This window comes from Aristolochia californica, unplaced genomic scaffold, assembly GCF_029961685.1.
Source record: "Aristolochia californica isolate CCGP_79_NKW_82.1479 unplaced genomic scaffold, dmAriCali1.0.hap1 SCAF_3, whole genome shotgun sequence".
Taxonomy (NCBI): Eukaryota; Viridiplantae; Streptophyta; class Magnoliopsida; order Piperales; family Aristolochiaceae; genus Aristolochia; species Aristolochia californica.
In genome coordinates this window covers 13425959-13498047 of record NW_027181992.1, presented here as the reverse complement: position 1 = coordinate 13498047, position 72089 = coordinate 13425959, and the positions used below count along the sequence as shown (strand labels likewise).

General features: G+C 37.2%; 1 protein-coding gene, 1 non-coding gene and 1 pseudogene across 2 annotated transcripts; 1 reads left to right on the top strand and 2 right to left on the bottom strand.

The window, feature by feature from the left end:
- Positions 1-27777: 27777 nt before the first annotated feature.
- Positions 27778-30658, bottom strand: LOC137958488 (pyrophosphate-energized vacuolar membrane proton pump-like; annotated as a pseudogene).
- A 1870-nt stretch (positions 30659-32528) lies between these two features.
- LOC137959375 (uncharacterized) lies at positions 32529-34702 on the bottom strand. Its single transcript, XM_068806773.1, has 4 exons — positions 34349-34702; positions 33867-34037; positions 33060-33779; positions 32529-32897 (listed from the first exon to the last, which is right to left on the bottom strand). Exons 1-4 carry the CDS (start codon positions 34700-34702, stop codon positions 32529-32531), a joined length of 1614 nt encoding a protein of 537 aa, XP_068662874.1.
- Positions 34060-34166, top strand: LOC137960721 (small nucleolar RNA R71). The gene has a single exon (XR_011114269.1). It is a non-coding gene; the product is annotated as a small nucleolar RNA R71 (small nucleolar RNA).
- Positions 34703-72089: the final 37387 nt, after the last annotated feature.

Genomic DNA, 72089 nt, shown 5'->3' with positions numbered 1-72089 from the left:
ACGTGGGGTTCTTTGGGAGGATCTGCAATCTGCCACGGGTTACGGGTCTTCCAAGCATTACCATAGGGGTAGTAGGAAGACATGAGGAAGACGAAATGAAGATCAAGCCAAAGGGAAGCTTGATACCCTAGAGCTCGTTGAGGAGAAATTTAAGCCTCTTACGCTAGATTAAACCTAATTCTTAATACTTCAATGCTTTCCAAGGGGGGTGTAATGTTATGCACACAATAACATTATTATTTTAGTGTTTTATTTAATTTACTTTATTTTATTTCAGTTTTAGGTCATAGGGGTATTTTTGGAATATTTTATTTATAGGGGTATTTTTAGAATATTTTATTGTAAACCCTAACCGGGTGAACCCTATTTAAGGGGTAAGACTAATGAGAAACACAAGCATTGAAGTATTAAAAATTAGGTTAAATCTAGCGTAAAGAGGCTTAGAGTTCTCCTCAACGAGCTCTAGTGTTTTCAAGCTTCCCTTAGGCTTGATCTTCGTTTTCGTCTTCCCCATGTCTTCCTACTACCCCTATGGTAATGCTTGGAAGACCCGTAACCCGTGGCAGATTGCAGATCCTCCCAAAGAATCCACGTGTCAGATCCGGGACCGTAACAATTGGCAGCGTGGCTTATCGTCTAAAGTTACCTCCCGACACCCACATTCATAATGTCTTTGATGTTTCTCTGCTGAAGCCATTCAAGGGCGACTCACATATGTTGCACACTCTGCTGCCACCACTACAGGATGGTCGGGTTCTGTCCACTCCAGCTCACGTCTTCCAAGCTCGCCGGGTCAATGATAATTGTGAAATTTTAGTCCATTGGGCTGAGATGGATCCTATGGAAGCCTCTTGGACACCATTGTCAGAATTCCAAGCCCTCTACCCCAAATTTGAGCTCTAGGACAAGCTCTTTATCCAGGAGGGGAGTGATGTTATGGACTCCATAGCATCTAGAGTCACTACTAGACGTAGGAGTTAATGGTTGTCACTTTCAGGTTATGTTACTGGTTGGGTTAAATGTAATTTATGTTTAAGTTGTGGGCCAATTCATGGCTTCAATTTGTAAGCGTCATCACTAACCCTTTGTTATAAGGGTGACGAAATTCAGAATGAAGGGCAATCATTAATCTAAACTAGCGTAAATGAGATTAGGTACTCTCTCTAACAAGGCCTAAGGGTGGAACTCCTTCAAAAGCTCAACGTCTCACAGCATAGGTCATTCTAAGCATCCTAAATCATTCCCAAAGTCGTCATCCAATCTTGAAGCCAAAGGAGATCGCCGGGTGACTCGATCCATGGCAAGGGAACCTAACAGGGACCCACCATGGGGACGTGAGATGCAAAAGGAGTCATTACACGAGCTGGCATGAGTTGGAAGATAAGCATGAGCTGGAATGAGTTGGAAGATTTGAAGATCAAGTGGGACCCACAAAGATGACCACGAGCTGACATCTTTATCCTATGGTCACGTCCTCATAGAAGAGGTTTAGTTTGAGTTATGTTAGTCTTCTAATTATGTTGAATTATTTTATTATGATAGACTTATCTTTAAAGAGTTATAGTTTGAATGTAATTAGGAGATGATAGTTTAATTGTACTTCGACTCTACTACTTTCCTCTACTATAAATTGAGGTGCTTGTACTCGGAAATAAGATATCAAAGTGAAGTAGTTCTCCACTTCTCTCTCGTGAAGAGTTCTTCACTTGCCTAATCTCTTTGTCCTTTTTTTTCTCTTCTCTTTTTTCTACTCGAGAGCTCTCTCTCCCTTTCCTTTTTTTTTCCCCTCTCTCACCTTGCTCGAGATATTAGTAAAGGGGTCCTAAATTCAACAAGCCTCCAAGGGACTTATCAAAGCTATTAGATCTACAATATAAGTGTTGCTTGCTTTATAGGTAAAGCTAAAAATGCCTCTAATGAGGCTGGTTTTCCAATAATGGGCATAAAAGTGATTATCCATTCATGTGATTTTAAGGAATAGTAGCTCAATCTTAACGTATTTAAAATTTTTGAGCCCAATAAGATGTTGCTAAAACTGATTTTTAAATGAAAGTCACTTAAATAAACACCCAAAAACCTGTGTTGAACAAAGAAACCAATTTTAAAGTAATCAAGAACATGTTCAACAATCATAGCTAAGTAAATTGTAAAGATTTAAAAATCAATGGTACTCAAATATTTAGTTCAAGCGTGAGATTAAATTGGAATTCCTTTTTTACAAACTTGGGAGGAGCAACTAACTTCAAATTGAGTTGGAGAACTTGAGAATACTCACAAGTCATTGAAGCAATTCACTACACCTTATGTGGGGCGAAAATCTTTTTAAATATAAGCTCTTCCAACATTTAAAAAACTAATTATTTTACCCCATAATGTCACTATGTTATTTAGCTTAAATCGATTAAAACCATGTTAAACAGTTATAGAAAAATATTAAAATTATTTACTTTAGGTGTCAATTACAATGGTCAAAGGCTGTAATTTGGAAATTATGACCTACAATTATAGAAAAATATTTAATTTTTTATTTTGAGACCTACATAGACCAAGTTGAAGGCTGTAATTTGAAAATTTTGAATTTTCTTCGACATGTAGTCAATTCCATGCCATTTAGTTGACTACTTGTTGCATCTTCTTGGGAAGATGGGTCCAAAACCACACGACCAAGGAAGGCCCAAAATTCCTTGTGTTTGGAAGATGGGCTTTAGCCCAAAAGACCAAGGAAGGCCCACACGTCCAAGAGAGGTGGAAGATGGGCTCAAGACCCATAGACCCACATAGTGATGGTAGAATGGTAGATAAAGAGTCATTTCATAGAGATGACATTGATTTAATTAGTTGAAGTTCCAGGGGCATAATTGTAATATTATAATTTAATTAATCTATAAATTGAGCTTTAGGGGGAGGGTTAGCACATAAGTCCATAACCTTTTTTCTCTCTCGTTTTCTCCCAATAGGTGTCCCTCTCTTTTTCCCGTGAGCTAAATCCATGGAGTCTTGAAAATCAACATGGTATTAGATCTTTGATTTTTAGGACTCATAGGTATGGTTTTCAAGATTTTGGAAACCATTTATTTTTCTTTCTCATATTGATGTTTCTTTTTTCATAGTTTCTAGAACTTCGTTGGAACTTTGTTTTTAATTACTGCTCATTTTCTTCTACTACCTGGAGGCTTCGAGTAGGGAGATTGGCTAGTTTCGACTCTTCAAAGTACGTCAAAAGTAAGAAGAGAGACTAAGATTACCAAATGTTGATGTGAGAAAAAAATTCAAAAAGCTCAAAATTCAATGTTTCTCGAGTTCGGATGCTCTTGGAAGTAATTGTTATAGGTTGATATGGTAGATTTTTTAGAATGACATCGGTCCCGCTGAGATGCAAACTGTAGAAGTTAGGACCCCATGAGAAGGACTCTAAGTTAACGTGGAAGAAGAAGGAGAGAAGAGAGAGAAGAGGGAGAAAGGAGAAGGATGTGAGAGGTGAGAGTTTGGATTAATGGAAGAAGGGAATGCGTCAACAGGATAAGAGAGGGTGGCTAGATGATTTCTCAAAGAGAGGAGAAGGTTTGAATGCCTTACCTCTTAGCCAAAGTTTTTATTTATAGTGTTACAAAACCCTTAGGGTTACAACTCAATAGATTAAAAGATATCATAAGACAACTGTTGGAAGATAGGCCCATGCCCACACGACCAAGGAAGGTCTACATATCTAAGAGTACTATAAGATGGGCCACCACAAGATGGGCCCAAGCACATAAGAAGTAGGATCCACCACATCCTTATCACATAAGTTGGAAGATCAAGAAGAACTCACAAAGGCATCTTTATCTTATGGTCACGTTCTAGAAGAGTTCTAGTTTGAGTTATGTTTGTCTCTTATCCATATTTAGTTATTTAATTATGCTAGGACTTATCTTTAAGTTTTAAGGGACAAAGGTAGTTTTATTGTAATTGGACTCTATTGCCTTCCTCTATTATAAATAGAGGTTCATATACTCTGATAATAATAAGTTAAAGTTAATGAAGTATTTATTTTTTTCATAAATTAAACATGGTATCAGAGCGGGTTCTGTAAGTTGACTGGGTCAACCCACTGAGATAATGAGATCATTTTCTCTAAACCCTAAACCCTAAGTCTAGGTTCGTAGTTATTTTTTTTCAGTCCTTTCACCTGTAGTTTTCTTTGAGTTTTTTTTATCTCTTTAATGAGATTTTAATATTACAAATTATATATTGAATGAAATATATTTGAGTTTACTTATAATTTTTTCCAATCAGAGTTATCTACAAATAGATATCAATATTTGAATGAGCTAAGGGCAGATTGAAAAAAGGTTCGAGCAGCAACTGAAAGCTTCAGATTCTGAGCTATTTTATGATATAAATAACTAGACTTTATATGGAGAAATACATATCAAAATAAATATATGTAAATCTATTCTTTTACTTATTGAACCAATTTTTTTATCTGAGTTATCCAGAAAGAGAATTCGATATTGGAAGTAGCAAAGGTCAGATTGAAAAAGAGGTTCAATCATTAGTAGAAAGATTCAACTTTTGAGGTATTTTTGCCTATCGAGAAAGAGACTTTATAAGGAGAATTATATATCAAAAGAAAGATATGTAAGTCTATTTTCTTAAATATTCAACCAATTATCGGTATGATTATTTTATAAGGAAATATTGATATTGGAATAGTCAATCATCATTCTAGAAAAAAAGGGGAAACAATACTTAGTTTGGTCAGATGACAAAGACCGAAATCTATCAGATTATTTATCTTCTCATAATTATATTTAATGAAGTGAAGTTATACTTGAATGAAAGGTATTTTAGTGTAGTTTAAGAAAGGGGAAAATTTCATGTCAATCTGATCTAAATTTAAACATATATTTACATTGGAAGAATCAAAGGTCACTTTTTGAGTTGATATATCAGGAAAATATCTCACTTTTCCCTGGTTTGAGGGCTTATTTATACATCTCGCTTATTTGGGCTTATTGCTACATCTATGATATTTGGTTCGAGTTGGGATCACTGCCATTACTTCCCAGCTTGACGGGGAGAAGTGGAAGAAGTACAAGAAAAAGGTATTTTATTCCTTATGTTGTGGATAAATTTATGTGACCAAAATATTCAAGAAAGGGGGAGCACAAAAGATGAACCTTCTGCATCTAAGAAAAAAATATTTATATCAGATTATGATTATTTCTTGGGTCCTTCTAAGAGGTTTATTATTTTGGTTCGTGTTATATGTGTTGGAAGATGGTCGTGTTACATTACAGATGATACTATTATGTCTCTTTAGATGAGACATTATTATTGAAGAAGAGGTGGCCTCAATACCTTTTCTCATACCAAAATTAATTTGACTCTAAAAATCAAGGTTGGGACACCATGAGAGTCGGTGCCTAGATTGGGACACCATGATAAAATTAACTCTAAAAAATATCACGGTTTGGATACCATGAGAGTCTGTGTCTAGATTGGGACACCATTATAAATAAACCCACTACCCCCTTGTAATGGTTTTTATTACTCCTACCACTTGTGAGTCATTGTCTTGTGGAGGGATATGGTGGTGGACACTTCAAAGCAATGCCGATAGACACACTACCTACAAAAGATGGATTGTGCTCTACATCCAGCATTAGGACTAGAGTATGGAGCAATGTCTTACTGGCTAGGAGTGATTTTTACTCTCACTTATATTATGCCAGCAAGGCATCATGGAAGGATGCAATAGCATGAGGGGGAGTGTTGGAAGATGAAGGCATATTGGAAGACGTGCAATTTTATACAAAAAAATTTTATACATCATTTGTAGCAAGTTGGGAGTTCATGTCGTTCTCTCACCCCCAGCTTGAGGGGGAGTGTTGGAAGATAGGCGCCTAAACCCACATGACCAAGGAAGGCCTACATATCTAAGAGTATTATAAGATGGGTCACACGACCAAGGAAGGCCCACAAGATGGGCCTAAATACATAAGAAGTAGGACCCATCATGATTATCACAAGCTTACAGTGTGGGCCATAGCTTAGTATTACGCTTCAACACTAGATCCTGCAACCACGTTTTTCTTTTTGCTTTTCCATGTGACCAAGTTTTTTCCAACAAGGGTACAATACCTAGACCTAGATTTTCTATCATCGGGTGATCCAACCCAATCTACATATGAGAAGTCTTCTATATTGAAGTGCCCATGTTTTTTATATAGCAATCCTCTACTTGGAGCACCTTTTAAGTATCATAGTATTCTCTCCAAAGCTTGCCAGTGAGTAATTTGTGATTTGTGCATGAATTGATTTACCACGCTCACAACATATGATATATCTGGCCTGGTTATCGTGAGATAGATCAATTTTGCCATGAGTCTTTGATATTTTCCACTGTCAACATCTTCTCCAGTTGTAGTACACAATTTTTCATTCGCATCCATAGGTGTATCAACTGGTCTATAGCCCTTCATTCATGTTTCTTAAAGAAGATCCAAGACGTATTTTCTTTGAGACAGTACTATCCCATGTTTTGATTGAAGGACTTCTATACTCAGTGTTATAATGTGGGACCCACCATGGTGCTCGAGCTGGTGGGACACACCATAAGGACGTAGGTCCTAAAGAAGAGTCCTAGAGGACGTGGGACACCGAGAAGAGTGCTCTCCCAAAGCAAGCACGAGTTATGGAAGCAAGAAGCACAAGCTGAATTGATTTAGAAGCCTTGAAGATCAAGTGGGACCCACAAAGATCTCACGATCTGGAACTCTTATCAAGGTGCGCTGGGAGATCATGAGGGGCCCACAAGGATAAGGCTACGAGCTGGCTTATCCATTCCCCTCACGTGAATAATAAAGGACTCCTAGTTCTACTCAAGTTGGTGTTCTAGTTGTTTAGTTTAAATAGACTTACTTATATTGAAGAGTTAGAGTTGGAATCTAATTAGGATTGAATGATAAGTTGTATAAGGACTCTACCTCCTCCTATACTATAAATAAAGGTCTTGTAAGTCAAAATTAATCAAGTCACACATTCAATCCCAAGTTGGTTCTCTCTCTCCCTCTCCTTACTTGGTGCAACCCACTCTTCTCCTTTTATTTTTTTCTCTTCTCTATCGAGAGCTTTCCTCCCCTTTTCTCGGTTTTCTTTTTTCTTTATCTTATTTGTGATCATGGAAAAGGGATCCTAAATTCAACATGGTATTTGAGCAACATATTTAGGATCCATGGACAAAGGAATACTCTAGAGAAGTGACGATCAACACCACTCAAAGAAGGCTCCTGTATGAAGGAAGAACACTAACCGAGAGATAAGTGTTCAAATATATTTTTTTAATGCTATTGGTTCTCGTTTTTAGATGATGATTCAAGGATGAATATGTGAATGCTTTAATCTTATTATGTTATGAATATGCATTCCCCTCTATCTAGAAGGAGCTATCAAAACAATTTTATCGGTTTGGAAATTCTGTTTACCGAGTCCAGTCCATACTTAGATTATTGAAATTTGTTTTTTATGGGATAAGATTTCCATGATAATAGAAGATTGCTATTGAGCCTCTTATGAATGGTTTTATGGAAAAAAAATTATTTAGCATTGATGCTATATTTACATATATCGAGTTGATTAAAGAAGTGCTATTTGGTGATATTATTTGAAGTTTTTTGAAGAAGAAGAGCCTATCATGGCTGATGAGAATATTAATATCAAAGGTGATATACTGAAAATCACCACCATACCCTTACATGGGGTATCAAATGTTATGAGTTGGTCCACCTCGGTTCGGAGGTTTCTCATAACCAAAGACCTACTTGGTCACCTCACTACTCGAGGACCACCTATTGATGAAGATGATATTTTTTATATGAAATGGCTGAAGAATGATACTTTGGTAATTGGTTGCTTGATAAATAGCATGGAAGAACATGTTTCTAGTAAGGTTATTCATCTTGATACTACTAAACATATTTGGGAGACATGTACTAAACTATATTCATGCCCTGATACACTGCATAGACCCATAGTGTTGGCAGATTAGATGATATTAAATGCACTCATTGTAAATTTTTGGGCCACACTATAGACCAGTGCCATTATAGGGCATGCACTTACTGTGGTAGATATGGCCACTATAAAGAAATATTCTATAAGGCTAATGACAAGTCAGAATCAACAAGGGCTAATCAAGCCCTCATAAGTGATGCGCAAGTAGACCATCCCCCAACACCAGCTAGACAGAAAATTATTACTGATGAAGAGTATGAATTATTTCAGAAAATGAAGACCATGCTAGGGTCTTCTCTTAGCCCCTCTGCCACTATTGCTGCCACTAACACTTTAGGTATGTTATCTGCCTCCTCTTCATCCTAGATAATTGATTCAGGAGCATTTGAGCGTCTTACAGGTAACAAAACTTTATTACATTCTTTATCTCTGAGTCTTTCACACAAGTTTGTTACCATAGCTGACGGTTCTCAAACCAAAATCCAAAGAAAAGGTTCCACTTCTGTCACCCCTTCACTTCCGCTCAATGATATTCTTTTTGTTCCTTCTTTTCCTTTAAACTTGCTCTCTTTGAGTCAGCTTACAAAATATTTTAATTTCTCAGTTACCTTTTCACCTACTTCATGTGTTTTTCAGGATCTTATAATGAAGCAAGTGATTGGTGGAGGCCATGAACAAGGGGGCTCTACTAATTGGACGTGCCAAAGGTCAATATGGTGTTTACTATAGAGAATGAGAAACGATTATGGCACAATCGGTTGGGACATCCTTCCATACAATCTCTTCATCATATGTTTTCATCTCTTAATATAAGGTCAGAATTCAGTTTTGAGGTGTGTCAATTAAGTAAACATCAAAGGAGTACATACTCTCCTTGTCCAGAAGTCAAAATTAACATTCCTTTTTCATTGATTCATACTGATGTTTGGGGGCCTTTGAGTGTCTCTAATATTTCTCAAGCCAAATATTTTATCACTTTTATTGATGATTTCACTCGCACAACTTGGTTGTTTATTTTTAAAGAGAGTTCTGAAATATCATCTACTTTTAAATCTTTTTATGCGATGGTACTCACACAATTTGGTTAGAAGATAAAAATCCTCTGGTCTGATAATGCCAAAGAGTATATTTCAAAAGACCTTGACTCCTTTTGTTAAGAGAATGACATTATCCATCAGACATCATGTGCCTACACTCCTCAACAAAACAGTGTAGTCGAACGCAAAAATCATCATATTCTTGAGATACCTCGAGGTCTATTATATGCCATGAAAGTTCCATATTTTTATTGGCCCTATGCTGTCCTTACAACGTGTTTTTTGATAAATCATCTACCGTCTGCTGTTCTTGGAAATAAATCCCCCTACTCTAAACTATTACCACATGATGATCCATTTGCATTACCATTGAAAGTCTTCGGCTGTCAATGTTTTGTTCATAGTACTTTACCTAGACACAACGAACTTGACCCTAAATCAATAATGTGTATATTTTTGGGATACTTTTGCACACAAAAGGTTTGTTATAGTCCCTCTTTGCAACGTTTATTTGTGTCCAGAGATGTAAAATTCTTTGAAGACTCCTCATATTATTCTGATAGCGCTCCACCTGGTATGTCATTAGTACCAAGTTTTCCTTGACCGGTTGTGCCTCGTGATACAGAGAGTGTTCAGCCCCCAGAGACAATGGTCGATACCACACCTGCCGAGTTGTCGGATCCACCAGAGGTAAGTCCTTCATCACCAATCATTTTTGGTCCTGAATTTGATACTCGTCTTATTGCTATAAGAAAAGAACCTTGTTCATGCACTCAACCTTCTACTTCTCATCCTATCTCAAATTTTGTGTCTCATCATCGCCTCTCACCTTTATGTTGTCAGTTTCTTTCTTCTATTTCCTCAATATATGTTCCACAGTCATATCAGGAGGCTCTCCCCAGGGTGGAAGGCAGCAATGGATGAAGAAATGAAGGCACTCAATGATAATCATACATGGTCACTGGTTCTCTACTTACAGATAAAAAATTCGTTAGTTGCAAGTGGGTTTATACATTAAAACATAATCTAGATGGGACTATTGCACGACTGAAGGCTCGACTGATTGCAAAAGGATACACTCAATGCTATGACATTGATTATGATGAGACATTCTCTCCAGTGGCTAAAATGACCTTGGTATGTATATTATAATCCTTGACAGTTAATTCATCAAGGCCAATATATCAACTGGATGTAAAAAATGCATTTCTCAATGTTGATATCAAAGAAGAGATTTATATGCAACAACCACCTGGATATGTAGTTGAGGTGGAGCTCATATGTCATCTTAAAAAACTCTCTACATGGACTGAAGCAATCCCCGTGGGCATGTTTGAGAAATTTAGTGAAGCCATCATACGGGCAAGTTTTTATAGATGCTCTACAGACCACTCAGTATTTATTGAGAACACAACAGGAGGTAAGGTGATTTTAGCTATTTATGTTGATGATATTATTTTAACTGGGAGTGATTCTGAGGGCATTCAGAAAATAAAAGAGAGAATGTGTGCTGAATTCAAGACACAAGATCTTGGATTACTAAAATACTTTTTGGGTATTGAGGTCTTACAATCCAGACATGGGATTATCTATCCCAAAGAAAGTATGCCCTTGATCTACTAGAAGAAACAGGTATGATGGGATGCAAACCGGTAGACACTCCTATGGATGCAAATACAAAATTATGTGGAGGCATTGGAGAAGATGTCGATATTGGAAAATATCAAAGGTTAGTGGGACGACTTATTTACCTATGTGTAACGAGGCCAGACATTTTATATGTAGTAAGTGTGGTAAGTTAGTATATGCACAAGCCACAACTTACTCATTGGCAAGCACTTGAGAGGATACTACGTTATCTAAAAGGGGCTCCTAGAAGGGGGCTCCTCTATAAAAACATGGTTACTTCAACATTGAGGGATTCATGGATGCAGACTGGGCTGGATCCCTAGATGATAGAAAATCTACTTCTAGTTTTTGCACGATGGTTGGAGGAAATCTGGTTACATGAAAAAGCAAAAAACAAAATGTAGTGGCACGGTCAAGTGCATAAGTAGAATACAGAGCCATGGCACACACTGTAAGTGAACTCTTATGCATAAGGTCTCTTCTCATTGAATTGGGATTTTATAAAGAAGCTCCAATGGATCTATACTATGATAATCAAGCAACAATACATAATACATCTAATCCAGTCTTCTATGAGAGGACACAACACATTGAGGTAGATTTCCACTTTATACGAGAAAAATTCCACGCTGGTCTCTTATCCCTGAAGCACATCTCATCACAAAATCAAGTTGTTGACATCCTCACCAAACCTGTCACTCACAAGATTATGTCTACCATATGCAGCAAGTTGGGCGCTTATGATATCTTCTCAGCCCCAGCTTGAGGGGGAGTGTTACAATGTGGGACACACCATAAGGATGTAGGTCATCAAGAAGAGTCCTAGAGGACATGGGACACCAAGAAGAGTCCTCTCCCAAAGCAAGCACGAGTTAAGGAAGCAAGAAGAACAAGCTGAATTGATTTAGAAGACTTGAAGATCAAATGGGACCCACAAAGATCTCACGAGCTGGCACTCTTATCAAGGTGCACTGGGAGATCATGAGGGGCCCACAAGGATAAGACTACGAGCTGGCTTATCCATTCCCCTCATGTGAATAATAAAGGACTCCAAGTTCTACTCAAGTTGGTGTTCTAATTGTTTAGTTTAAATAGACTTACTTATATTGAAGAGTTAGAGTTGGAATGTAATTAGCATTGAATGATAAGTTGTATAAGGACTCTACCTCCTCCTCTACTATAAAGAGAGGTCTTGTAAGTCGAAATTAATCAAGTCACACATTCAATCCCGAGTTGGTTCTCTCTCTCTCCCTCTCCTTACTTGGCGCAACCCACTCTTCTCCTTTTATTTTTTTCTCTTCTCTACCGAGAACTTTCCTCCCCTTTTCTTGGTTTTCTCTCTTCTTTCTCTTGTTCGTGATCGTGGAAAAGGGATCCTAAATTCAACAGCTAGAAAATATTTGAGCTTACCCTAATCTTTAGTCTTGAACTCTTGACATATCATATTCTTCACTTCTTGTATACTATGAGCATCATTCCCTGTCAAGATAATATCACAACATACATGGCCAATAATGTCTTCCCTTTGATAGTATTTTTAAGATATACTGAGTGATCAACCGAGCACCTATGAAAGCCAAATCGTAGAAGAGATTGACTGAATTTATCAAACCAGGCCCGAGGGAACTATTTAAGCCCATATAAAGATTGCCTTAACCGGTATACGGACTCCCCCTCAACCACATATCCTGGTTGTTGGACCATATAAATTTTTTCATGTATATCACCATTTAAAATTGCATTTTTTACATCGAGCTGATATACTGGCCATGATGAGTTAGCAGCAATAGAGAGGTTGATAGTACCGAGTTCAGTTTTGCAATCGGAGAGAAAGTCTCTTCATAATATATCCCATAACACTGAGTATAACCTTTTGAAACTAGTCGTGCTTTAAGGCCAGCAACCAACCCGTCGGGGTTGTGTTTCACCAAAAAAATTCATCTACAACCAACTTATATAGTGCATGCATTTCTTAATCCAAAGCCGCCTTCCATCCTGGATACTTCAAGCCGCCTGATAGGATTGTGGGATGGAAACAAATGAAGGAGAAGCAAGAAACAGAACACACTCAGAAGATAAACGATGAGAGGACATAAAATTAGCAATTGGATGAGACGTAGTACACTAACGGGTTGCCTTTCGTAACACAATAGGCTGAGTATCAAATTCAGGCCCAAAGATAGGAGGAGAAAGACTTACCTTAGGTGGATCTAACAACTCCACTGGTGAGGGGACGGCTGGTGCTTCAGGGGGATGAGTAAGATCTTCGTTAACCAATACAATCGGAAATGGAGTGGTAGGAGGAAATGTAAATCCGGGAGGAGCCTCATGTGATGAGTAGAAGGAAGTGTCTTTAAAGAAAGTCACATCCCGAGATATCATCAACCTCCGAAGTGTATGATTATAACAAATATATCCTTTCTGAGTTCGAGAATACCAAAAAAAAAAATACACTTTAGAGACCGAGGATCAAGTTTAATTTTATGTGGTGAAGTATCATGAACAAAACATGTGCAACCTAATACTTTAAGGGGAAGCGAAAATGGATCTTCACCATGAAACAAAACAGAATATGGACTTTGATTTCTAAGCACTGATGAAAGTAACCTATTGTTGAGAAAACATGTAGTAAGAATAGCATGAGGCCAATAAAAGTAGGGTACCTTCATTGAGTAGAGGAGGCCCCGAGCAACTTCAAGAGGTGATAGTTCTTTCTTTCAACAACACCATTTTGTTAAGGGGTATAGGCACATGATGTTTGATGAAGAAGCCCATTACCCTCACAAAACAATTTAAACTCGTTAGACAAATATTCCTTAGCATTATCGGATCTAAGGATTTGAATATTTTTCCCAAATTACATCATAACCATTGCATGAAAGTTTTTAAAAATAGAAAGAATTTTTGAACGTTCTTTAAAAAAAAAAACCAAGTCACTCGGGTAAAATTGTCCACAAAAGTAACAAAATATTGAACTTGAGAAATGTTAGAGACCTTTAAAGGTCCCCATTAAAATGTATTAATGCAAATGGAGCAGTACAGGTAGTTGTAAGATGAGAAGAATATGTACTCATAACATGCTTACTTAATTGACATGCCTCACAATTAAAATTAGACAAAGATTTAAGTGATGGAACTAAAAAACGAGGTGACAAGGTAGATAGATGACCAAGCCGGTTGTGCCAATGTTGAGCCTTAGATGTAGTGAATGAAATAGCAGCTACTGGTGGAAGAGTAAAATAGTATAAGCTCCCTTTTTCATGGCCGCCACCAATCATCTATTTCGTAGTTAGATCCTGAAATATACACAAAGATAGTGAGAAGGTGACAGGACAATTCAATTGTTTGGTTAATTGACTAACGGAGAGCAAATTTAATGGAAATTGAGGGACAAACAACACATTTCGAAGAGGAATAGATGCGGTAAAAGAGGAGGAACCTTTGCCAAGCACCTTGGTTGTGAAACCATTAGCAATAGTGACAAATTTATGTGGAAGACATGGAGACAATGAAGGAAGCATGTGTGTGTTACCTAACAAGTGGTTGGAAGCCCCGAAGTCAATGATCCAAGAGGAAGGGGTTGAAGAGGAAGAAAGCATACCTGAGGCAATGGTAGTAGCAATAGTAGGTCTTGGTTGAGTCGATGACTGATCCAATAAGGATTTTAGCTTTTGAATTGCAGCATAGTCTTCCGCAGAAATAGTCACATTCTCGGAATGAGAATCAGTCCGATCCTCTTTTTTCTCAACAGTGACTGAGGCTGGATTGGCTGTGGCCAAATCAGGCTTGCCATGGAGTTTCCAGCTTGAATCCACAAGGTGTTTTGGACCACCATAGTAAGTGCACACACAAGGCTCAGTGCGGGAATGGGTCGGACCCGTTCGACCACCTCTATCTATTGCATCCTCAGAATTGGGATGATGTACCCTCATTACCAGAGAACATAGCTGATGGAGCATTGATCGGAGAAGGAGGAGATGGATCAAGAATCTATAACAATGTAGCACTTATGTCATCAAAAGAAGGAAGGTCAGAGGAACTAAGAAGCTTAGTCTTAGCCACCTCTAGATAAGGCTTAATATTGGTAAGGCAAATAGCAGCTGCCAGGGCCTCGCCCTGTTTTTCTTGAACAACAATGTCAATATAGTATGGTTGAGCAAGTTTTCATTCTTGGAGAAGGCCACGAAACTGGGCCAGAAACTTATGAATATTATCTCTTTGTTTGGTAGCCAACATACTTTGGAAAACATCATAGACTTTTTGCAAGGAGGCGGTACTTGAATAGAGTTTAACACATGTCCCAAATATCCTTTGGAGTTTCCAAGTGGACCACATTGTTAGCGACATGCTCTTCCATGCTGTTAATAAGCCAACTGATAACCATGTTATAAGTTTTTATCTCATTTACGATAGACTTCATCTTCTTCATCAATCGAAGGAGGGATTTTGAGAACACGACTAAGAAGGTCACGAGTAATGAGAACCCTCCGTACCGATTGTGACCAGCTGAGGTAATTGGAAAGACCTCTTAGTGGAATTGTAGTAATTCAGAGTATGTCACTCTTATTACTCAAATGGCCACTCTCCATGTTGACATAAATCAACTGTTGAGGTCAATTGTCAAAGGATTCAAATAACAATTACACAACGTAATTTGAAGCACCCGTAGACCAAATTAGCCACAAAAAATAAGTAGATAATATTTTCACGAGAATAAGCACCAAATCATGAAAAAAATTAGTGCTTTTGTCAAGTGATAACAAAAACCAGCCACTACTCAACTTCTCTTATATTTATAAAAAAAATAGAGAGAAGAGAATAAATGCAACTCTTATCCTTAATCTAAACTCAACCACAAAACGAGAGCAAATGTAGACACGGCCTTTCTTGGCAAACCGAGAGTAATTTCTTGGCAAAAAAATTGGCCAACTCATGGGAATATTTCAAGACAAAAAAAATCAATTGCTGAAGTTCAAAAATAGAAAGAAACACTAGGAATAAGTAAATGCTGGAATTCTTAGCATAAGACAGTCATCCAACAACATACCCCAATCCCATGAGTACCGTTAGATTATAGAATGGATAGCAACATCTGCTGGAATCCCAAATCAATAATGTTTAATTCACATCACATAAAGATAACTGAATTCAAATCATAAAAATAGGGACAAACAACCTTTGATCCATCATCTAATTTCTACAAGCCGATCAAGACTATAACATCTTTTTCATTATAAAAGATAGATCTTCACAATGTTTATGAAGATTATCTGACTTGACGTGACTCAAGCATTCAAGAAGAGAGAAAAAATACCAAAAAATAGAAATCGTAGAGAGAGAAAAAAAACCAGATTTTACCTATCTCTTCATGGCAGAACTCCTTCTATAGACAATTTCTTGAATAAAGGACATAACTACTTGAAAAGGGATCCTAAACTCAATGCTTTGATACCATGTAGAAGTTAGGACCCCATTAGAAGGACTCTAGGTTAACGTGGAAAAGGAAGGAGAGAAATGATGTGAATGACGTGGTTTGTATCAAGAAGAGAGAGAAAAGGGAGAAAGGAGAAGGATGTGAGAGAGGAGAGTTTGGATTAAGGGAGGAAGAGAATGCATCAAGGGAGAAGAGAGGATGACTGGATGATTTCTCAAACAGAGGAGAAGGCTGGAATGCCTTACCTCTTAGCCAATGCTTTAATCAATAGTGTTACAAAACTCTTAGGGTTACAATTCAATAGATTAAAAGACTCATACTTCCAAAGTGATTGGTCTTGAACACTAAATTTGTTAAACCAAACACATGGTGATTGCTTAAGCCCATAAATTGCTTTATTAAGTTTAAATACCTTCTCCTCCTCAACCACAAAACTAGGTGGTTGTATCATGTAAACCTCTCCAAAAAAGTCACTTAAGGAAAGTATTCTTAAAGTTAGCAGCAAAAGAGGTCTGAACATGTACTGAATTCAATTTGGCTATTGAAGAATTTTTTTCTTCATAATCAATTCCATAGAACTGAGTGTTGCCTTCAACAACATAGTTTTCTATATATCGACCAATAGTACCATCTGAAATTTTGTTTCCAAGTAAAGTCATTGACAATGTTATGGACTCAATAACACTGAGTCATCTACTTTACTTTTATTATTTATGTTGCTTTTAATTTCGAATTTTATTGATTTGTAATAAGACTTAAAGGTAGGGGTAGAATTGGGTTTTAATAACCCTAACCTATATTGATGTTAATTACCCTATTTAAGGGCTAAGGATGGAGAAATAAAGCAAGTTCGGAATTAGCATAAACTAGAGTAATTAGGTTTTTGATAGGCTTCCTATTCTAGGGTTCTTGGCTTGCACTCTCTTTGGTGGTTTGCTGCATCCATTGGAGAGTCTTTGAGGAAATCGTGGGAGGAAAAAGAAGAGGAAACACCCTTCTATTCCGAGCTGCAAGGGAGAGACTACCTCTTCATAGAAATTCCAGAAAAGGAGAGGTCTTGATGTGAGTCTACCCAGGAAGGAGGACGAGTTCTTGTAGCTGGTTGGGTGTTGATGTCCGGAGGTATTTGCTAATCTTATTCTAAGCATTGAGATTAGATTTATGTTTCTCTTTTACATAAGGAATTAGTGCTGCATGAAATTGGAAACCTTACCTTGACGTGAGCCATAAGAAAAAGGGTTCCACATTGGGGCCTCAAGGAGCTTCCTTGACTAGCTGGGTTCGTTCATAATTAAGAAAAGGAAACTCCTTTTCAAGGGGAATGAATTCAGTAAAGGGAAATGGGTTGTTCTTGAGTCATTACAGCAAGTAAAACCCTCTTGACGTGAATCATAAAAGAGGGGTTTCATATCTGAGTGCTTAAACAGTCCTTTAACTTGCTGGTTTCATCTATAATTGAGAAAAGCAAAAACCCTTTTCAATCCTAACGTGAAAGGAGAAGTATAAGAGAGTTCTTTTCACAAAAAAAAACGTGATAAGAAACCCTCAAACAGTGCTGGATTCATATTCAACTCGTCGAGTTACTAGATCCATGGCTAGGGACCGTAACAGACAACCCTCAGGTTTCTTTTGTGGTGGAGAGAAGTAAAATCCCAAGTGTGATTGGCATACATAACAATCATTTCTTCTTCCATAGATCTCTCCATTTAGGATCATTTGAAGCCTCTTCATAAGTTGGAGGAATGGAGACCGAGGACATGGTTGTCAAAAGAGAACAACAACTTGATGATAAGATATGAGTGGAACGAATATTGGTTGTAAGATGTACAGAAGAAGATCATTTTTAGCTTAAGATTTGGGTTCTTTGAAAATAGATATTGGTCTAGTATCATAAGGTGGACCAAAAATGACCAATGAAGATGGTAAAGAACTTCTCTTAGAAGCATCACTTGACCACACAAGTGAATGGTCAACCGCATGAGAGGAAATCTTTAGAATTACATCCAAATATGACACACCAAATGGTAGTGAAATATGTTTGTCCAAATGAATCAATGATCTAGGTATCCTGCAGAAGAATCAAAGATGGAAAACACCTTTGATATATCTTTAAATAAAGCCAAGTAAAAGAGTGCGATCATCTACCAATACAACAAAATTCTTGGATGAGTAATATTTGGTACATGTACTAGTCCCCAAACATCAGAATGCACTAAAGAAAAAGGACTTGAAGCCACTTTGTCCAGTTGTGGGAAAATAAACAACAACTATGTTGGGATTAGTCAACTTGATGCAGGAGATGAACTTCAGCCGCATTACTCAGTTCTTCTCCTGACGTCATTAGTGGAGCACCAGACTTCAAGTAATCTAGATGACTAAGATGAATCCAAAAATCATCTCCAAGTTTTAAGTTATGGAATCTGGTTTCTTGCCATTTTTACCCATCATCAAGATGAAGTAAATGTCAAGGTTCGAACCCTCGGCCTTTTTTCCCCTCTCTCTCCCGCACCCCCTCTCTCTGTCTCTTCATTTTCGATTTTTTTTGCCCTCTCTCCCACACCCCCTCTCTTGTCTCCCTGCGGCCCTCGAGCTCTCTGCTCCCTCTCTTCTCTCCATTGTCTCTCTCTCTCTCTCCGGTCTCCGTCTCTCTGCGGCCTCCCTATCCCTTATCCCTCTCGCTGTGAACGTCCTCTCGGCGTCCTTCTCTCCATCTCAGACTCTTTCTCCCTCTAAACCTCCCGCTCGCTTCTCCCTCTCTCTTATCCATCTTAGCCTCCCTCTCTTCTCTCTCTCTCTCTTCTCCCTCTCTTCTCCCTTTTGGCCTCCCACTCCCTTCTCCCTCTCACTATTATATTTTCCCCAAGATACCTTTCGATTTTGTTCGATTGCCTCCATTTTGATTTTGATTTTCTTTGATTTTGACATTTGGGCATCAATTGCTTAATTTCTACTTTGATTCAGCTTCGATTTCACCCTTCGGCTTCGATTTTCCCCAAATTTTAGAAGGTACTAAACCCTAATTTTTTTTATTAAATTAGTGTTGTATTTGATTTAATTTTAATTTCAGTGCCTAATTTGGGGTTATTTGTGCATAATTGTGGGATTTAGGGTTATGGTTTAGGGTCTAAATTCTTGATTAGGGTTAGGGTTTGTTTTTAGGGTTTGGTGCTCGGTATTTAAGGGTTATGTGTTTAGGGTTAGTGATTTATCGTATTTTTAGGGTTTAGGTTTTGGAATTAAGCTTTTTTTTTCAAATGTTTTTAGGGTTTAGGTTTATTGGGTGATAGGGTTTAGGGTTTAGGGTTAGGGACTTTTTGGGTTTTTAAGGTCAGGGGTTTTTGTTTAAGTTCTGGAATTAGGGTTTAGGGTTTAGGGTTTAGTGCTTTTAAGGTTTAGGGGGTCTAGGGTTTAGGGTTTAGAGCTTTAAAGGTTTAGGGGATCTAGGGTTTAGGGTTTAGCGTTTTATGGTTTAGGGTTGAGGGTTTAGTTGGATTTTTTAGTCCAATTCAAACAAGGCTGAGTCGCCTACACGGGCGTCTATTAGCCAATGAAACTTGACCCCCATCACTAACGAGGTACAGTTCGTAGTGATTGCGAAGTCATATGGGGCTTTATCACGGGTGTTCTATGAATTTGGACTTGATGTGTGTGTTTTTGCATTGTTTAGTGCATCTGCAATAGTGAAAATTGTTTGATTAATTTTTAAATGTTGTAGAATGTTGTTGAAATTTTTTGAAATTCCATGGAATGTTTTCCCATGTGGTGAGGAGATTCGGGTGTTATACATATCCGCCACATGGTATTCTATTTTTTGTGGTTTGTGTTTCCGTGACCGGTCAAGGTTGTCTGATAAAGTTTTTTTCATGAGGTCCATCTCGTATTTAGATTATAAATGGTTGTAAGAAGACAACAAACTGCTCAACCATATGACATTTAAACCTTCGAAGATGATAACAAAATGGTCGATCTCTTGGTCGAACATGTCAATATAGGGAACAAGTTGCCTAATGGGGCTTGGAAGCATGAGGTATATATGGAGTGTGTTAATAAGTTCAATGAAGACTGTTGAATTTATGAAAAAGTAAAATACTTCATTGACATCAATAACTTGTTGTAATCAGAGTACATGAACCTCTATTTATAATAGAGGAAGGTAGTAGAGTCCAATTACAATAAAACTAGCCTTGTCCGAATTACATCCAAACTCTAACACTTAAATATAAGTCTTAACATAATTAAATAACTCAATATAGATAAAAGACAAACATAACTCAAACTAAAACACTTCTTTGACGTGACCATATTAAGATACTTTTGAGAGTCCTTCTTGATCTTCCAATTGATGTGATAAGAATGTCAGCTCATGGTAATCGTTGTGGGTCCTACTTCTTATGGGTTTGGGCCCATCTTGTGGGCCTTCCTTGGTCGTGTGGCCCATCTTATAATAATCTTAGATATGTTGGCCTTCCTTAGTCGTGTGGGTTTGAGCTTATCTTCCAACACTCCCCCTCAAGCTGGGGATGAGAGAACAACATGAACACCCAACTTACTGCATATGATGTATAGAATATTTTTGTATAAAATGACACATCTTCCAATACTCCCCCTCACATTATTGCATCCTTCATTGAGGCCCTGCGGCATAATATAAGTGAGAGTAAAAATCACTCCTAGCCGATAAGCCATTGCTTCATACTCCAGTCCTAATGTTGGATGTAGGGCACACTGCATCTTCTATCAGAGGTGTGTCTATCGGCATTACTCTAAAGTGTCCACCACCATGTCCCTCCACAGGTTAACGACTCTCAAGTGGTAGGAGATGTAAAAGCCATTACAAGGGAGGGGGTGGGGGGGGGGGGGGGGGGGGGGGGGGGGGGGGGGGTGTTGGTGGAGAGTGGAGATAACATAGATGTAATAATAAGTTCCTCTGCCATGGACTTCCAAACACAAATAATTTTGATCTTTTTGATGGGGATGAAGTTCCTCCGTCATGGACTCCCAACCACAAATAATTTTGATCTTTTTTATGGGGATGAAGTTCCTCCATCATGGACTCCCAACCACAAATAATTTTGATCTTTTTGATAGGGTAAAATAAATGATGACATGAGGCCACCTCTTCTTCAATAATAATGTCCCAAAAGAGACATAATAGCTGCAGCTGAATATAACACGACCATCTTCCAACACATATGACATGAACCAAAATAATAAACCTTGTAGAAGGACCCATGAAATAATCATAATCTGATATAAATATTTTTTCTTAGATGCACAAGCTTCATCTTTTGTGCTCCTCCTTTCTTGAATATTTTGTTCACATAAACTTATTCATAACATGAGTAAATACATCTTTCTTGTACTTCTTCTACTTCTCCTCCTAAGCTAGAAGGTAATGGCAGTGATCCTAGCTTGAACCAAATATCTTAAATGTAGCCAGCCATAAGCCAAAATAACAGAGATGTATAAATAAGCCCTCAAATAAGAGATAAGTGAGATATTTTTTTATATGTCAACTCAAACAGTGACGCAAAGCAATCGGCTTAAATTCGGATTTTCAATGTAACAGAATACCAACATTACCTTTGATTCTTCTAATTCAAATATATCTTTCAATATAGATCAAATTGACATGAAATATTTTCCTTCTGAAAGTAGACTTAAATAAATTTCATTCAAGTATAATTTAACTTCATAAAATATAATTTTCAGAAGATAAATAATCTGATATATTTCGGTCTCTGTCATCTAGCCGAACTAAATACTATTTCTCTTGTTTTTCCAGAATGACCATTGACTCTTCAAAAAACAATATCTCCTTATAAAATGATCATATTGAGGATTGGTTGAATATGTAAGAAAATAGATTTATGTATATTTATTTTTATATATAATTCTCCATATAAAGTCTCTTTCTTGATAGCATAAAATACCATAGAATTTGAACTTTCAGCTGTCGCTCGATCCTCTTTTTCAATCTGATCTTTGCTACTTCAAATATCGATTTCTCTTTGTAGATAACTCAGATAAAAAAATTGTTGAATATGTAAAAGAATAGACTTATAGAAATTTCTTTTGATATATATTTCTCCATATAAAGTCTAGTTCTTGATAGAAAAAAATACCTCGAAATCGGAAGATTGCTGCTGTTGCTCGAACCTTTTTGCAATCTGATATTTGCTCATTCAAATATCGATTTGTCTCTGTAGATAAATCCGATTGGAACAAATACATTTTCTTTGGAAATTAGACTCAAATATATTTTCGTCAATATATATTTTCCAATATAAAAATCTACGTATAAAGGTAAAAAACTCAAAGAAAACTACAGGTATTGGGACTGAAAAAATAACTACGAACCTAGACTTAGGGTTTAAGGTTTAGAGAAAAGGATCACATTACCTCCGTGAGTTGACCAAGTCAACTCATAGAACCTGCTCTGATACCATGTTGAATTTATGTAAAAGTCAAATACTTCATTGACATCAATAACTTGTTGTAATCAGAGTACATGAACCTCTATTTATAATAGAGGAAGGTAGTAGAGTCCAATTACAATAAAACTACCCTTGTCCCAATTACACCAAATATCTAACACTTAAAGATAAGTCCTAACATAATTAAATAACTCAATAAAGATAAAGACAAACATAACTCAAACTTAAACTCTTATTTGACGTGACCATATGATAAGATACTTTTGTGAGTCCTTCTTGATCTTCTAACTGATGTGATAAGGATGCCAGCTCATGGTAATCGTTGTGGGTCCTACTTCTTATGGGTTTGTGCCCATATTGTGGGCCTTCCTTGGTCATGTGGCCCATCTTATAATAATCTTAGATATGTTGGCCTTCTTTGGTTGTGTGGGCTTGAGCTTATCTTCTAACAAAGACGCAGTCAATAAAAAAACTGTTGAGCAGCTCAAGAATCGAACAAGATCATGGAAGAAAACATACCAAATGGTAACGAGCTGTATCAACACTAGTGGGTTCAGTTGGGATGCAAGCACACAACGAGTTACTGCATGTAATTCGTTATGGTTTGACAACATAAAGGTCAGTAAATCATGATTATATAATATTTTTTATGTTTTTAGTATTACTATAACTCTGTTCCAAGATGTCTAAATGATGTTTTAGAGATGCTAAAAAGTATAGACGTGAAGGCTTCCCCCTGTACGACATATTGGCTATGGTGGTGGAAAACGCAATAACCATAGGGACAAGAAGTGTAACTGTTGTAGATCAGGGTGATGAACTCCTCCCTGAGTCAGAACATGTCCCGATGGATGAGCCTGAGGATGTGGATATAGTTAAGGATACTCCATCACCATTCTTTAGCGGGAATGAGTCGACATCTGATCTTTCTCAAAGAAGTAATCGGTCATCTTCAAGTCTTCGTAGAAAGAGAAGTGAAATGTCCGGTGATGACACTGGTAGATTCATTGATGCAATGAAATAAAATCACTCAGGCATTGAAGGATGTCATCAAGCTTAAAGAGGGCGATATCAAAAGAGATTGGGTCAAAGCCCTCATGGAAATCGTAGACCTGTCGGTAGACTTGAAGTTTCACGCTCTTGTATGGTTGGACACACCAAGTAAGAAGGTCATGTTTACGGAGATGACAGTGGAAGAGCGGGTCGAGTGGCTTAAATATTGTGCAACAAACTATTTGTAATATGTTTTAAGTACACTATCTTCTTTGGGAATATTGTTACGTGTTAGGTATGAAGTTTGAATTATGACGTTGCAAGACTTATTAGTATGGTTAATATTTTTATTTTATATGATTGTTGTGTTAATATATTGCATGGATGAATATGGTGGATGAGTTTGTGCTGTCTTAGGCAACCAAAAATAAAACCTATACTCCTAAAAATATGTGTAGTAGTGTGAGTAAGGATCGATCCCACGGAGAGTGATTAGTCTACTTTTATGCTCCATGAACAAGGATGGTGGGGGGGGGGGGTTGAGTATAACGAAAACACTTTTAAGATAAACAACTTTGAAACAATTCAAATTAAAAGAATGTAAATCAAGCAAAAGACAAACCTTGGTCTAAGTCAACATCCACCATCGGAATTTCACAAATGATCATTGATGCAAGCATATATCAATTCACACTTAAATATTCATTGTTGGAATGATCTTCCTATCTCTCCTTTGGTAGTTAATTAGAAAACAAGTGATCCAATTAACCCTAACTACTAAACAACCCAAGACAAGCGCTAATGGTTTAATTTAGCAGCAACCTTAAGATTTAGAGAAATTGATGAAGCTAAACAACACAAGCATGAGCGGCTGCATTTAATTTAGTCCAGTGTTCTTCTCAAGATCTAATAATTTCTGACACAGCGAATCACCAAATCTCGATTGCTTCACAGGTTAGAGAGATCAAACAATTACGGATTTGACATCTAACCTAGCAGTAGATTGCAATGAGTAATCAACTAGTAGGCCTCCTAGTGATTAAATGAGACAATCATGAAATAAAATTACAGAAGCACATCGGATACTCAAAACATAAATTGAACGATGAAAACAAATTAGATCTCACAGTTGTATTGATACCGAGGCTTTAGTTTCCTTTGACCAAGTCTAAAAGAGACATAAAGGAAAAAACTAGAGAAAATAGAAAGGAAAATATTGAGAAGAGAAAATGAGGTATGGGGCACCGAAATCATTTTCTCCTTTTATTCCCCTTCTTTTTCCCAGTTTAGGGTTTTTCTTTTAGTGCATCCTATCTGGGTCACAGTGCACGTGCCACGACTTCAAGCCCGATTTTGACTTGGATGCAGCCCATATTTTGTAGAAAGTTTTCTTTTAATTCCATATCATCTTTAATCATACCCATCAGAGCTCGGATGAGAGAGTTATACCCAGATTACGCATCAATGTCAAAACTGTCCAGAATCGCCCAATTAACTTCATTTTGCACTCAACGCTTCCATTTGCATCCTAAATCAAAATATAAGAATAATGAGTATATTTAGGCACCAAATAATTATAAAATCCTAAGCATTAAGGGATAAAAATATAACATTTTGCATTCTCATCAAATTCCCTTGCACTTAGCTTTTGCTCGTCCTCGGGCAAAACTCAAATTCACTTTCCCAAAAATGCCAAGGTTGTAACGCCATCAACAAAAAACAACCAAGCTCTTCAAAACTCATAAAATATCATGAACAAAAATTCTTAAACAACTTACAATTACTTAGTAAGAATTTTCATTCAAAGATGGAGTAAACTAAATAAGTAGACTCTCACAGAAATAAACATTTGACTCTCATGTGTTTCTCTCAAATTCATTCCAATGAAAATGATCTACCATAGGGGGGGTTAGTCAACAAACTGGAAATTTGATCTTCATCTTCATCTTCATCTCATGCATCTACATGATCTTCATCTTTGAAATGGGTGTTAGTGTGGACAAGTTGATGTTCGAAATCTTTGAAATAGGGTGTTAGTGTGGACAAGTTGATGTTCGAAATCTTTGAAATAGGGTGTTAGTGTGGACAAGTTCATCTTCATCTTCATCTTCAAAATCGAAATGGAGAAATTGAACGAAATCGAAAGGTATTTTGGGGGAAAGGAGAATAGCCAGAGAGAGAAGGGAGTGGGAGGCTGAAAGGGAGAAGAGAGGGAGAAGAGAGAGAAGAAAGGGAGGTCAAGAGGGATAAGAGAGAGAGAGAAGCGAGAGAGAAAAATGGAGAGCGAGTCCGAGAGAAGAGAGGGAGGCACGGAGATGAGAGAGGGGATGCGAGAGAGAGGGCGAGTCCGAGAGAAGATCGAGAGATGGAGGCCGAATACGAGAGGGAGCAGAGATAAAGGCCGGAGAAGAAAGTCCAAGAGAAGAGAGGAAGCAACGACGTCGGGGGTGCAGGGGGACGAGAGAGAGAGGAAAAAAGGAAAATGGGACGCGTGAGAGAAGGGGGGGGGGTGAACGAAGCCCATTTGAAAATGATCTACCATAGGCTTGTATATCTTCTCATTCTCAACCACTCAGATCACTTGAATAACACAAATCATAAGGAATTTTCAAGGGTTGTAACGGGGTTTAGGATCAAGGTGGAAAATATTTGGAATGTAGCTTAAAAGCCATCGAAACTAGTGGAGAAAAACTGAATCAACTCATGTTCAAATATATTAGACATGTAAACCAATTACTCCACTCAACATCTTCTTCAATTTGTATCTATCTCATATAAATAGACCCTTTTCTTGGAATTTTAGGAGGAATTATGAACATGTACAATTTTTTACTTTAAAAGTCATTCCCTTCATCACTTCCTTTCTTATTTTCTTTTTCTCTTTACTTTTTTCTTACTAACAATAGAACTCATGAATTTAGGATGAAAACGTGTTCCATTTCACCAGTCATAGCCATACCACAAATCCATACACCCCACACTTATTTCTTGCACGCCCACATGAACCACAATGATGAACAATGCTCCACTAGCTCTACGGCTTGGGAAAAGTTTTTTTTTTTCAGGTTTAAAGCTTGTAACGTGGGTTCACAAAAAAAAAAAAAAACCAATAAAGCTCAAAAGGATTCAACAAAAGGAAAAAAATATAATTACAAGGTAGGCTATTTGGCTTATGTAGCTTATAACAAAGAGGGCCTTAATCATGTTCATCCATGCATGTGTCAATGTGACCTCAAAGAAAATCAAGGCAAGTTCTAGAGAAACAAATCCATGGAAGATTAGCTCTCATGAAAGAAAATAGTGAGACTGATATGGATGTGTTAGTCTAAAGGCTCAAAATTTCACTGGCTTTTGTCTACAAAATTTAGTCACTACCATCCTCAAAGAAAATAACTAGACTAATTCATTTTCAGTTGGAAGATTACTTATTCAATAATGTTATGAATCTTTCAAGAGCCTAATTTAATCTTGCTCATGACATACATAACCAAAAAATCATTAAAAACCACAAAAACAAAGATTTTTTTTTCGGATTTTTTTAAAATGGAATTGAAACACAACCTAATTCTCCTCCCCCACACTTAGAACTTACATTGTCCCCAATCTAAGGAGAAATGTAAAGAGAAGGAAAAAATAACCAAAATATAAATGAAAAAAAGAAAAAGAAAAAGGAACGAACTGCCCTTAGGTTGCCTCCCAAGCAGTGCCTTTGTTTATTGTCATTGGCTTTACTCAATGCTTCCGTAATTATAGGTCATCCCACACATAGTATTTGGCATCACTCTTGACTTTATCTCTTTGAGCCCTAGACAAACCGGGAGGTAACATATTAGTAACCAAACAATTTACAATATTTGCATACCAAGGTAATGTCACACTCGCGACGAGCAATTGCTCATCAGGGAACGTTTCCTATAAAAAAAGTTCATCCTGCACATGCTTTTCTTCTTGTAGTGCACTAAGTTTACTGAAGATGATCACTGGTAACGTTCCTCCATCTCCAAGGAACATGTACTTGAGGTGACTGGGGAGAGGCTTCAAATCCAGAGTGGGAGCCTACAAACAGAGGGTAAAGGTGTTACGGTCCCGAATCTGACACAAGGATTCGTTGTTACGATCCTGGATCTACCATGGGTTATTGTAGGGATACCATGTGGAATCGTAAGAAGACATGGAGAAGAAGACGAAGATCAAGCCAAAGGGAAGTTTGAAAACCCTAGAACTCGTCAAGGAGAGCTCCAAGCCTGTTTAACCTAAAATTAACCTAAAATCAATGTTTGTCTTTTCTCATTACTCTTACCCCTTAAATAGGGTTCACCCTGTTAGGGTTTAAGATAAAATATTACAAAAATAGCCCTATAAATAAAATATTCCAAAAATACCCTTGTGGCCTAAAATTGAAATAAATAAAGTAAATTAAAGAAAAAAATTAAAATAATAATGTTATTGTGTGCATAACATTACACCGCCCTCCCTAGAAGAACGAGCTTGTCCTCAAGCTCGGAAGTAGAGCATGTATGCCGACGTCTCCACCTGTTCCCAATTAGCATCTATGATAGCTATGTCTACCCTCCGGATGCCCAAAACTGGAGCATTCCCTCTAGAAACTTTTTTTTTATGGTCAAATGTAGGAATGCGTGTCAAATCTCGCTACATCACGCCAAGCAGCATATTTGCCTACCCTCAGTCCCAGATGGCACTGCCTACACTCTACCCGCATGGCAGCCACAACATCATGATCAGCCCCCTGGGATTGAGAAGATTTAGTAGCACTAACCACACTCTTCAAGGTCATGGCTGAAAACCAGTATGGAAGCATTGCACCCACAATCAACCCAATGAAGACTTTAGGTGTCAAAACAGCCACTGTTGAAATTGCAGCCTGGCTCACAAAAGCACCAAAAAGAGCTAAAGACACCAGGGCGGCTGAACCAATCTCAAAGCCCTTTCCAATAGCAGCAGTAGTGCTTCCAACAGCAACAAGGGCGGCGGTTCTCTCACGTATCATGTGGCTCATGCCCACCATCTAGGCAATACCTCCGGCATTGTCACTCAGGGGTCCATATGCATCAATTGCCAACCCAGTGGCGATGGTGCTCAGCATCCCAAGAGCAGCCACTGCAAAACCATACATAGCAACAAGACTAAAACTGACTGCAATTGCAAAAATGGGAATAATGACAGACTTATATCCCAAAGCCAGCCCAAAGATCACATTTGTGATAGCTCCTGTCCTACAGGAATCAGCAACATCTTGCACAGGGTTGTAAGCATTACTGGTGTAGTATTCAGTTACAAGCCCAATGACAAGTCCAGCCCACATACCAACAGCAACACAGAAGAACAACTCCCAGTTCTTCACAACCTTTTGTGCTCCAAAATTATAGATTGTAAAGGACCATGGCAAGCCAATTCAGCTAACAATAGCAATACCAACAGATGATGATGAGCTGCTTCTTCAAAGAAGGTTCAATGTCTTTCACTGCTTTGATTTCAAAGAAATCAGTAGCAAAGAAGGTAGTGATCAAACAAACGATAATACCCAAAGAACTAATGTGGAGGGGATATAGTATTGCAGTCAATTCAGGGTTAATACCAAAAAAAAAAAAAGATTGATGCCACAACGAGGGCAGCACAGGAAGCTTCAGCATACGAGCCAAAAAGATCAGAGCCCAATCCAGCAATATCTCCAACATTGTCACCAACAATGTCAGCAATCACAGCAGGATTTCTTGGATCAACCTCAGGAATGTTTCTCTCAACTTTTCCAACAAGATCAGCACCAACATCTGCATCATCTTATCATCAAACTCGTCACCTGAACAGCCACTCCAGAAAGCATGTGGGATAATATTGGCTCTGACGGGGGATCCAATATTAAAATCTAGTTCCATTTGAGGCTGAAGTTGTTCAGAAAGCTTCTGGTACTTGTCTGCATTAGAAGCAATTGCTGCATTCGCAAAATCTGAGCAGAATATGAATATCATGTCAGTAAACCGTCCCTCCAATTCCATCTCCCTTGCTGAATGCTCCTGGGCATTCCCCACATACGGGATGACCACAACATCCACTCCTTTCAATGAGTTTGCTAATTCAGCAGGACCAGTAAAATGAAGGACTTCAGATGGCGTATTGCAGTGGCTGAATCAGAAGCAACACCTTTAACATGTGCAATAGCATAAAGATGGAGAGTTGAAACCAAAGGTGACATTTTGATCAGAAGAGCAAGGGGCTGTCCAATTCCGCCGACAGTACCTAGAATAGCCACTTTGAAACCTGAGGCTCGAGGCTGCAGATGATAGTCAAATGTATAATTTTGTTTTGCCGATTTTACAACAATGGAATGTTAAAGTGCAGCATTGCTCTCCTTTCCCAAGAAGGACATCTCGGATTCACAGTTCACACTTGTTGCTGCTTTAAGTCCACTGAAATTCCTCAAATTGTTGGTTGAGTTGCACCTCATTTCTGCAGTCTCAACTAAGGCACTTATAATAGTAGACTGATTCCTCTTTCTCCACATACCCAACATTTGGTTGAACTCGAATAGCATAATCATTTAACACGCATGCATTCTTATCATTACATACAACACTACTCTCAAAGGTAACAAATCCAAAACATTTGGATTTCCCATCCCCTTTTCTCATTAGTATAGTGCATGTAATGTTTCCACACCCACCAAATAGTTTCTTCAAATCTTCATCACCAAAAGGCACACCGGGTTGAAAAATTATGACAAACAATGGTCAAGCATCATACAATTCATCCAAAAAAATTAACACAACTTTTTTAAATGGACTGTTCCGGCTGTAAAAATTACCCGAAACAGCCATACTGCTGTTGTATTCATTAACCACGCATGTATTCTTAGCAGTAGAAACAAAACTAATGCATACTTCTGCATTCTCAAAGTCACCAAAACCAAAATATTTGGAATTCCCATCTCCTTCACGCATGACTACAGACATGGGACCCAAAAAATTAAGCCCCTCAACAGCTAGAGCAGCATATGCTGCCCTCTCAAATTTAACGTGCTCATCATGCAGGAGCATCCCATTAAGCACAAACATATACAAGACATTCACACTGTTGGGGGTCTTGTTAATAGAAAAACTAAACAACCTCACCATGTCAATTGAGCAACGAACCCATGCACAGCGATTGTGCTCATCAATAGCAAAACATAGCCACCAGAAAAAAAAAATTCAGAGGTCCCCACAATTTTTTTTTATGGATCCTAGCATCCTTCGAAAAATTTCATCTTGAACTGCATACTCCCAATCCAAAATTCCCTCAATTGGGCATTGTTTCTCTGCATCACGAAACAGAGACCATTCATCTCGAATTTTCGAGCAGCATTGCTGCTGGTCAGCCCCTTCGAGCCACATCAATGCCCTGAAAAACTCGTTTGACCTAAAAATCGAGGGAGTTTCCGAAGCTTACCCCCAATTGCGTTGAAGATGGTGCCCCACTGGACTACCAATAGAGAGATTGTAACGGAGAGGTGCTGGAGGGAAGTCAAATCCCACCGGACTTGTTTTCGACGACGCTGACGGAGCCTCCTCCTCAGTTTTCGGTGGCGAACAGTCGCCCTTTGGGCCTTCGCCGCTTGTATCCTGGTCGAAACAGTCGCCGAAAGATTTGCTTGCCTTGAGCAGAAGTGGTTTGAGTTCGGAATTTCTGGGACCCATTGGCCTGCTCGGGATTTTTGAGTGTGACGTTCCTGCTCGGAGATTTCCCTTTACCCAATTTCAAAATTGAGGTCACCCCCAAATCGTGTAGTGTTGACGATTTCAAAATTTCCCCTGTTCGGATTCGTATCACCTCCCCGCTGTTTGCGTTTGGATTTTCTTGCGTCTTCCGTTCGGAAAGGCGTACGACATCCATTGGCAAAAGATTTGATGCCGAACCCCATTCTGGATTTTTCGATGAAGGGTGTACTGAATACCCTTCCGATTTCAAAAAATCGGTGTCCCAACCGTCGGATTTCGGAAGTTCAAGGAGCTTTTCCAAGACAGAGAAATCTCAAATTTCATACTTCTTCTGTTCGTTCGAGAGAGCATCTCTTGCCTCTCATTCTGTGGATTTTTTGTGCTCGGAGAATTTAGGTCGTATGTCCTTCTTTGCGGCAACGCGTAGTCGTATGACCTTCTATGCGGCATCGCGTGGCTCCCTTGCAGAACTTCCAATGGAAGATTGATACCCTGCACGTATTTCTCCCGGTTCTTTGCATAGTTTCTCCAATACTTTTTCTATTGAATTGCGTACCTTGTCCAAAACAATCCATTCTTCTGGGGAAGATGAATAGCCCATTGTATTCTTGCTCTGATACCAGTTGTTACAGTCCCGGATCTGACACAAGGATTCGTTGTTATGGTCCCCTTGATCTACCACGGGTTATTGTAGGGATACCATGTGGAATCGTAGGAAGACATGGAGAGGAAGACGAAGATCAAACCAAAGGGAAACTTGAAAACCCTAGAACTTGTCAAGGAGAGCTCCAAGCCTGTTTAACCTAAAATTAACCTAAAATCAATGTTTGTCTTTTCTCATTACTCTTACCCCTTCAATAGGATTCACCCTATTAGGGTTTAAGATAAAATATTACAAAAATACCCCAATAAATAAAATATTCCAAAAATACCCCTGTGGCCTAAAATTGAAATAAATAAAGTAAATTAAAAAAAATTAAAATAATAATGTTATTGTGTGCATAATAAAAGGCCTTTCATTAGAAATTGGTAATGCAATATAAAGAATGTTACCTAACTGTTGTAACTGTGGAATATCATTCAATGCTTCAACAGTTTCCTGCAAATCAGAACTCAAGGCTAACTCTTCATTCTCTTTCTCAAGATGCTTACTAATGGCAACTTCTAATTCATCTTTTCCATCAAGTTCAAAAACTTTTTGTGCGAAAGAATCAATCACATCAATAGAATAAAAAGGATTATCATTACCAGGATAATTCATGGCATCATAAATGTTAAACTTAACAATTTAACCATCAAATTCCATTGTAAGTGTGCCACTATAAACATCTATCTTAGTCTTGGATGCCTTTAAGAATGGTCTTCCCAACAAAATAGTAGTTTGGTCACCATTTTCCATATCAAGCACATAGAAATCAGCAGGGAAAATCAAATCTTTAACTTGCACAAGAACAACCTCAACTATACCCTTAGGATAGGCATTAGATCTATCAGCCAATTGAATCACAACACCAATTTTATTCAAAGGTCTAAGTTTCAAAGAAGCATATATAGAATATGTCATGACATTAATCGAAGCTCTTAAATCTATCATGGCCTTCTCAAATCTTGTGTTACCCAACGTACAAGGGATAGTAAGCATACCTGGATCTTTGCACTTCCCAGGGAATTTTCTTTAAATAATTGCAGAAAAATTCTCCCCTACTCTCACCTTCTCACATCCTTTAAGTTTCTATTTTCTCTTAATTGTGCACAATTCTTTCAAGAATTTAGCAGAACATGGCACTTGTTTAATAGCATCTAAAAATGGAATATTTACCTCACTTCTACGAAAAGTCTCATATAAATATTTATTTTGCTCATATTTTCTAGAATCTGCCAAAGCCCGAGGAATAGGAGGAACTGGTTTATAATCAGAAAGAGGTGGAAACTTATGCTTAGGTACATCATAATCATAGGGAACGTTCCTGTCTGCAATGAAGTTTTTCTCCTTTTCTTGCTCCGACGATGTAGGGGTTACCTTTACCGGAATTTCAACCTCTTTACCACTTTTCAAAAAGATTGCACTTGCATTTTCTCTTGGATTTACTACCATTTCAAAGGGTAATTTCCACGAACTTTGTGCCGCTAGCCGACTAATTGCGGTTGACATCTGACCCATCTGATTGTCCAAAATTTGAATATTGGCCCTTGTCTCCCATTGAAATTGCAAATTATTAGTGGCAAGAGATTTAACAATATCTTCTAAAGACATACCAGAATTGGAAGTTTGGCCTGGTTGTTGTCCATGGGGATATGACTGCCTATATTGCTGGTAACTTGGGTGATTTTGAGTCACGGGCTGATTAACTTGTGGATTTCCATAGCTAAGGTTGGGATGATCCCTCCATCCCATGTTATACATGTTCGAATAGGGATCATACTTCCTTTGCGGTAGTCTAGGAAAACCACTCGCCGCATTCACTTGCTTAGTGGGCTCCTCTTGAAGAGTTGGGCACATATCGGTTGGATGCCGTACTATTGAACAAATCCCACAAGCCTTCGTTGTTTACGTATTAACTACAAACATTTGACGAACAAGTGAAGTTAGACTAACGATTTTTTTTTCAAGGGAGAAAATATTTACCTCATTAACATTCTTAGATGGAAGGTCAAGCCTAGTCCCAAATTTTTGAGAATTGGCTGCCATATTTGCAATCAAGTTTCTCGCGGCCTCGGGAGTTTTATCCACCAAAGCTCCTCCAGTAGCAGCATCAATCATGCTCCTATCAGTGGGTAGAAGGCCCTCGTAGAAATACTAGATAAGAAGTTGCTCACTAATCTGATGATGGGGGCAGCTTGCACATAATTTCTTGGAACGCTCCCAATATTCATGTAGGGACTCTCCATTATGCTGCCTTACACCACAAATTTCTTTCCGAATGTTGGCCACCCTTGAAGCTAAAAATATTTCTCCAAAAATAATCTCTTCATCTCATCCCATGTGGTAATACTCCTGGAGGGTAGATAATAGAATCAATCCTTAGCCGAATCCTTCAAAGAAAATGGAAAGGCACGTAATTTAATTTGCTCTTCAGTCACCCCTGTGGGTTTCATACTCGTGCATACCACATAATACTCCTTTAGATGCTTGTGAGGATCTTCACCTACAAGACCATGAAAAGTGGGCAGGAGATGTATTAGTCCAAATTTTAATTCAAATGTAGTAGTAGCATCTGAAGTGCAGAACGTTATGCATAATGATTGTTGATTCAAATCAGGGGCCGCAAGCTCTTTCAAATTTCGATTTCCAGCCATGACTTCCTCCTCCTCTAAATAAGATTCACTATCAATTGGAGAATCAAGAGCTAGATTGTTCTCTTTAGAATTCCTCTGAGCTTCTCTCCTTAACTTGCTCAAAGTTCTCTCTATTTCTGGATCGCACTGCAAATCACCTTGATTAGAAGATTGAGATACAGTCATAAACAATCTAAAGAACTCTAATAAAACATGAAAAATAAATCAGGGAAAATCTAGAATAATGAAAACAAATAAAAATTCTGAAAACCCTAAAAAATAGTGGAATTTGGCTTCGGAGTCAGAATTTTGCCAAAACCGTAACAAGGAAAAAAAACTATTTTTTTTCAAAAATTTAAAAACAAAATAATGACCACAAGAAGCAAAAAAAATCAACTTGAATCATGCCCCAGCAATGGCGCCAAAATTTGGTGTTGTTGCAGGCAACCAAAAATAAAACATATACTCCTAAAAATTTATGTAGTAGTGTGAGTAAGGATCGATCCCACGGATAGTGATTAGTCTACTTTTATGCTCTGTGAACAAGGATTGCGGGGGGGGGGGGGTTGGTTTGAGAATAACGAAAACACTTTTAAGAAAAACAAATTTGAAACAATTCAAATTAAAATAATGTAAATCAATCAAAAGAACAAACTTTGGTCTAAGTCAATATCCACCATCGGAATTTCACAACTGATCATCGATGCAAGCATATATCAATTCACACTTGAATATTCACCGTTGGAACTATCTTCCTATCTCTCCTTTTGTAGTTAATTAGAAAGCAAGCGATCCAATTAACCCTAACTACTAAACAACCCAAGACAAGTGCTAAAGGTATAATATAGTAGCAACCTTAAGATTTAGAGAGATCGATGAAGCTGAACAACACAAGCACAAGCGGTTGTATTTAATTTAGTCTAGTGTTCTGCTCAAGATCTAATAATTTCTGACACAACAAATCATCAAATCTCGTTTACTTCACAGGTTAGAGAGATCAAACAATTACGGATTTGATATCTAACCTAGCAGTAGATTGCAACGAGTAATAAACTAGTAGGCCTCCTAGTGATTAAACGAGACAATCATGAAAGAAAATTACAGAAACACATCAGGTACTCAAAACATAAATTGAACGATGAAAACAAATCAGATTTCACAGTTGTATTGATATCGAGGCTTCATTTTCATTTGACCAAGTCTGAAAGTTTAGCAACATAGGACCATGAAGAAATCTGAAGTCCACAATGAACTTGAATTGAAGTGAAGAATTGAATTGAACTTAAATGAATTAATTCAACTTCAACTCATCCTTTGGTGTTAGTGTAGACGAGTTCAAGTGCACTGGAAAACAGATTCCAGTGTTAGTGCCCCCAAATGAAAAGTATGATATAAAGAAGAGAATGAGTTACCTTTTATAATATACATAAATAGAACATATACCTAAACAGATAATTAACCAAAATAAACATGGTTACTACACTTATAAATGATTTAACATGTTGTATTAAAATATATTAATATCCTAATTAATGAAAAACTATATTATATTACTTAATGATTATAGTTTATTATAAATTAAAACAATAATTATGAGTGATTAGAAAATTTTATAAAAAATTAATAAAAAAGTAAAAAATAACATTAGTGAATATAATAAATAAATAAATTATTTTATAATAATATAAGATATATTTTAACAATAAAACTCACTATTTTAATACAAAATAAAAAATACATAATAAATATATTAATTTATCAATAACATAATATATATTTTTACGTATTATTAATTAATAATATATTGACACAAAATGTAAAACCAATGGTTTAATTAATTATAGCAATTGGATAATTAAACTATTTAATGGTTACAATTTAATATAAATTAATATACTAATTACGTGTCTAGAATAAATTATTTAAAATAAATAAAAAATTATAAATAACATAAGCGAATATAATAAATAAATAAATTATTTTTTTATGACATAAGATATATTTTAACATTAAAACTCCCAATTTTAATACAAAATAAAAAAATACATAATAAATAAATAAATATATTAATTTATCAATAACATAATATATTTTTTTACGTATTATTAATTAATAATATATTAACACAAAATGTAAATCCAGTGGTTTAATTAATTATAGTAATTGGATAATTAAAATAATTAATGATTAAAATTTATTATAAATTAATATACTAATTTCAAGTGGTTAGAATAAATTTTAAAAAGTGAAAAAATTAAAAAATAAAAGTCAAAGTCGTGTCGAAGAGCCCTACCGGGAAAGAGCCCTTCGATTTCGGATTTCCTAGGCAGCTCAAAGACCTTCGAAACCATCGCGAAATTCTGTTACGGCGTAAAGATTGACCTCACGGCAATAAATGTCACTTCGTTGCTCTGCACCGGCAAGGTTCCTGTCCCAATCCGTTTTTCGAAGCATCATAGACTTGATAAGAACCCTAAAATCCTACGAAGCGCTAATGTCGATGGCAGAAACCCTAGGCATTGCACAACGAGAGAGACATGATGAATGAAACTGGGGTGAATGGAGAAAGCAGAGAGCGAAAATGAGAGATGACTAGTGAAAGTAGAGAGAGCGAAGATGAGAGGAACAAATGGGGAGAAAAAAATTGTCAGGAGACGAAGGCCGAGGGAGAGGGAGAGGAGAAATAGAAATGATGAGAAATTTTTCCTTTCAGGGGGGGAGGGTGGGAAGAAGCAACGCAACGCACGCTTCACCAGTTGTTGATTCGAAAAATCGGGCTGAATCTAAATTCCCCAATTTTGGCCTGAGAGAATGAAGTGATGTAATCTCACTTCAATATAATTCATCCTACACTAAAAACGTAATTTAATGAACTAAGTAATACGGGGGGGATTCATTCCACTTCATTGTGGACTAACCCCCCTACATGTAGAATTGGATGAAGTCACAACTGGAACCCTTGCTTGGGAAAGTCCACTATTTAAAGCTCTAACAGCTGGAATTACACGAAGAAATTTCATCGTGTTAGGAATTAGATGCCCTGATTCTAAACTAATGAAAGCAATAATAATAATCACGAAAGAAAGGAAAAGCAAGTACGAAAACAAACAACAAGATTTATGCAGTTTTGTTTCAAGGTGAGACTATGTCCTGTTTTTAGCCGCTGCAGTAATGCACTATAAAGATGAAATAGTTTACAAGAGAAATCACACACACTTATAGGTGTTTTCTCTAACCTCTCTTGGCCTGCAACTCCAACTCCCTCTCAGTGATGATCAATGATGAAACCACAATAGCAATAACATAATGTATATTTTTACGTATTTTCAATAACATAATATATATTTTTACGTATTATTAATTAATAATATATTAACACAAAATGTAAATCTAGTGGTTTAATTAATTATAGTAATTGGATAATTAAACTAATTACTGATTAAAGTTTATTATAAACTAATATACTAACTTTGTGTGGTTAGAATAAATTTTAAAAAAGTGAAAAAAATTAAAAAATAAAAGTCATCGTCGTCGTCGAAGAGCCCTACCACGAAAAAGCCTTTCGATTTTGAATTTCCCAGGCAGCTCAGGGACCTTCGAAACCGTCGCAAAATTCTGTTATGGCGTGAAGATCGACCTCATGGCAACAAATGTCACTCCGTTGCTCTGCGCCGGCAAGGTTCATGTCCCAATCCGTTCTCCAAAGCATCATAGACTTGATAAGAACCCTAAAATCCTACGAAGCACTGATGTTGATGGCAGAAACCCTAGGCATTGCACAACGAGAGAGACATGATGAATGAAACTAGGGGGAATGGAGAAAGCAGAGAGCGAAAACGAGAGAAGACGAGTGAAAGTAGAGAGAGTGAAGACGAGAGGAAGAAATGGGGAGAAAAAAATCGTCGGTAGACGAAGGCCGAGGAAGAGGAGAAACAGAAATGACGAGAAAATTTTCCTTTCAGGGTGGGAGGAAGAAGCAACGCGTGCTTCAAGTTGTTGATTCGAAAATCGGGCTGAATCTAAATTCCCCAATTTTTGCCTGAGAGAATGAAGTGATGTAATCTCACTTCAACACTAACGACGTAATTTAATGAACTAAGTAATACGGGGGGATTCATTCCACTTCATTGTGGACCTACACCACAACCCCCCCCCCCCCCCCCCCCCCCCCCCCCCCCCCCCCCACCCCCGACATGTAGAATTGGATGAAGTCACAACTGGAACCCTTGCTTGGGAAAGTCTACTATTAAAAACTCTAACAGCTGGAATTACACGAAGAAATTTCATCGTGTTAGGAATTAGATTCCCTGATTCTAAACTAATGAGAGCAATAATAATAATCGCGAAAGAAAGAAAAAACAAACAACAAGATTTATGCAGTTTTGTTTCAAGGTGAGACTATGTCCTATTTTTTGCCGTTGTAGTAATGCACTATAAAGATGAAATAGTTTACAAGAGAAATCACACACACTTATAGGTGTTTTCTCTAACCTCTCTTGGCCTGCAACTCCAACTCCTTCTCATGTGGCTTTACAAGAGTGAAATTCCCAAACTGCCCTTAATGAAACAGCGGTTAATGATTAGCATACCAACTCAGCATAGGGTATTGATTAGGCTCCACTGCTTAATATGTCTCTCTTTAAGCCACATGTTGCTCAAGTACACACTTTTTAAAGTTATAAATCCTCAAGAAATTGGCTAGATTCTTGCTCTAGCTGGCCCTATCTAGATTAAATTGGTTTTAGATGAACCTTTCACAAAATAAAACCAAAGAAAGGAAAACTCCACTTACACCCTTTTACTTAGAGAGTACCTTCTCCTTGAGAATTCCAAACATCCACTTCTTTGCAACACAATGAGTGTATGGGAATTTGTTTATATGAAATGCAAGGAAGGGTAGAGGAAAGAGTACAGAGTATACAAGGTGGTGACTCTCTTTCACTCAAAAACACTTTAGAAAAGAATTTACAAAAGTCAATGTTTGGATTAATTGATCATTGTAAAGTGATTGATCGATCAATCATGTATAACGGCTATTTTTCTATCAGGAATTGACTTATTGATCGATCAAAATGATTCCATTGGGCTTGGCATGTTAAGTTGATCGATCATTACTAGGGAATGAACGATCAATCAAAATTTCCTTTTGGTTGTGCAATACAAGTATAATCAATCAGTGAGTTTCCTATGATTGATCATGCTTTATGTCCATGAGTGGTAAAACTTTGTTTGATTGATCAATCATGTGGGATGATTGATTATTACATGTAAATTTTTCTTGCCAGGACATTATTGATCAAACAATGTTGGATGATCTATCATGCTTTATAGCATGATATGGCCATGTTATAGATGATCGATCAATCGACTTCAGTTGATCGATATGCTTTATAAATTTGGCTTGTACACTTCTAGATGATTGATCATTGGTAGATATTGATCGATCATTCTAGTGCCAGTTCAACTAAGTTTACCTTTAAAGTATGTAAATGATTGTATCCAAGGGCTCCAACTCCAACATATTTTAGATGATGTACATGAAGTTTTGAAACATGTTTGAATGTAATGAATATCCTAAAGATCCATATATAGCATTGTACCTTAAGAGAGGAGTTTGGAAGCTCTCTTACATATGGACCAAATTTTTTTATACATGAGTGACTCCTAACTCTAGCCTTCTCATTGTCTTCTTCATCAAAAGTTGACTTTCCATGATGTTTGAGGTCTTCAGTAGGCTCGATCATTTTGAGGGTTTAGACATTGAGATTCATGTTTCTTGAAGGTAAAATATCTGAAATACTTAGTTTGTAAATTGTCAGCTTTATTAAGTTTTGTTATCATCAAAAGCAATAAGAGAATCAACCTATGGTCAATAGAGACCTCCTCTCTCATGACCTCCAACAATCACTTCTTTTATTTAAATGTCTTAAAAAACACAATGAGAGGTATTGATTTTTAGGAATCTATGGATTAGCTCATGGAGAAAAACATAGGCGGCATGTTGGGAAGGAAACAAATGCAAGAAAGAGGTTATGGACTTGTGTCGTAACCCTCCCTCTGAAGCTCTATTTATTATATATGAATGAAACTACAATATTATAATTATGCCTCCTGAAACTTAAATAAATTACATCGGTGCCATATTTATGAGATAACTCTTTATTTACCATCATGCTACCTCTCTTGGACATGTGGGCCTTCCTTGGTCGAGTGGGCTTGGGCCCATCTTGTAAAGCACCTCTCTTGGACATGTGGGCCTTCCTTGGTCGTGTGGGCTTGAGCCCATCTTCCAACACTCCCCCTCAAGTTGGGGGTGATAGAACAACATCATAAATTCCCAACTTGTTGTAAATGGTGTATAGCAGTTGATCATATCTTCCAACACTCCCCCTCAAACTGGTGATCTCTTTGTTCTTGTCAAGAGACCTAGATGGCATAATAATGGTGAGAGAAAAAATTACTCCTAGCTGTATGACAAAGCTCTATAGTCCTATCATATGGTCAGAGTAAAAAATACTCTCTGCTAAATTTCAAAGGCAGAAATGTAGCCCACTGTGGGGCACAGTCTACCCACTTTCTTAGGTTTGCTAAAAAAAACATCTTGGGTGAATAATAGACTTGACTCACATTTGAAACAGGACACACTCCTATCCTCTATAGGTGGTGGGTTTATAGGCATTGCTCAGAAGCAATAATTTGTAGGTAAAGGAGAATCACTGAAAGATAATACGTTGGGGCCACCATGTGCTTTCTTCTTCATCAATATAACCGAAACACATCTTTTCCAAAGTTTTCACCTTGGTGTTAGCATCCATAGGAGTATCTGCCAATCGATATCACATCATCCCCATGTCTTCTAGAAGATCAAGAACATACCTCCTCTGAGATAAGATAATCCCATGTTTTGACTGGAAGACATTAATACCCAAAAAATATATCTAAAGTCCAAAGTCTTGGGCTTTGAATTCCTTGTATATATTCACTTTGAATTTTTGTATTCCTTTTGCTTTGCTGCCAGTTCCGACAATATCATCTACATAAACTACCAATAATACACTTCCTTTTTAGGTGTTTTTAACAAATTCAGAATGATCAACAAAGTATTTATGGAACCCAAACTATAACATAGCTTGGCTAAATTTGTCGAACCAAGCCCGAGGAAAATGTTTTAAGCCTTATAGTGATTTCTTAAATAGGCATACCAACTCCCCCTCAACCACAAAACTAGGTGGTTGATGCATATAGATTTCCTCATTAGTATCACCTTTTAAAAAGGCATTTTTTCACATCAATTTGATATACCATCCAAGAAGAATTTGTAGCAAGTGATAATAGGATTCATACTGAATTTAACTTGGCCACCATGGAGAATGTTTCTGTTACGGTCCCGGATCTGACACGTGGATTCTTTGGGAGGATCTGGGGTCTGCCACGGGTTACGGGTCTTCCAGGAATTACCGTAGGGGTAGTAGGAAGACATGGAGAAGATGAAAACGAAAGATCAAGCCTAAGTGAAGCTTGATAACCCTAGAGCTCGTTGAGGAGAACTCTAAGTCTCTCTACACAATTAACCTAATTCTTAATACTTCAATGCTTCTATTTCTCATTAGTCTTACCCCTTAAATAGGGTTCACCCGGTTAGGGTTTACCATAAAATATTCCAAAAATACCCCTATGACCTAAAACTGAAATAAAATAAAGTAAATTAAAGAAAACACTAAAATAATAATGTTATTGCGTGCATAACATTACACCACCCTTGGAAGACGAGCTTGTCCTCAAGCTCGGAAGTAGTGTCTGTATGCCGACATCTTCACTGGTGCTGAAGTAGCATCCGCGAAAGCTATGACCCCCCTTCAGGACCCCAATTTTTTTTTTTTTTTGTCCCGATCCGATTGAACCTGGGTTGATTCTATTCAGGAACCCGGTCCGACGCACGACTCAGCTTCGTGCGCTGATGGAATTTTCCTAACTTAGGAAAATTTGAATTGAACCATCTTCTTCCTCCTTCGGCGGAAATTTCGTCGACGATTCTTCGAAAATCAAAATCCGGCGTTATCCTCCTACCGATCCCAAGCATAGCGATCGTCGGACATTGCGAGAACCTCGACTCCTTCCCTCACGGCACCGATAAAGGTGGGCGACGGTCGTATGCCATCCTCACGGCTCCAAACAGGGCGAAAAGTTCGTGGTCGAACAACATACAGGGGATCCAGAAATTGAAATCCCACAGCTGCAATTCAAAGATCCACATCCGCACAGATATTGTGCTCATCCACAGAAACACAAAGCCCCTCAAAAAAATAATTTTTGATACACTGTCCCCCCGCAATTTGGAACAATGGTTTGCTCTGTTCTGCCGAGAGGTGGATTGAGTGTGGGAGGTGGTGGCCGGAAGTCGAATCCCACCGGAGTTGTGTATGACGGCGCCAACGGAGTCGCCTTCGTGTCCGGTGGTGAAGAGCAGCTGTTTTGGGCGTCGCCACCTAGTAATTTTCCGAGACCGAGGGCTCTCGAAAACACACCCCTATCGGAAGAATCGCCGGAAGACACCGGGCTGGCTGTGGGGAGGGGCTTTGGGAGGCGGAACCCCCACCCTTGATTACCGACTGGAAATTTTTCCCCTCCTGTGCGGAACGAAAATTTGTCCCCTCCCGTGCATAACGGACTATGGCTGTGTGCTTGGCTTGCCGTGAGCAGGGGACGACTGATTTCTGTTGCTTTTCTGTGTCCGCCCCTCACGACGAAATTTTTGATTTTTCCGGCCATGGGCCGTTCTGCCCGTTCAAGATAGAGATTTGAGGTCGTATGACCTGTTTTGCTGCAACAACAAGTTTCTCCCTTCCATAACGTTCAATGGAAGCATCTAATCGTGCTCGTATTTTCTCCAATTCCTTATCCATATTGATCCATCTTTCTTGGGATATAGAATAACCCATAGTGTTCCGTGCTCTGATACCAGTTGTTACGGTCCCGGATCTGACACGTGGATTCTTTGGGAGGATCTGGGGTCTGCCACGGGTTACGGGTCTTCCAGGCATTACCGTAGGGGTAGTAGGAAGACATGGGGAAGATGAAAACGAAAGATCAAGCCTAAGGGAAGCTTGATAACCCTAAAGCTCGTTGAGGAGAACTCTAAGCCTCTCTACACAATTAACCTAATTCTTAATACTTCAATGCTTCTATTTCTCATTAGTCTTACCCCTTAAATAGGGTTCACCCGGTTAGGGTTTACAATAAAATATTCCAAAAATACCCCTATAAATAAAATATTCCAAAAATACCCCTATGACCTAAAACTGAAATAAAATAAAGTAAATTAAAGAAAACACTAAAATAATAATGTTATTGCGTGCATAACAGTTTCCTCATAATCAACTCCAGAGTACTGAGTGCAGACTTTGGCAATTAGACAAGCTTTAAGATGAGCCACAAAACCACCAGGATTGTGCTTCATAGTAAAAACCCACTTACAATCGACAGGTTTCTTCTTGGAAGGAAGTGGAACCAAGTTGTCTGATTCTCATATAAAGCATTTATTTTGTCTTCCATTGCTGCCTTCCATCATGGATGTCTCAGAGCCTCCTGATATGTCTTTGGGATAGATAGAGAGGAGATGGATGGAAGAAATTGACAACATGAAGAAGACAACCGATGGCGAGAAACAAAGTTTGATATAAGATCAGAAGTGGAGAGCCTAGTGTAAATCCTAGGCTTCTTTTGTAGATTTATGGGTGTACTATCAAATTTTGGAATAAATATGATAGGTGAAGATGAACTTACCTCAGAGGGATCTGTAAACTCCTCAAGTATGGTATTGGCTACTACTTTAGGGGGTGGAAGGAGATCTGCATCAAGTGTCACAACATGTCTCTAGAAGAGTAAGAATATGTGTCCTAGAAAAAAATTAACATCCATGGAGATAAGTACCTTCCAAAGAGAAGGATTATAGCAGACATAACCTTGTTTGAGTACGAGAGTAACCCAAAAAGATACATTTATGAGACTTAGGATCAAGCTTACTCTTCTAGAGGATATGACATGAACAAAACATGTCCATTCAAAAAGTTTCAAGGGAAGGGATAAGGGGTATTCATCAGGAAATAACAAGGAATAGGGGGTTGAATGTTTAAGCACTAAGGAAGGTAATCAATTAATAAGGAATCAGACATTAAGAATGGCGTGAGGCCAGTAAAAATAGGGCACATTCATAGAATAGAGAAAGCCACAAGCTACCTCTAAGAGATGTCTATGTTACCTTTTGGCTACACCATTTTGTTGACGGGTGTCAACACATGATGTCTGGTGGATATTGCCCCAATCCTGACAAAAGGATTGAAATTCACCAAAGACATACTTTTTGGCATTATCGGAACTAAAAACTGGTATGTTTTTACTGAACTGATTTTTTACAATGACATGAAAGGACTTAAAAATGGAGAAAATCTCAGACCTTTCTTTAAACAAAAATAGCCATGTGACTTGAGTGAAATCATCCACAAACGTAACAAAATACTTAACTTTTGAAATATTCGAGACACTCAATGGTCTCCACACATTAGAGGGAATTAAGGAAAAGGGAACAACACCTTTTTAGAATTTAGAATCCCATGATAAGAACTTCAACCAAACAAAGATGAAGAAGGAGACGAGGAAGAAGACATAACCCACCAAAGGAGGGACCATGGACAAAGGCAAAGATGGAAAGCACCTGCCAAGGGAGAGAGCTTGGACGAACTTTGGGAAAAAAGAGGAGAGAGTTTGAATGCTCTACCTCTTAGCCAATGCCTCTATTTATAGTTTTTGTAATGCCCTTAGGGATACAACATTATAAAAGAAGAGATATAAAAAAGACAATTATTTAAAAATTCATGTCATCTTTATGAGAAGTCTTCTTATTTACCCATATGCCACCTCTTAGATGTGTAGGCTTGAGCCCATTTTCTAATACTCCCCCTCAAGCTGGAGGAGAAAAAACATCATAGATACCTAGCTTGCCACATATAAAGGATAGGATATTATTCGTAACCGGTTTAGTAAGAATATCCGCTACATGGCTCTTGTGATGAAACATGTTCAAGGGAGATTATACCTGCTTGAAATTTCTCCTGTATCAAGTGGCAATCCACCTCAAAGTGTTTGGTCCTTTCATGGAAGACTGGATTCGAAGTAATATGAATGGCTGTTTGGTTATCACAATATAGACCCATAGAACCTCCTTTATAAATTCCTAATTCGGTAAGAAGGGACCTGATCCATAGGAGTTCATTGATTGTGTGAGCCACAACCTTGTATTCTGCTTTAGCACTAGATCTTCCAACCATATTTTGCTTTTTGCTTCTCCATGTAACCAGATTCCCTCCAAGAAGTGTGCAATATCCAGAAGCAGACTTCATATCATCAGATGATCCAGCCCAATCTGTATCTGAGAAACCTTCTATGTTGAAGTGGCCATTTTTATTATAAAGCAATCCTCTTCCTGGGGCTCCTTTTAAGTATCGTAATTTCCTCTCTAAGGCCTGCCAATGGGTAAGTTGTGTTTTATGCAAATACTGACTCACCACACTTATAACATATGATATGTCTAGACTAGTTACCATGAGGTAGATAAGTTTGCCCACAAGTCTTCGATATTTTCCAATATCATCTCCTCTCCAGAACTTGTACATAATTTTGCATTTGCATCCATAGGTGTGTCAACTGGGCGACACCCCCATCATTCCCATTTCTTCAAGGAGGTCCAAGACATACTTTCTCTGAGATGATATTATCCCATAATTGGACTGAAGAACTTTTGTGTCTAGAAAATAATTTAGAAGTCCAAGATCTTTAGTTTTAAATTCATGACATATCATGTTTTTTACTCTTTATATGCTATGTGTATCATTGTTGGTTAAAAAAATATCATCAACATACATAGCCAATAGTATTTTTCCTTTTGAAGTATCTTAAAAAAATATGGAATGATCTAATGAGCACCAATGAAATCCAACCTGTAGTAGTGCTTGGCTAAATTTATCAAGCCAAGACTGAGGGAACTGTTTAAGGCCATATAAGGACTTCTTTAAGCGGCATATGGACTCCCCATCAACCACATAACCAGGTGGTTGAATCATATAAATTTCCTCATGTATATCACCATTTATGAAAGAATTTTTTACATCGAGTTGATTGACAGGCTATGAAGTGTTAGCGGCAAGCGATAATAGGATACATACCGAAATTAATTTGGCAACATAAGAGAAGGTCACCTCATAATTCACTCCAAATCATTGTGTATACTATTTAGCATTGAGGAAGGCCTTACGACAAGCCATGGACCCATCCGGATTATGTTTGATGGAAAACTGTTACAATGTGGGGCCCACCATGGTTGCAGAAGCTGGTGGGACCCTTCATGAGGACGTGAGCCAAGAGGACATGAGCTAGAATGAGTTGGAAGATTTGAAGATCAAGTATGCTCCGCAAAGATACCACGAGCCGGTATCCTTACCAACATGAGTTGGAAAGATTTGGCAATCTTCCTTTATTGATTTATCTTCCCTTGATTGATGTAATTTTGTTAATCATGATTGATGTTATTAAGGATATTAAGGAATCATAATTGATTGAGTTTCCCTAAATCTGTAATGGAAGAGTATAAATAGGGGGTCTTGGTTGAAGCATTCAATCAAGCTCTCCTCTTCTCTCTTGCCTTGAAATCTCCCTTCTTTCTTCTTCCTTCTCTTCTCTCTACCCAAGAGTTCTCTTTTCTTTTTTCCCTTTTTTATTTCTCTCTCCCCTTGCTCAAGATATTAGTGAAGGGATCCTAAATTCAACATGGTATCAAAGCATCAAATTTAGGATCCCACATCAAAAGGAATGCTCTAAGAAGGCATGATCAAAGCCACTCAAAGAAGGCTCTTTGTGAAGGAAGATAGAAGCTCTTGAGGTAAGTTTTTTTATTACTATTGATTCTTGCTACTGATTTTGGGGTTTAGAAGAGGATTTAAAGATGATGTTTATGATTCTCTTCATCTTATAAGTTTATGAAGATATATGCATCTCAGATGAGAATGACAGTTTTATCGATTTGAAGATCTTTTGACCAAAACTAGTTTATGACGAGATTGATACATAAGAAGTTATAATTATGTGGGAATAAGATTCCCTGATAAAGAAGATTGATATTGAGCCTATTATGAGTGGTTATTATTTAATTTATGGAAAAGATAAATACTTCATTGACTTATTATAATCAGAGTACATAAACCTCTATTTATAATAGAGGAAGGTAGTAGAGTCCAATTACAATAAAACTACATTTGTTCTAATTACACACAAACTCTAACACTTAAAGATAAGTCCTAGCATAATTAAATAACTCAATATAGATAAAAGACAAACATAACTCAAACTAGAACTCTTCTAGGACATGACCATAAGATAAAGATGCTTTTGACCAGTTTGTGGTTATTTTTGTGAGTCCTTCTTGATCTTCCAACCAGGTTGTGGTTATCTTTGTGAGTTCTTCTTGATCTTCCAACTAGCTTGTGGTTATCTTTGTGAGTCCTTCTTTATCCTTCAACTTATGTGATAAGGATGTCAGCTCATGGTAATCATGGTGGATCCTACTTCTTATAGGTTTGGGCCTATCTTCCAACACTCTTAGATATGTGGGTCTTCCTTGGTCCTCAAGCTGGGGGTGAGAGAACATCATGAACTCCCAGCTTACTGCAAATGATGTATAAGATCCTAATGTATAAACTGGCAGTCCTCCATATCTTCCAACACCCCCCCCCCCCCCCCCCCCCCCCCCCCCCTTCCCTTCATGTTGGTACTCTCTTCCATGAGGCCTACTTGGCCAATTCAGGGGGGGTATAACATAGATGTAATAATAAGCTTATCCATCATGGTGTCCCAATCCGAGCACCGACTCTCACTGGTAGATAGTTTTGATGGGGTACCAAGTTCCTCCGTCACGGTGTCCCAACCATTGATACTTTTAAGTCCCTCCGTCATGGAATCTCAACCGTTGATATTTTTGACGGGCTATTAAGTTTCTCGTCATGGAATCCCAACCGTTGATATTTTTTAAAATTTTTACGACGTATTAAGTTCCTTCGTCATGGTCCTAACAATTGCTATTTTTATTTTTTTGATGGGGTATTAAGTTCCTCCGTCATGGAATCCAAACTGTTGATATTTTTTATATTTTTGATGGGGTATTAAGTTCCTCTGCCATGGAATCCCAACCATTGATATTTTTTATGGGGTATTAAGTAAACGATGGTATGAGAAAGGATATTGAGGCCACCTCTTCTTCAGTAATAATGTCTCATCCAAAGAGACATAATAGCTGCAGCTGAATATAACACGACCATCTTCCAACACATATAATAAACTTTGTAAAAGAACCAATGAAATAATCCAATATAAAAATTTCTCCTTGGATGCACAAGTTTCATTTTTGCTCCCCCTTCTTGAATATTTTGGTCACATAAAACTTATCCACAACATATGGAATAAAATACCTCTTCTTTGTACTTCTTCTACTTCTCCCTCTCAAGCTGGGAGGTAATGACAGTGATCCCAGCTTGAACCAAATATCATAGATGTAGTAATAAAAAACAATAACATAAATTTATAAATAAGCCCTCATACCAGGGAGAAGTGAGATATTTTCCTGATATATCAACTCAAAAAGTGACGCAAAACAATGGGCTTAAATACGGATTTTTCAATGCAATTGAATACTAGCATGACCTTTTATTCTTCCAAAGCGAATATATCTTTAAAAATAGATCAGATGGACATTATATTTTCTCCTTATGAAATTAGAGTTAAATAAATTTCATCAAAGTATAAATTTTCATCATAAAATATAATTATCAAAAGATAAATAATCTGATAGATTTTGGTGTCTGTCATCTAGCTGAACTAAGCATTGCTTCTCAATTTTTCAGCTTGACTATTGACTCTTCCAAGATCAATATCTCTTATAAAAAACTCAGATAGAGAATTGGTTGAATAGGTAAGAAAATAGACTTACAGATATTTATTTTGATATATATTTCTACATATAAAGTCTCGTTCTTGATAGTATAAAATACGTCGGTTGTTACTGCTCGAACTTTTTTTTCAATCTGACCTTCATTGCTTCAAATATCAAATTATCTTTGTAGATAAATCCAATTGAAAATTGGTTGAATATGTAAGAGAATAGACTTACATATATTTCATTTGATCTATATATCTCCATATAAAGTCTCGTTTTTTATAGTATAAGATACCTTGGAAGTTGAAGCTTTCTGTTGCTGCTCGAACCTCTTTTGCAATTTGACCTTTACTCATTCAAATATTAATTTCTCTTTTTAGATAACTCCGATTGGAAAAAATAGTTTTTCCTTGGAAAGTAGAGTCAAATATATTTCCTTCAATATATAATTTTTAATATTAAAATCTCATTATAGATGTGAAAAACGCAAATAAATCTACAGGTATAGGGACTAAAAAAAATAACTACTAACCTAGACTTAGGGTTTAGGGTTTAGGGTTTAGAGAAAAGGATCTCATTATCTTTGTGGGTTGACCAAGTCAACCCGCAGAACTTGCTCTGATACCATGCTTAATTTATGGAAAAGATAAATACTTCAGTGACTTATTATAATCAGAGTACATGAACCTCTATTTATAATAGAGGAAGGTAGTAGAGTCCAATTACAATAAAACTACCTTTGTTCCAATTACACCCAAACTTTAACACTTAAAGATAAGTCCTAGCATAATTAAATAACTCAATATAGATAAAGGATAAACATAACTCAAACTAGAACTCTTCTAGGATGTGACACTAAGATAAAGATGCCTTTCTGAGTCTTTCTTGATCTTCCAACCAGCTTATGGTTATCTTTGTGAGTCCTTCTTTATCTTTCAACCAGGTTGTGGTTATCTTTGTGAGTCTTTCTTGATCTTCCAACTTATGTGATAAGAATGCCAGCTTATGGTAATCATGGTGGGTCCTATTTTTTATGGGCTTGGGCCCATCTTCCAACACTCTTAGATATGTGGGTCTTCCTTGATCGTGTGGGTTGGAGCCCATCTTCCAACAGTTATTTATTTGTTTTATTTTAGAAATATGATTACTTAGCGTTTATGCTAAGTCTCTCCATTAATTAAGTTGATAGTCGAATGTTAATATGAGTAACAAGAGTGATATACTCAGAATTACTACTATACCCTTCCAAGGGTTATCAAATTTCATGAGCTGGTCAACAACGACTAGATGGTTTCTTATAACAAATGACCTACTTGGTCACCTCACCAACCGTGGACCACCAGTTGATGAAGAGGATATTTTTTTATAACAAGTGGCTAAAAAATGATACTTTGGTGATTTGTTGGCTAATCAATAGCACTGAAGAACATGTCTCCAACAATGTTATTCATCTTGATACTACTAAGAAAATTTGGGAGACATGTACTAAGCTATATTCTAGGCCCAATAATCTACATAGGCCATATATTGAGTTATTTAATTATGCTAGGACTTACTTTTAAGTGTTAGAGTTTGGGTGTAATTGGGAAAAGGTAGTTTTATTGTAATTGGACTCTACTACCTTCCTCTATTCTAATTATGATAAGTTAATGAAGTTAATGAAGTATTTCACTTTTCCATAAATTCAACATGGAATCAGAGCAGGTTTTGTGAGTTGACTTGGTCAACCCACAAAGGTAATGAGATCCTTTTCTCTAAACCCTAAACCCTAAGTCTAGGTTCGTAGTTATTTTTTTCAGTCCCAATACCTGTAGTTTTCTTTGCGTTTTTCACCTGTATACTGAGATTTTAATATTTCAAATTTATATTGAAGGAAATCTATTTGAGTCTACTTTCCAAGAAAAAATTATTTTTTCCAATCGAAGTTATCTACAAAGAGATATCAATATTTGAATGAGCGAAGGTCAGATTGCAAAAAAGGTTCGAGCAGCAGTAGAATACTTCAAATTCGAAGGTATTTTATGATATAAAAAACTAGAATTTATATGGAGAAATATATATCAAAAGAAATATCTTTAAGTCTATTCCATTACGTATTCAACCAATTTTTTATCTGAGTTATCTACAAAGAGTAATCGATATTGGAAGCAACAAACCTCAAATTGAAAAAGAGGTTCGAGCATCAACAAAAATCTTCAACTTCCAAGGTATTTTTTGCTATCAAGAAAGAGACTTTATATGGAGAATTATATATATAAAGAAATATATGTAAGTATATTTTCTTACCTATTCAACCAATTGTCGGTATGATTTTTTTATAAGGAGATATTGATCTTGGAAGAGTCAATGGTCATGCTTGAAAAAAAGGAGAAACGATACTTAGTTCGGCCAGATGACAGAGACCAAAATCTATCAGATTATTTATCTTATGATAAATATATTTTATGAATAGAAGTTATACTTGGATGAAATTTATTTAAGTGTATTTTCAGAAGGAGAAAATTTCATGTCAATCTGATCTATATTTAAAGAGTTATTCACATTGGAAGAATCAAAGGTCATGTTGGTATTCTATTGTATTGAAAAATCCGAATTTAAGCCGATTTTTTTGCGTCACTGTTTGAGTTGCTATATCAGAAAAATATCTCACTTCTCCCTAGTTTAAGGGATTATTACTACATCTATGTTATGTGGGCTTATTTTTGCATCTATGATATTTTGTTCAAGCTAGGATCACTGCCATTACCTCCCAACTTGAGGGGAGAAGTAGAAGAAGTACAAGAAAGTAGTATTTTATTCCATATGTTGTGGATAAGTTTATGTGACCAAAATATTCAAGAAAAGGGGTGCACAAAAGATGAAGCTTTTGCATCTAAGAAAAAATATTTATATCGGATTATGATTATTTCATGGGTCTTCTAAGAGGTTTATTATTTTGGTTCGTGTTATATGAGTTGGAAGATGGACATGTTATATTCAGCTGCAATTTTTATGTCTTTGTGGGGACATTATTAATAAAGAAGAAGTGGCCTCAGTACCTTTTCTCATACCATAATTTATTTGACTCTCAAAAATATCACGGTTGGGACACCATGAGAGTCGGTGCCCGGATTGGGACACCATGATAAATTTGACTCTCAAAAATATCACGGTTGGGATACCATGAGAGTCGTTGTCCGGATTGGGCCACCATTATAAATAAACACACTACCCCCCTGTAATTTTCTTGTGGAGAGACACAGTGGTGGATACTTCAGAGAAATTCCGATAGACACACTACCTATAGAAGACGGAGTATGCCCTACATCCGGCATTTGGACTGGAGTATGGAGCAATGTCTTATCGGCTATGAATGATTTTTACTCTCACTTATATTATGCCAGCAGGGCCTCATGGAAGGACACAATAGCGTGAGGGGGAGTGTTGGAAGATGACGACATATTGGAAGATGACGGCATATTGGAAGATGTGTCATTTTATACAAAAAGATTCTATACATTATTTGTAGCAAGTTGGGAGTTCATGTTGTTCTTTCACCCCACCTTGAGAGGGAGTGTTGGAATATAAGCCCAAACCCATACGACCAAGGAAAACCCACATATCTAAGAGTATTATAAGATGGGCCACACGACCAAGGAAGTCCAATAAGATAGGCCCAATCACATAAGAAGTAGGACCCATCATGATTACCACGAGCTGGAATCCTTACCACATAAGTTGGAAGATCAAGAAGAACTCACAAAGGCATCTTTATCTAATGGTCACATCCTAGAAGAGTTCTAGTTTGAGTTATGTTTGTCTTTCATCTATATTGAGTTATTTAATTGTTGAAATTATTGGGTAAAAAACTACTTATAGAGGTAAAAAAGGAAATCAAAGTACGGGTGTGGAGACTGATAAGAATAACTACGAACCTAGACTTAGGGTTTAGGGTTTACAGAAAAGGATCACATTACCTCCCTGAGTTGACCAAGTCAACTCACAAAACCTACTCTGATACCATGTTGAATTTATGGGAAAGTGAAATACTTCATTGATATCAATAACTTGTTGTAATAAGAGTACATGAACCTCTATTTATAATAGAGGAAGGTAGTAGAGTCCAATTAAAATAAAACTACCCTTGTCCTAATTACACCCAAACTCTAACACTTAAAGATAAGTCCTAGCATAATTAAATAAATCAATATAGATAAAAGACAAACCTAACTCAAACTAAAACTCTTCTAGGACGTGACCATTAGATAAAGATACTTTCTTGAGTCCTTGATATTCCAACTAATGTGATAAGGATGCCAGCTCATGGTAATCATTGTGGGTCCTACTTCTTATGGGCTTGGGCCCATCTTGTGGGCCTTTCTTGGTTGTGTGGCCCATATTATAATAATCTTAGATATGTGGGCTTTCCTTGGTCGTGTGGGCTTGAGATTATCTTCCAACATTAATTATGCTAGGACATATCTTTAAGTGTTAGAGTTTGGGTGTAATTGGGAAAAAAGGTAGTTTTATTGTAATTGGACTCTACTACCTTCTTCTATTATAAATAGAGGTTCATGTACTCTGATTATGACAAGTTTATGAAGTCAATGAATTATTTTTATTTTCCATAAATTCAACTTGTGCAAGTACTGTAGAAGAGGTAGATATCGGAAAATATCAAAGATTAGTGGTAAAACTTATTTACCTTTGCGTAATGATGAGAATGCAAAATGTCATATTTTTATCCCTTAATGCTTAGGCTTTTATAATTATTTGGTGGCTAAATATACTCATTATTCTTATATTTTGATTTAGGATGCAAATGGAAGTGTTAAGTGCAAACGAAGTTAATTGGACGATTCTGAACATTTTCGACATTTATTTGTAATCTTGGCATAACTCTCTCATCCGAGCTTTTATGGAGATGATTCAAGATGATATGGAATGCAAAGAAAACGTTCTAAAAATTTTTGTTAAAAAAATTGAGAGATACTTGATTAATCTATGTCGAAACTAGGCTTGAATTCAAGTTACATGCATTGTGACTCAGACTGAATCCACGAAAAGAAAAACCCTAAGCCGAGAGAAAGAAGGGGAATAAAAAGAAGCACAAGAAGAGTTCGGGAGGACACCCCCTCTTGGTTTCTTTTCCAGATTTTCATCCTCTTTTCTCTAGTTTTTCCCTAAGCTTTCTTCATGGCCCTGCGTGGCTAAACTTTCAAACTTGGTCAAAGGAAATTGATGTTTTGAGTATCTTATGTTCTTTTGTAATTTTCTTTCATGATTGTCTCATTTAATCACTAGGAGGACTACTAGTTTATTACTCATTAGAATCTATTGCTATTTTAGATATCAAATCCGTAATTTTTTTTATCCCTCTAACCTATGAAGCAATCGAAATTTGATGATTTGCTGCATCAGGAATGATTATCTTGAGAAGAATGCTGGAGTAAATTAAATGCAGCCGTTTGTGCTTGTGTTGTTTAGCTTCATCGATCTCTGTAATTCTTAAGGTTGTTGCTAGATTTAATTGTTAACTCTTGTCTTGGGTTGTTTAATTGTTAGGGTTAATTGGATCGCTTGTTTTCTAATTAACTATGAAATGAGAGATAGGAAGAGAGTTCCAATGGTGAAAACTCATGTGCGAATTGATATATGCTTGCATTGATGATCCATTGTGAAATTCTGATGGTGGATGTTGACATAGACCAAGGTTTGTTCCTTTGATTGATTTTGATTCTTTTAATTTGAATTGTTTCTAAGTTCTTTTTCTTAAAAGTTTTTTCGTTATATTCAAACCACCCATCCTTGTTCACGGAGCATAAAAGTAGACTAATCACTCTTCGTGGGATCGATCCTTACTCGCATTACTACATATATTTTTAGGAGTAAAGGTTTTATCTTTGGTTTCCTACGACAACACATAAAATTTTGGCGCCATTGCCAGGGAATGATTCTAGTTGATTTTTGTGCTTCTTGTGATCATTATTTTGTTCTTAAAATTTTAGAAAAAAAATCATTAATTTTTCCTTGTTATGGTTTTGGTAGAATTCAGACTCTGAATCCAAATTCCACTATTTTCTAGGGTTTTAGATTTATTTGTTTTTGTTATGCTAGATTTTTCTTGATTTGTTTTTCATGTTTTATTAGAGTTCCCTTGACTTTTTATGATTGTGAATCGATCTTCTAATCAAGGTGATTTGCAGTGTGATCCATAAATAGAGAGAACTATGCGTAGGTTAAGGAGAGAAGCCCAGAAGAATTATGAAGAGAACGATCTAGCTCTTGATTCCCCATTGGATAGAAAACCTGATTTAGAGGAGGAGGAAGTCATGGCTGGAAATCAAACTTTGAAAGAGCTTGCAGCCCCTGATTTGAATCAACTATCCTTATGCATAACGTTCCCCACTTTTGATGTTATTACTACATCCGAATTAAAATCTGGACTCATACATCTCTTGCCCACTTTTCATGGTCTTGCAGGTGAAGATTCTCACAAGCATCTAAAGGAGTTTCATGTGGTATGCACAAGTATGAAATCCACGGGGGTGTCTGAAGAGCAAATTAAATTACGAGCCTTTCCATTTTCTTTGAGGGAGTCGGCTAAGGATTGGTTCGATTATCTACCATCTGGGAGTATTACCAAATGGGATGAGATGATGATATTGTTTTTGGAGAAATATTTCCCTGCTTCAAGAGCGGCCAACATTCAAAAAGACAATTGTGGTGTAAGGCAGCATAACGAAGAGTCCCTACACGAATAGTGGGAACGTTTCAAAAAATTATGTGCAAGCTGCCCCCATCATTAGATTAGCAAGTAGCTTCTTATCTAGTATTTCTATGAGGGCCTTCTACCCACTGATTGGAGCATGATTGGTGCTGCAAGTGGAGGAGCTTTAGTGGATAAAACTCTGGAGGCCGGGAGAAACTTTATTGCAAATAAGGCGGCCAATTCTCAACAATTTGGCACAAGACTTGGCCTTCCATCTAAGAATGTTAATGAGGTAAATATTTCCTCCCTTGAACAACAAATTGCGAGGCTAACTTCTCTTGTTCGTCAAATGGCTGTAGGTAATACGCAAACCGCAAAGGCTTGTGGGATTTGTTAAGTAGTAGGGAATTCAACCATATGTGTCCAACTCTTCAAGAGGAGCCCACTGAGCAAGTGAATACCGCTGGTGGTTTTCCTGGATAACCGCAAAGGAAGTTTGATCCCTATTCGAACACGTATAAAATGGGATGGAGGGATCATCCCAACCTTAGCTATGGGAATCCACAAGTTAATCAACCCACGACTCAAAATCACCCAAGTTACCAGCAATATAAGCAGCCATATCCTCCTAGACAATAACCGGGCCAAACTTCCAATTATGGTATACCTTTAGAAGATATTGTTAAATCTCTTGCACTAATACTTTAAAATTTCAATAGGAGACGAAACAATTTCAACAAGTGGCAAGGGCCAGTATTCAAAGTTTGGACAATCAGATGGGCCAGATGGCAACCACAATTAGTCAGATAGTGGCACAAAGTTTGGGGAAATTACCCTCACAAACAGTAGTAAATCCATGAGAAAATACAAGTGCAATATTTTTGAGAAGTGCTAAAGTGGTTGAGATTACGGTAAAGGCAGCCCCTGCATCGTTGAAGTAAGAAAAAGAGGAAAAATGTCATTGCAGACATGAACGCTCCCAATGATGATGATGTACCTAAGCATAAGTTTCCACCTCTTTTTGATTATAAACCAGTTCCTCCTTTTCCTCAGGCTTTGGCAGATTCTAGAAAATATGCGAAAATTAAAAATTTATATGAGACTTTCCGTAGATGTGAGGTAAATATTTCACTTTTAAATTCTATTAAACAAGTGCCTCATTAAGCTAAATTCCTGAAAGAACTGTGCACAATTAAAAGGAAACAGAAACTTAAAGGATGTGAGAAGGTGAGAGAAGGGGAGAATGTTTCTACAATTATCCAAAGAAAACTCCCTACGACATGCAAAGATCAAGGTATGTTTACTATCCCTTGTACGTTAGGTACCACCAGATTTGAGAAGGTCATGATAGATTTAGGAACTTCGATTAATGTCATGACATATTCTATATATGCTTCTTTGAAACTTGGATCTTTGAATAAAACTAGTGTTGTGATTCAATTGGCTGATAGATCTAATGCATATCCTAAGCGCGTAGTTGAGGATGTTCTTGTGCAAGCTAATGATTTGATTTTCCTTACTGATTGCTATGTGCTTGATATGGAAAGTGGTGAACAAATTGCTCCTATTTTTTAGGAAGACCATTCTTAAAGGAATTGAGACTACGATAGATATTCATAGTGACACACTTACCATGGAATTTGATGGTGAAATTTTTAAGTTTAAAATTTATGATGCCATGAAATATCCTAGTGATGATTATCATGTTTATTCTATTGATGTGATTGATCATTTCGCACAGGAAATTTTTGAACTTGATAGAAAAGATGAATTGGAAGTTGCCATTAGTAAGCATCTTGACAAAGAGAACGAGGATTTAGCCTTGAGTTCTGATTTGAAAGAGAATGTTGCAACGTTGAATGATATTCCACAGTTACATCAGTTAGATAACATTCTTTATATTGTGTTACTAGTTTCTAACAAGAGGCCTTTACCCTCTAGTTTGCAGGCTCCCACTCCAGATTTGAAGCCTCTCCACTATCACCTCAAGTACGTGTTCCTTGGAGATGGAGGAACATTACCAATGATCATCTTTAGTAAACTCAGTGCACCGCAAGAAGAAAAGCATGTGCAGGATGAACTTCATTTGCAGGAAACGTTCCAAGATGAGCAATTGCTCGTTGTGAGTGTGACAATACCTTTGTATGCAAATATTGTAAATTACTTGGTTACTAATATGTTACCTTATGGTTTGTCTAGGGCTCAAAGATACAAGGTCAAGTGTGATGCCAAATACTATGTGTGGTATGATCCATGATTATGGAAGCATTGAGTCAAGCCAATGACAATAAACAAAGGCACTGCTTGGGAGGCAACCCAATGGGAGTTCGTTCTTTTTTTTTTTATTTTGTCATTTATATTTTGGTTATTTGTGCCTTTTATTTACATTTCACCTTACATTGTAGACAATGTAAGTTCTAAGTGTGGGGGAGGGGATTTAGGCAGTGTTTCAATCCTGTTTTTTTTTATAAAAAAATCTATGTTTTGTGGTTTTTAATGATTTTTGGTTGTGTATGTCATGACCAAGATTAAATTAGGCTCTTGAAAGATTCATAACATGATTTAATAAGTAATCTTCCAAATGAGAATGAATTAGTCTAGTTATTTTCTTTGAGGATGGTAGTGACTAAATTCGGTAGACAAGAGCCGGTGAGATTTTGAGCCTTTAAACTAGCACATCCATATCAGTCTCACTATTTTCTTTTATGAGAGATATTGTTCCATGGATTTGTTTCTCTAGAACTTTCCTTGATTCTCTTTGAGGTCACATTAACACATGCATGCATGAACATGATTAAGGCCCTCTTTGTTATAAGCTACATAAGCCAAATAGCCTACCTTGTAATTAATTTTTTTCCTTTTGTTGAACCCCTTTGAGCTTTATTGTTTTTTTATTTTTTTGTGAACCCACGTTACAAGCTTTAAACCTGAAAAAAAACAAAACCTTTACCCAAGCCATAGAGATAGAGGAGCATTGTTCATCATTATGGTTCATATGGGTGTGCAAGAAATAAGTGTGGGGGTGTCTGGATTTGTGGTATGGCTATGACTGGTGAAATGGAACATGTTTTCATCCTCAATTCAAGAATTCCATTGTTAGTGTAAAAAAAATGAAAAGAAAAGGAAAAGAAGAAAGGAAATGATGGAGGGAATGACTTTTAAAGTTACAAACTGTCTGTGTTCATAATTCCTCCTAAAATTCCAAGAAAGGGGTCTAATTATATGAGATAGATACATATTGAAGAAGCTACTGAGTGGAGTGATTGGATTTTCATGTCTTATATATTTGAGCTTGAGTTGATTCATTTTTGCTCCACCAGTTTCGATGGCTTTTGAGCTACATTCCCAAATATTTCCCACCTTGATCCTAAACCCCGTTACAACCCTTGAAAAGTCCAGATGATTTGTGTTATGCATATGATCTGAGTGGTGGAGAATGAGAAGATATGCAAGCCTATGGTAGATTTTCATCGGAATGAATTTGAGAGAAACACATACCCTTCAAACACATGAGAGTCGAGTGTTTATTTCTGTGAGGGTCTACTTATTTAGTTTACTTCATCTTTGAATGAAAATGCTTACAAAGTAATTGTAAGTTGTTTTAGAATGTTTTTTCATGATATGTTATGAGTTTTGAAGAACTTGGTTGTTCTTTGTTGATGGCGTTAGAACTTTGGTGTTTTTGGGAAAGTGAATTTGAATTTTGCCTGAGGACGAGCAAAAGCTAAGAATGGGGGAATTTGATGAGAATTCAAAATATCATATTTTTATCTTTTAATACTTAAGCTTTTATAATTATTTGGTGCCTAAATATACTCATTATTCTTATTTTGATTTAGGATGCAAATGGAGGCTTTAAGTGCAAAACGAAGTTAATTGGGCGATTCTAGATAGTTTTGACATTACTTTGTAATATGGGCATAACTCTCTCATCCGAGCTTTGATGGAGATGATTCAAGATGCTATGAAATGCCAAGAAAACTTTCTACAACTTGAGTGTTGAATTTTGAGGTATACTTGCTGAATCCAGGTCTAAACCGGGCTTGAAGTCGCGGTATGTGCACTGTCACCCAAACCGGATGCATGAAAAGAAAACCCTAAACTGGGAGAAAGAAGGGGAATAAAAAAAAGGCACAAGGAGAGTTCGGGAGGACGGCCCATCTTGGTATCTTCTCCAGCTTTTCATCCACTTTTCTCTAGTTTTTCCCTCAGCTTTCTTCATGGCCCTACGTGGCTAAACTTTCAGATTTGGTCAAAGGAAATTCAAGCCATCAGAATCAATACAACTGTGAGATCTGATTTGTTTTCATTGTTCAATTTATGTTTTGAGTATCTGATGTTCTTCTGTAATTTTCTTTCATGATTGTCTCATTTAATCACTAGGAGGCCTACTAGTTTATTACTTGATGCAATCTACTGCTAGATTAGATATCAAATCCGTAATTGTTTGATCCCTCTAACTTGTTAAGCAATCGAGATTTGATGATTTGATGCGTCACAAATTATTAGATCTTGAGAAGAATGCTGGAGTAAATTAAATACAGCCACTTGTGCTTGTGTTGTTTGGCTTCATTGATCTCTCTAATTCTTAAGGCTGCTGCTAAATTACACCGTTAGCACTTGTCGTGGGCTGTTTAGTAGTTAGGGTTAATTGGATCGCTTATTTTTTAATTAACTATGAAAGGAGAGATAGGAAGATAGTTCCAACGGTGAATACTCAAGTGTGAATTGATATATGCTTGCATCGATGATCAGTGGTGAAATTCCAATGGTGGAAGTTGACTTAGACAAGGGTTTGTTCCTTTGATTGATTTCAATTTTTTAAATTTAAATTGTTTCTAAGTTGTTTTTCTTGAAAGTGTTTTTGTTATACTCAAACCACCCATCCTTATTCATGAGCATAAAAGTAGACTAATCACTCTTCGTGGGATCGATCCTTACTCGTACTACTACATATATTTTAAGGAGTATAGGTTTTATCTTTGGTTGCCTACGATAGCACACCACGTAACAAGGCCAAATATTTTATATGCAGCAAGTGTGGTAAGTTCATATATGCACAAACCACAACTCAGTCTTTAACAAGCGCTAGAAAGGATATTACGATATTTGAAGGTGCTCCAAGAAGAGGGATTCTCTACAAAAATCATGGTCACTTCAACCTCGAAGGATTCTCAGATGCAGGCTGGGCCAGATCCCCGGATGACAGAAAATCTACTTCGGGATATTGTACGATGGTTGGAGGGAACTTGGTTACATGGAAAAGCAAGAAATAAAATGTAGTTACATGGTCTAGTGCAAAAGCAGAATACAGAGTCATGGCACACACAATTAGTGAACTCCTATGGATCAAATCCCGTCTCACTGAATTGGGATTCTACAAAGAAGCTCTTATGGATCTATATTGCAATAATCAGGCAGCAATACATGTCACATCAAATCCAGTCTTCCATGAGAGAACAAAACATATTGAAGTAGATAGCCACTTCATACGAGAAAAATTCCCAAATAGGCATCTTATCTCTCAAGCATATATCTTCACATAGCCAAGTTGCAGACATTGTCACCAAACCAATCACTCATAAAATTTTGTCCACCATCTGTAGCAAGCTGGGCATCTACGATGTTTACTCACCCCTAGCTTGTGGGGCAGTGCTACAATGTGGAACCCACCATGGTTGCAGAAGCTGGTGGGACCCATCATGAGGACATGATCCAAGAGGACATGAGCTGGAATGAGTTGGAAGAATTGAAGATCAAGTGGGACTCACAAAGATACCACGAGTTGGTATCCTTACCAACATGAGTTAGAAAGATTTGACAATCTTCCTTCATTGATTTATATTCCCTTAATTGAAGTAATTTGGTTAATCAAGATTGATGTTATTAAGGATATTAGGGAATCCTAATTGTTTAAGGAGTTTCCCTAAATATGTAATGGAATAGTATTAATAGGGTGTCTTGGTTGAAGCATTCAATCAAGCTCTCCTCTTCTCTCTCTCTAGTGTAAAAATCTTCTTTCTTGCCTTGATGTCTCCCTTCTTTCTTCTTCCATCTTTTCTCTCTACCCAAGAGTTCTCTTTTCCTTTTCCTTTTTTTCTTTCTCTCTCCCCTTGCTTGAGATATTAGTAAAGGGATCCTAAATTCAAAAAAAACACCCATTTACAACCCACTGGTTTTTTACCTGTCAAAAGTGGTGCTAAGTGCCATGTCTGATTTTCATATAAGGCTTACATTTCCTCATACATAGCCAACTTCCATCCTGGATGTTGTAGGGCTTCCTGATAGGGCTGCAGAACATATGTGGAAGAAAGAGATGCAAGTAACTGAGAACATGAGGAAGACATACGATGGTGAGACATTAAATTGGATATAGGATGAGAAACAGTACAAGAACGATGTTCTTTTCTTAGAGAAAAGGGCCAAGTATCAAACCTTGGACCAAATGGAATAGGGGAAGGACTTTGGACCAAACTTTGGACCATGACAAGATCCGAAGACCCCACATGTGATGTGTCAGCTGGTGCTTTGGGGAATGGAGTGACATTGGCATTAAAGGGCACAAATGGACAAGGAGTGGTAGGAGGGAATGACACATCTAGAGGAGCATCATTCTAGGAATTGAATGAGGTGTCCTAAAAAAAGGTCACATCCCAAGACACAAGTAATCTCTAAAGGGTAGGATTGTAACAAACATAACCTTTTTGGGTGCTAGAGTAACCCAAGAAAATGGACTTCATAGAACGAGGGGCAAGTTTACTTTTCTGAGGAGATGTGATATGGACAAAACATGCACATCCAAAAATATTTACGGGAAGAGAAAATGGGTCTTCACTAGTAAATAATACAGAATATGGAGCCTTATGGCCAATACAGATGAAGGTCACCTATTGATTAGAAAAAAATATTGAGTGGTCTGTGGAGCATCTATAAAAACCTGCCTGTATGATGGCTTGACTAAATTTCTCAAACCATGCCCGTGGGGATTGCTTCAGTCCATATAGAGATTTTTTAAGATGACATACGGACTCCCCCTCAATCACATATCCAAGTGGTTGTTGCATATGAATCTCTTCTTTGATATCACCATTAAGAAATATGTTTTTTACATCCAATTGAAATATTGGCCATGATAAATTAGCTGCCAAGGATAATAATATACGTACCAAGGTCATTTTTGCCACTGGAGAGAATGTCTCATCATAATCAATGCCATAGCATTGAGTGTATCCTTTTGCAACCAGTCGAGCCTTCAGTCGTGCAATAGTCCCATCTGGATTATGTTTTACTGTATAAGCCCACTTGCAACCAACGGGTTTTTTATCTGTAGGTAGAGGAACCAGTGACCATGTATGATTATCATTGAGTGCCTTCATTTCTTCATCCATAGCTGACTTTCACCCTGGATGTTGGAGAGCCTCCTGATATGAGTGTGGAACAGATATGGAGGAAATAGAAGAAAGAAACTGACAACATAAAGGTGAGAGGCGATGATGAGACACAAAATTTGAGATAAGATGAGAAGAAGAAGGTTGAGTGCATGAACGAGGTTCTTTTCTTATAGCAATAGGACGAGTATCAAATTCATAACAAAAAACGACTGGTGATGAAGGACTTACCTCTGGTGGATCCGACAACTTGGCACGCGTGGTATCGGCCATTGTCTCTGGGGGCTGAACAATCTCTGTATCACTAGGCACAACTAGTCGAGGAGAACTTGGTATTGATGACATCCAGGTGAAGAGTTATTAGAATAATATGAGGAGTCTTCAAAGAACATTACATCCCTGGACACAAATAAACGTTGCAAAGAGGGACTATAACAAACATAAACCTTTTGTGTGTGAGAGTATCCCAAAAAGATACACTTTATAGATTTAGGGTCAAGTTTGTTGTGTCTAGGTAAAGTACTATGAACAAAACATTGACAATCGAAGACTTTCAATGGTAATGCAAATGGATCATCATGTGATAATAGTTTAGAGTAGGCGGATTTATTCCCAAGAATAGTAGATGGTAGACGTTGTAAGGACAGCATGGGGCCAATAAAAATATGGAACTTTCATGGCATATAATAGACCTCAAGCTACCTCAATAATATGACGATTTTTTCGTTTGGCTACACCGTTTTGTTGAGGAGTGTAGGCACATGTTGTCTGATGGACAATGTCATTCTCTTGAAAAGAGGAGTTAAGGTCTTTTGAAATATACTCTTTGGCATTATCAGACAGGAGGATTTTTATCTTCTGACCAAATTGTGTGAGTACCATCGCAAAAAAAAATTTATAAATAGATGATATTTCATAACGGTCTTTAAAAATAAACAACCAAGTTGTGCGAGTGAAATCATCAATAAAAGTGATAAAATATTTGGCTTGAGAAATATCAGAGACAATCAAAAGCACCCCAAACATCAGTATGAATCAATGAAAAAGGAATGTTACTTTTGAATTTTGGATGAGGAGGGTATGTACTCCTTTGATGTTTACTTAACTGACACACCTCACAACTAAATTATGGCCTTTTCTTAAGAGATGGAAACAATGATGAAGAGATTGTATGGAAGGATGCCCCAACCTATTGTGCCATAATCGTGTCTCATTCTCAGTAGTGGACACCATATTGACCTTTGGCACGTCCAAGTAGTAGACCCCCTTGTTCATGGCCTCCACCAATCACCTTCTTCGTTATAAGATCATGAAAAACACATGAAGTAGGTGAGAAGGTAACTGAGAAATTAAAATATTTTGTAAGTTGACTCATGGAGAGCAAGTTTAAAGGAAAGGAAGGAACAAAAAGAATACCATTGAGCGGAAGTGATGAGGTGAAAGAAGTGGAACCTTTTCATTGGACTTTGTTTGAGAACCATCAACTATGGTAACAAACTTGTGTGAACGACTCGGAGCCAAAGAATGTAATAAAGTTTTGTTACCTGTAAGATGCTCGGAGGCTCCTGAATCAATTATCCAGGATGAAGAGGAGGCAGATAGCATACCTAAAGTAGTAGTGGCCGCAGTAGTGGGAGAGGGGCTAGGAGAAGACCCTAGCATGGTTTTCATTTTCTGAAATAATTCATTCTCTTCATCAGTAGTAATTTTCTGCCCAACTGGTGTTGGGGGATGGTCTGCTTGCGCATCACTTATGAGGGCTTGATTAGGCCTTGTTGATTCTGACTTGTCATTAGCCTTATAGCATATTTCTTTATAGTGTCCATATCTACCATAGTAAGTGCATGCCCTATAATGGCACTGGTCTATAGTGTGGCCCAAAAATTTACAATGAGTGCATTCAATATCATTTGATTTGCCAACACTATAGGGTCTATGCAGTGTATCAGGGCATGAATATAGTTTAGTACATGTCTCCCAAATATGTTTAGCAGTGTCAAGATGAATAACCTTACTAGAGACATGTTCTTCCATGATATTTATCAGCCAACCAATTACCAAAGTATCATTATTCAGCCATTTCATGTAAAAAAAATCATCTTCATCAATAGGTGGTCCTCGGGTAGTGAGGTAACCAAGTAGGTGTTTGGTTATGAGAGACCTCCTAACAGAGGTGGACCAAATCATAAAATTTGATAACCCACGTAATGGTATGGTGGTGATTTTCAGTATATCACCTTTGATATTTATATTCTCATCAGCCATGATAGGCTCTTCTTCAAAAAAAAACTTCAAATAATATCACCAAGTAGCACTTCTTCAATCAACTCGGTATATGTAAATATAGCATCAATGCTAAATAATTTTTTTTTCAGAAAAAAATTCATAAGAGGTTCAATATAAATCTTCTATTATCATGGAAACTTATCCCATGAAAAAAATTTCAATAATCTGAGTATGGACTGGTCTCGGTAAACAAAATTTCTAAACCGATAAAACTGTTTTGATAGCTCCTTCTAGATAGAGGGGCATGCATATTCATAACATAATAAGATGAAAGAATTCACATATTCATCCTTGAATAATCATCTATAAACGAAAACCAGTAGCATAAAAAAAATATTTTTGAACACTTATATCTCGGCTAGTGTTTTTCCTTCATACAAGAGCCTTCTTTGAGTGGTGTTGATCATTACTTCTTTAGAGCATTCCTTTGTCGAGGGATCCTACATATGTTGCTCTGATACCATGTTGAATTTAGAATCCTTTTTCCATGATCACGAACAAGATAAAGAAGAAAGAAAACTGAGAAAAGGGGAGGAAAGCTCTCGGTAGAGAAGAGAAAAAAATAAAAGGAGAAGAGTGGTTTGCGCCAAGTAAGGAGAGGGAGAGAGAAAACCAACTCAGGATTGAATGTGTGAATTGATTAATTTCGACTTACAAGACCTCTCTTTATAGTAGAGGAGGAGGTAGAGTCCTTATACAACTTATCATTCAATCCTAATTACATTCCAACTCTAACTCTTCAATAAAAGTAAGTCTATTTAAACTAAACAACTAGAACACCAACTTGAGTAGAACTAGGAATCCTTTATTATACACATAAGGGGAATGGATAAGCCAGCTCATAGCCTTATCCTTGTGGGCCCCTCATGATCTCCCAGCGCACCTTGATAAGACTTCCAGCTCGTGAGATCTTTGTGGGTTCCACTTGATCTTCAAGTCTTCTAAATCAATTCAGCTTGTGCTTCTTGCATTCTTAACTCGTGCTTGCTTTGGGAGAGGACTCTTCTTGGTGTCCCACATCCTCTAGGACTCTTCTTGATGACCTACATCCTTATGGTGGGTTCCACCAGCTCGAGCACATGGTGGGTCCCACATTGTAACACATATCTTTGATGTGGGAAAGGTATTTACCTTAATGCCCCTTTGAGATGTATTCCAAAATTTCCCAAACCAAACTAGCCATTTTTTGTCCGTTTGTAAGAAGTTGAGATTACATTGATCGATTAGTGTAAAGTGGTTGATCGATCAATTGAGTATAACAACTATTTTTTCTATCAGAAGGTGACTTATTGATCGTGGTATGATCGATCAGTATCTTCCCTTTAGGTCTAATATTTTAAGTTGATCGATCAATGTACAAGGCATGGTTAATCAATCAGAATCCCCTTTGACAGTGTGTTGAAAGTATGATTGATCAATGATCTTCTTATGATCATACATGCTTGATGTCCTTGACTGGCAAACTTATGTATGATCTATCAGTCTTGAAGGTTGATGGATCAATTAGCAAGAAATTGTTTTGCTTGGATAGTATTGATCGACCAGTCCAAATGGGCTAATTGATCATGCATTATAGCTCAAATTGGCCATGTTCTGGATGATTGATCAATCGACTATGGTTGATCAATCAATCGACTTTGGTTGATCGATCATGCTTTATATTTTTGGCCAGTGCGCTTTTGGTTGATGGATCATTGGTAGATATTGATGGATTATTCCAATGTCAATTCATCTAATAGACTTTTAGAGCATGGGAATCAATGATCCTAAGTGATTCTAACATGTTGAAAATGTGTAAAAGTATTTTTGAAAACATGTTTGAATTCAAAATATTTCCTACAACTCCAAGTTTGAATTGTACTTCAAATTTTGGAAGGAGTGGACAACCTTTTTTACTTAGATTGAGCTTTTGACATTTCTCAATGATTCCTAAAACTCTAAGTCTTCATTTTGTCTTCATCTTCTGAGGGTGCTTCTTCAAGAGTTCTTGCCTTTCCATGAGGCTTGAGGTCTTTGAGAAGCTTGTATCATTTCAATACTTTAGACCTTGAAATTGATGTCTCTTGAAAGAAATGTATCTAGAATACTAGATTTATAATTTTTAGTTCTATTAAGTTTTGTTATCATCAAAATCAAGAAGGGAGTCAATAGATGATCGACAATTAGCATATCACAAAATATTAATGAACTATTATTACAAACCCTAAGCCTTCAGCAAATATTTTTATGTCACCAATTTTGTGTTTACCCTTGCAAGAGATAATTTTAAAATCCTTCATCTTTTTTCAAATTTTCTACATTCCTAGTTTCTACAAACTCCACACACTTGATTACTCGGGCTTAAAGGATTAGAAGCTTGGTTCTCATTTGGAGATTGGCTATTGGTGTAAATTTTTATTTTCACTTTTTATTTTCACTTTCTTTGTAAAGGGATTTTGTTATGGTCCTGGGTTAAGTACCTATGTCTTTCGCTCCTGACAGGCCGGTCTTTTGGATAGTATTGGCTAGGTGCTTAACATTTGGTATCAGAGCGGGCTCCCACGTCGCGAGTTCGAATCCCAGAAGGGGCAACCTAAGCGGAGGGGCGACCTAGAGGCCAGATTAAAATTACAGGTATGCCGTAGGAACTTAACCCAGATCAGGCTAGTGTCGTTAGAGTGGGCCATTGTGGTCGTCGGCTCGCAAAGGTGGGGTGTGAATTATGGTCCTGGGTTAAGTACCTATGTCTTCTGCTTCTGACAGGCCGGTCTTTTGGGTAGTAATGGCTAGGTGCTTAATAGATTTTCTAGAACCTTAAAGTCTATAAAGATTGACATTCTAGAGCTTTGGATCTAGGAGTGCCCAATAGACCTAGAGTCTTGCTAAAGAAAGTCTTTTAGAGAGAGATTGTGGATAGTATAATTATGTATTACACTTGGCTTAAAGAGAGTCAAAATCCCTTGAGCAAGAGTTTTTAAGCTATGACCACAACTAGGGAAACATCAAAAACAAAAAATCCTTGCCTCCATTGTGTTTTTGTCCACTTAACTTTTATTGCACATTCAACACAAAAAAATTGATTTGACACTAACTTCACCCTATCTCTGCTCCTTTTCAGATGCCACTTGGGCCAACACAATGGAACCATATGCATTTGAGTCGAAGTACAGGATATATGACTTCTTAATGTGATATCTTATGCAAATACATGGGTTGAGAATGTTGAATTTATGGAAAAGAGAAATACTTCATTGACTTTATTGTAATAAGAGTACTTAAACCTCTATTTATAATAAAGGAATGTGGTAGAGTCCAATTACAATTAAACTACCTTTGTCCCAATTACATCCAAACTCTAACACTTAACGATAAGTCCTAGCAAAATTAAATAACCCAATATAAATAGAAGTCTAACATGATTAAAACTCCTTTACACTGAAACTCTTTGGTGAGACCTGCTTCCATAATAATTGTGGCTTTGTTAGACTTTATATTGTGTAAGATTTCTTATGCCACCTCGTGTGATCATGGTGGATCAATATCTTATGGGCTTGGGCCCATCTTCCAATACTCCCCCTCAAGATGGGGGTGAGAGAACATCATGAACTCCCAACTTGCTGCAAAAGATATATAGAATCTTCTCGTATAAAATTGCAGTCCTCCATATCTTCCAACACTCCCCCTCATGTTTATGGTCTCTTCCATGAGGTCCAGTTGGCATAAGATAAGTCAGAGAAAATCACTCCAAGTCGTATGACATCGCTCCATACTCAAGTCATAACCCATGTTAGATGTAGGGCATACTCCTATCTTTCGTAAGTAGTGGGTCTATACACAATGCTCATAAGTGTAATAAAACTCCATCACTTTGTCCCTCCATATAACAACGACTCTCAAGTGGTAGGGGTAATAAATACCCATTAAGGGGGGTAACATATATGTAGTAATAAGCTCTTCCATCATGGTGTCCCAACCTAGGCACCGACTCTCACATGTAGAAATGGGTGATAAATGTCTGTCATTCAAAAGACTGCAATAAAAAATGTGATACGTGATAAATGCTTGTCATTCAAAAGATGGCAATAAAAGACGTGATAAGTGGGTAATGCGTGTCATTCACAAGATGGCTATAAAATACACATGTGTATATATATAAAAAAAATCTCAACGGACCTAAAACACCCATATACGTGATGGACTTAAACTCCCAACAAAAGCAACACGCAAAAGGTTGGCCCAAAGATGTATGTGAGAGTGAAATAAAGGATGGTAGGAGTAAGTTATCAAATAACCAATAGGTAATGGGTAAAGAGAAAGATAGGATGTTGAGGCCACCACTTCTTCAACAATAATGTCTCATCCAAAGAAATACAATACCTGCAATTGAAATTGGCCTGGGCCCATATAACATGCACCAAAATAATAAAATCCTTGCAAAAAGGACCCATGAAATAATCTCATGCAAGTATTTGTACCAAATAATATGTTGACCAAGGAATATGTTGTGAATACCTCAAAATAATAATCCAGCCGGAGAAATAGAATCGAGTCGAGTGTAGTCAGGTATCACCAATAATTATGACAATTATTACTGCAAGTCAGGATTCTTGATCTTCAATTTTCTTCTCTGCAAAAAATTTCTTCTTAGATTCAACTTTTGTGCTCCCCCTTTCTTGAATATTTTGGTCACATAAAACTTACCATAACATATGGAATAAAATACATCTTTCTTGTGCTTCTTCTACTTCTCTCCCTCAAGTCGGGAGGTAATGGCGATGTTCCCAGCTTGAACCAAATAACATAGATGTAGTAACATAAAAAGGGGTGAGTGAGATAGTTTCCTAATATAGTTGATCAATAACATAAACTCAAAAAGTGACACAAAACAATAGGTTTAAATTTGGATTTTTCAATGCAACAGGATACTAGTATGACCTTTGATTCTTCAAATGCAAATATATCCTTAAATATAGCTCGGATTGACATGAAATTTCTCCTTTCGAAACTAGATTTAAATAAATTTCATCAAAGTATAAATTAACTTCATAAAATATACTTCTATTGAGATATATAATCTGATAGATTTCAGTCTCTACCAAACTAAGTACTCTTTCGCCTTTTTCCAATATGACCATTGACTCTTCTAAGATCAATATTTCCACATAAAAAACTAAGATAGAGAATTGGTTGAATAGGTCAGAAAATAGAATTACATATATTTCTTTCGATATATAATTCTCCTTATAAAGTCTCATTATTAATAGCATAAAATAGCTCAAAATTTGAAGCTTTCTTTTGTTGCTCCAACCTCTTTTGCAATCAGACCTTCGCTGCTTCAAATATCGATTTCTTTTTGTAGGGAAGGGGTGGTTAGTCAACTTGACATAGGAGATGAACTTCAGCAGCATTACTCATTTCATGTCCTGACATCGTTAGTGGAGCACCAGCATCCGATCCATGTTGATGAATCAGATGACCCTGAAAATCATCTCCACGGTTTAATTTCAGGAATCCGGGTTCCGCAATATATTGTGAATCATCTGGATGAAGTGGGTGTGGCGCTTTGAACCCTCGTCGATTTTTTTTCGAACTCTCTCCCACACCCTCCCTCTCTCAGCCTCCTTCTTCTCTCATCTCTTCTTCCTCCGAAAAATGTTTCCTCTCTCTCTCTTGGCCTCCATCTCATTTCTCCCTTCTCCCTCTTGACCTCCCTTTCCCTTCTCCCTCTCGTTGTGAACATCCTCTCGGCCTCCATCTCTCTCTCTCTCTCGTACTCACTCTCCCTCTCGGCCTCTCGTTCGCTTCTCCCTCTCTCATCTCCCTCTCGGCCTTCCACTCCCTTGTACCTGTCGCTACTCTCTTTTCCCCTATTTCAATTTTTGACATTTCGGTACCTATTTCTTCTATTCTACTTCGATTTGGCTTTGGTTTTCCAAAAATTTTAGAAGGTAAGCCTATACCCTATTTTTTCGATTAATTTAGTGTTGCATTTGATTTAATTTTAATTTATGTGCGTAAATTTTATTGATTGTTGGATTATTGTGGGATTTATGGTATTTATGGTTCAATTTTGTCTTTATAGGGTTTAATTTCTGGATTAGGGTTAGGGTTTAGTGTATTTAGGGTTTGGTACTTGGTATTTAAGGGTTTAGGTTTAGGGTTTAGGGTATATTTAGGGTTTATGGTTTTATTTTAGGATTTAGGGTTTTTTAAAAAAATTTTGGGGTGATAAGGTTTAGGGTTTGGGGCTTC

Bases quoted from the DNA above. Each gene is read 5' to 3' on its own strand.
- LOC137959375 (XM_068806773.1), bottom strand. From the start codon at position 34,702: ATGACTGTATCTCAATCTTCTAATCAAGGTGATTTGCAGTGCGATCCA. The intron at 33,780-33,866 runs GTAAATATTTTC...TAAACAACGAAG, and splicing joins CATCTAAGAATGTTAATGAG to GCTTGTGGGATTTGTTCAAT. The intron at 32,898-33,059 runs GTAAATATTCCA...TTCCCTGGGAAG, and splicing joins AGACTTTTCGTAGAAGTGAG to TGCAAAGATCCAGGTATGCT.